The 72089-nt window shown below is 31.1% G+C and overlaps 2 protein-coding genes across 5 annotated transcripts; both read right to left on the bottom strand.

Moving 5' to 3' along the window:
• Positions 1 to 28306: 28306 nt before the first annotated feature.
• LOC112489243 (phytosulfokines) lies at positions 28307 to 29098 on the bottom strand. The gene is made up of 2 exons (XM_025067446.3): positions 28894 to 29098; positions 28307 to 28758 (listed from the first exon to the last, which is right to left on the bottom strand). Exons 1-2 carry the CDS (start codon positions 29020 to 29022, stop codon positions 28633 to 28635), a joined length of 255 nt encoding a protein of 84 aa, XP_024923214.2. The 5' UTR covers positions 29023 to 29098; the 3' UTR covers positions 28307 to 28632.
• A 4285-nt stretch (positions 29099 to 33383) lies between these two features.
• LOC107434354 (pre-mRNA-processing protein 40A) lies at positions 33384 to 50388 on the bottom strand. 4 transcript variants are annotated; one of them, XR_007242867.2, is made up of 29 exons: positions 49872 to 50383; positions 49714 to 49779; positions 49259 to 49600; positions 48978 to 49169; positions 48778 to 48854; positions 46718 to 46787; positions 43591 to 43643; positions 43450 to 43507; positions 42984 to 43342; positions 42822 to 42894; positions 42420 to 42515; positions 42245 to 42313; positions 42095 to 42172; positions 41461 to 41547; positions 41329 to 41363; positions 41094 to 41199; positions 40074 to 40154; positions 39896 to 39988; positions 39776 to 39829; positions 39539 to 39655; positions 39277 to 39375; positions 38443 to 38490; positions 38279 to 38371; positions 37192 to 37299; positions 36975 to 37039; positions 36418 to 36517; positions 35628 to 35882; positions 35418 to 35502; positions 33384 to 33931 (listed from the first exon to the last, which is right to left on the bottom strand). XR_007242867.2 is itself a non-coding variant. In XM_048480383.2 (28 exons), the coding sequence occupies exons 2-28, from the start codon at positions 49750 to 49752 to the stop codon at positions 35497 to 35499; spliced, it is 2853 nt and encodes a 950-aa protein (XP_048336340.2). In that variant the 5' UTR covers positions 49753 to 49779; positions 49872 to 50383; the 3' UTR covers positions 35134 to 35496. The 4 variants fall into 4 exon arrangements, 3 of the variants coding, with proteins under 3 accessions (XP_048336340.2, XP_048336343.2, XP_048336342.2); XM_048480383.2 differs by lacking the exon at positions 33384 to 33931 and having other exon boundaries at positions 35134 to 35502; XM_048480386.2 differs by lacking the exons at positions 33384 to 33931; positions 49259 to 49600; positions 49714 to 49779; positions 49872 to 50383 and adding an exon at positions 48313 to 48409 and having other exon boundaries at positions 35134 to 35502; positions 48978 to 49143.
• Positions 50389 to 72089: the final 21701 nt, after the last annotated feature.

A 72089-nucleotide genomic window follows, 5' to 3' on the forward strand; every position in this document is an offset into this window, starting at 1 on the left:
TACTTAGAGAAAAAAAGCTTAGATTTTTTAGCATTAATTCTTTGGAAGTATACTTGGAGAAAAAAAAGCTTAGATTTCTGAGTGTTAATTCTTTGGCCAGAAACCAAACAAAACTCCTCCAAACACTTCAAAACCAGACAAACTTGATCAGTTGAAGCCTTTGAGAAAATAATCAAATCATCTGCAAACATGAGATGAAAAACAGGGGGACCATTTATAAAAGTCTTCAAGCTTTTCCAGTTACCACACAAATATTTTGAAAGATAATATGAACAACTTCTCTATACAGAGAATGAAAAGACACGGGCAAAGAGGATCCCTCTTTCTAATGCCTCTATTAGGAGTGAAGCTACGAGTGAGTTCCCCATTCCAAACAATTTGAGTTTTGTCCACTTTAATGCATTTAAGGATTAAATTGACCATCGATTTGCTTGTCTCCTTTAAATTCTGCTCGATAAAACACCAGTTAAGCCTATCACGGGCCTTTTCCAAGTCAATCTTCCACATGATCATCCCTTTCTTAGATCTAGATTTATTGAAAAGACGTAGCATTTCCTGAGTAATAACAATATTTTCTGTAGTTTGTATTCCAGAGATGAAACTGGCCAGATTGAGGACATATGATCTTGCCCATAATAGGCCTTAACCTTTGAACAATAGCTTCATTAATGACTTTGTAAAGAGTATTGCCATGCTTTGAAGACAATCAATTTTAGGAATCACTGATATCAAGGTATCATTAAATCTTTTGGCAAGCAACCTGTAAGAAAAAAAATATCTTCAACCAAAAAATAGATCTTATGACCAACAAGACTCTAATACCTTTGAAAGAAAGTAGCAAGCAAAGCATCCTCACCAAGAGCTTTCCAAGGTCTTATATTAAATGAAGCTTGTTTAATCTCCTAATCCTCCACATCTTTATCCAGGATAAGCAAGTTAGTAGCTTCAATACTAGCAAAAAGATTAGGGAGCTGAGGAACAGCAGTATCAGTGACTTCATAAGTGTAGAGGCTCTCAATATAGCTAACTGCCATCTCTTTAAAGGTAACCTTGTCAGAAATCCAATTATCATTAGCATCTTTCAATAAATCAACCTTATTCCTCCTTCTAATTAATGTAGAAAGATGGAAATATTTAGTGTTGCTATCACCATTTTGCAGCCAAGTACGCTAGGACTTTTGTTTCCATAGATACTCATCCTACTCTAAAACCCCATTAAGTTGAGAAAGCAAATTAAGCTCTAGAGATTGCTAAAAGAATTATTTGCAGAGCACTTTTTTTTTTTTTTTTTTTTGAATACCATTCAATCTTGCCAAAAACCTGTTTCAAAATGCAGTCTGATTCCAAGTCATTAGGTTCTGCTTAAACTTCTCAATTTCCGGAGAAAAGAACCTCTAGTATATTGAAATTCAGAATTAACAAAAGCATTGAATTGATCATGAAGAATCCAAGCCATTTCAACCTAAAGGCTTGAGTCACGGATCAACAAAATTAGATTTCTCAATCATTAATAGGATGGGGTGATGATCTGACATGGGTCTTGGAAGATTTTGAACAACAGCTTCAGGAAAGGTTGTTCTCCAATTCACATAACAAAAGGCTTTATCAAGCCTTTCTCTATCTAAATGCTAACCATGCCTCTTATTACTCCAAATATACTTAGCTCATAAGTCAATAAGATAGCATTCTTCAATTAAATTAGTACTTCCAGAAGTGGAGGACACATTAACATCAGCCCTTTTCTCTTCTCTTGATTGTTAGGAACTTCATTGAAGTCACCAGCAATCAACCAAGGAAAGGCATTTATCTTACAAATCTCCTTAATGGCATTCCAAAGTTTATATCAAATGCATGTAACCGGACTAGCATAGAGAGTAGTAAATAGCCACTCCCCTTTCTTACAATGATTAATGATGACATTTATCATTTGATTAGAAAGAGAAACCAGTTCAAAATTCAAATGTTCATCTCTCCAGAGAAGCCATAAGCCACTAGAAAACCCATAGAATCCACTTTGACTACATTATTTTAACCAATCCGCGAGATACTCATTACAGCTCGATTTCCACTTTTACAGGTTTCCATTAGTACTAAAAAATCCACATGCTACGGACTAATATTCCTCAAGGTGTGGATAAACTCAGCACTGCTAGCACTTCTAACATTCCACAACAAAATATTCATAAAAACAAAAAAGAAAAAAGTATAGAACAGTACCTAAGAGGTAAAGTCGTCAACCAACTTCTCATCAACATAATGACTAGAAAATGCAAAGAATTGATATCTTTCACACTAGAGTAGCATTTGATTAGCAAGTAGTAGACATTGATAAATCTGGGGGTTTGGGCTCAATGGGTTAGCCGGCTCTAGCTTTTTGCTTAGAACCAAAATCCCCTTCATAATTGTCTGTCAAATGAGAACAATTCTGTTCATGTTCTCTTTGAAATCAATAAAGGAAACCACACTTCGATTTACTACCATGGTATATGAAAGCCCAGATTTTCCACTATCACCGTGCCTTCAGTCCTTTTTTGCATTTGAAGCTCGTAGCAACCTTACCTATGGTGAAACCCTGCTTAATATTGACAGACTTGTTCTCAGAAAACTTACATTTCCCAGCGAAATTGAACTCCCTAAAGCTATCCTTAACATGACACGAATTGGTAACATCTTTAAGTAGTTTTCATCCTTCTTCGAGATGGAAACTCATAAATCATCAAGCAGAGGCTGAAAACTTGCTTCATTATGCAACTGAATATCATTTCGCTCTTGCTTCTCAATAACATTCATAACATTCTCATCTTCAATATTGTTGAACGTATCCAGAGTTATGAAAGCACTTTCCTGAACAATAGCATCTCTAGGCTTCTGAAGTTTCCTTTCTAAAGATTTCTAAAAGGCTTCCTAGTTTGAGCAATGAACCAAGGACCAAATTGGTTAGTATTACAATTTTCGTTAACAATGACCTCAACCTGCTTTTGAGCATCATTAGAAGGATCAACCTGGATAGGGTTCGCATTCAGATTTCCAGAAGGCCAATCAACTTTATCACAATTAGAGACCCTATGCCCAATACATCCACAATGGAAATAAGTTGTACTAACTCCATCATATTCCACACTCTGAAAACGACATCCAATAAGCAACTTAGGAATTGGGGCTTGGAAATATCAAATTCAATATATAACCAAGCAAACCTATCCCTATTAGCCATTTCAATGGTTCAATCTATTTTCAGAGTCTTTCCCAGTAAATTCCCAATTTTCGTTAGAACAGAATTGTGATAATACTCAAAGGGAAGGTATGGCAACCTTACCCATAAAGCTATATGATGGATTTCATCTGTGAAAGACTTTGACTTTCAACACTAAACAGAGAGGTAATGGCCAATAATTATCCAAGGTCCTTCAAATAGGACTCGAGCTTGATCTTCCTTAGATGGAAGCTTAACCAGATAATACCCATTTCAAATATCAATGAGTTTGAGCTCACCATAAATGCGCCAATGCGATTGCAATCTTTGAATCAGGAAGTGTAAGGCAACATCTTACCAATAACCTCGATTATCGATAGGATGGGTAAAACCAGGGAAGTAAAAATCGGCGAGACAGTGGAAATGTCGATGACAGTTTCCGTTGTCGACGCTGTCCGACACCAACAGAGGGGGGGAGGGGGGGGAAGAAGTTTCTTGCACGCGTGTCGTCGATCTGTCGCCGGAATCGATGGAATTCGACGGAATCGTCCATTGTCGATAAAGATGTCGGGTTTTGGGTGGATAAGGTGGAAAGATCGGACCGGTTGTTGACGGGAAAATGTGGAAATTTCTGGATATATCGGCTGGACTGGTTCATACCTTTACAGTTTTACTAATCGAAGATAATTATATTTACATATGAAATGAGATGAGAATAATGATTGGGAATGAAGAATTCATTCGGTTCGGGGGGGAATAAAGGGAAATTGATGCAGCAAACAAAGAATCAATCCAATTAACCAAACAGCAGAAGAAAAATACAGAAAAAATAAAGAAAATAATGATTGGGAATGAAGAATTCATTCGGTTCGGGGGGAATAAAGGGAAATTGATGCAGCAAACAAAGAATCAATCCAATTTTCCAAACAGCAGAAGAAAAATACAGAAAAAATAAAGAAAACTAAAAAGTTAGAAGAGCAGAGCAGAGAGAAAGAGAAATACCCAGGGCTCCCATTTGCAGTCGTCGACTTCGGGGATAACCTGGACATTGGAATGAATCTTCGTCGGTGGGCCTGAATCTAAAACCTAGAGGTAGCGATTCCAGCGACGCTACTCCCATATCTCCCCTTCACGCACGCAGTCAGTCGTTTATGAAGCCTAGTGCTACTTCTTCAATTCCACCACTGTTTAGCTAATTTTTTCTCTTTTTGTTTATGATCTTTCCTTCTTGAATACCATTAACCATCTGTCAATTTGCTAGCAAGGCAAATAATTTTTTTTTTTTTTTAACTCCATGTGTTATGAGTCTTGGGTGTTTGTGTTTGTGTGTGTGTTTGCTGTGTGTTTGGTCGGCCGGGAGAAGAATTGAAGGGGGAAGAGATGAGGGATACACAAAGAGAAGAGAAGAGAAGAGAAGAGAAAGAGGAGAGAAGAGATCGGCCGAGAATGGAGAAGTTTGAAGAGATGGCCGGCCGAGAAGAGAGAAGAGGGGAAAGAGAGGGCCGGCCGAAGGGGGGGAAGAGATGGGGGTTTCACAGAGAGAAGAGACGAGAAGAGAAGAGAAGAGAAGGCCGAAATTGGGAAATTGGGTTTTTTTTTTTTTGTTTTTTTGGTTGTTATTGGCTTAAAAAAAAATTGAATGAGAGGATGAGAGCCGAAATTGAAGAAATAAAACATGAATGAATGTGCCGAAATGATTGATTGTTTGATTTTTTTTTTTCAAAATATTAATCAAGTATGATACTGAAAGTATAGGAAAAAAAATTTGAAATGAAAAAAATAATAAGTTTACTGTGAAGCCACATGCTCTGAGCCTCTGAGCCTCTGACTGAAAAAGTAAAAATGATGGAAAAAAAAATCATCAAACAATTGCAGAAACAAATAATACAATGAGAGAATTGCGGAAAGAAATAATAAAATAAAGTTATTATAGGCACGTTGGTGCTATCGTTTTTGTTTTATTTTTAAAGTACATTCACGAGACAATTATAATTTTGAAGAGGTAAGAAAATGAATGTAGTATAAAAATGTGTGTATAGCACCTCAGCCATATTTTGATGTTTTGAATCCGTCTGTTTCACTTTCAGCATAAATCATAGAGAGAGTAAACATAAAGCTTCAGAAAAATGAAATTGAGTGCACGCGAAGTTTTCACTGAAGTAATTAGTTTTTAATATTCTTTTCTTTCTTTATTCAACATTTATATTCATAAAAGGAAGAACTTTTGGAAGATCCACGTTAGAAAAAAAATCTCAATTCACAATTTCTAGATCCTCAAAAGTAAGCATTTCAATAATAAATATTGTTAAAATTGTGTTTATTATTTAACAATTTCTAATTATTATTGTTATTATTCTTATTAATATTCTTATTATTTATATTATTATTAATATTGTTATTATTATTATAATTAATATTATTATTATTATTATTATTTTTCTAATTTATTATTGTTATTATATTTATTATCGTTATTAGTATTAATTTTGTTATTATTATTATTAATATTGTTATTATGGTTATTATTATTCTTCTTATTATTGTTATTATTATTATTATCATGTTGTCATTATTTATATTATTATTAATATTGTTATTATTTATATTATTTTTAATATTGTTATTATTGTTATTATTATCATGATTGTTATTAATATTGTTATTATTGTTGATGTTATTATTTTTATTAATGTAGTCATTATTATTTCTATTATTAATATTATTATTAATATTGTTATTATTGCTGTTTATTATTATTATTATTATTGTTATTTTTCTTCTAATTATTATTCTTATTATATTTATTATCATTATTAGTATTAATGTTGTTATTATTGTTATTAATATTGTTATTATGGTTATTATTATTCTTCTTACTATTGTTATTATTATTATTATCATGTTGTCATTATTTATATTATTATTAATATTGTTATTATTATCATGATTATTATTAATGTTGTTATTATTGTTGATGTTATTATTTTTATTATTGTGGTTATTATTATTTCTATTATTAATATTATTATTAATGTTGTTATTATTGTCGTTTATTATTATTATTAATATTATTATTATTGTTATTTTTCTTCTAATTATTATTGTTATTATATTTATTATCGTTATTAGTATTAATGTTGTTATTATTGTTATTAATATTGTTATTATGGTTATTATTATTCTTCTTACTATTGTTATTATTATCATTATCATGTTGTCATTATTTATATTATTATTAATATTGTTATTATTATCATGATTATTATTAATGTTGTTATTATTGTTGATGTTATTATTTTTATTAATGTAGTTATTATTATTTCTATTATTAATATTATTATTAATGTTGTTATTATTGTTGTTTATTATTATTATTAATATTATTATTATTGTTATTTTTCTTCTAATTATTATTGTTATTATATTTATTATCGTTATTAGTATTAATGTTGTTATTATTGTTATTAATATTGTTATTATGGTTATTATTGTTCTTCTTATTATTGTTATTATTATTATTTTTATCAAGTTGTTATTATTTATATTATTATTAATATTGTTATTATTATCATGATTGTTATTAATGTTGTTATTATTGTTGATGTTATTATTTTTATTAATGTAGTTATTATTATTTCTATTATTAATATTATTATTAATGTTGTTATTATTGTTGTTTATTATTATTATTAATATTATTATTATTGTAATTCTTCTTCTAATTATTATTGTTATTATACTTGTTATCGTTATTATTATTAATGTTGTTATTATTATTGTTTATTAATATTGTTATTATTGTTATTCTTATTATTATTGAAATTATTATTACTTTTATTATTTTTTTACTTGTTATTATTATTATTATTTTTCTTATTCTTATTGTTGTTCTTAATATTATTATTAACTTAATAATTATGTATGATTATTAAAAGGAAAAATAGAAAGTAGTAGTGAAAAAGCAGATCCAGCTTGGTCACATTGTATTCCAATTGAAGGTAACAAGTATGGTACAATTTGCAAATATTGTAACCATAAAATGCAAAGTGGTGGAATAACAAGATTAAAGTATCATTTAGCACATTCTGATCTAAAAAGTAATGTCAAAAAGTCCCTCAATGTACCTCCAGAAGTGAAGAAAGAGATTTACCATTATTTGAGGAAGAAAGAACATGCCAAAATTGAAAAAAAAGACAATGGAAGAAGACATTCGTAATGAATTACGGGGTAACTTAGCTCCATCTCGGAGTAATTATGATGATGGTGACGATGATGATGATGATAATGATGATATATGTATATATCCAGCAGATATGCATCCTGATGAAAGAGACTCATATAAAGCTGTAGTCCGTGCATCTAAACAAGATAGATGGGAAGAAGAACCAGGAAGGAACTTTGTTAACCCTAGAGGTCAAAGATCAGGATCTTCTCGAGAGGGTGGTAGTCAACCATGTGCTCAATTTCGTCATGCAACAAGTGTGAGGGAGCCCATTCGTAGACAACAATCTCAACAATTTTCTCCAGTTGCACTTGCACCTTCATTGTATAAGTCATCCGGTGCAAAACAAAAAAATATAAAAGATGTGTTGACAAAAGGTGGTATGAAAAACACATTGGGAAGACTAGTAGCAAAGTTCTTTATTTATGATAATGTCCCACCTGCAAAGGCAAAATCGCACCATTTCAAAAACATGATCGTTGGTGCTCAACAATCAGGTATGGGAGTTCAAATTCCATCTCCATATGAAATTAAGGAAAAATATCTAGAGATGGAATATAAAGAGATGCAACAGCATATTGAAAAGTTTAAAGAAAGCTGTAAGATATATGGTTGTACAATTATGTGTGATGGATGGACAGGACCAACTAAGCTGTCCATATTGAATTTTATGGTCTATTGCAAAGGGTCATCAGTGTTTCTTAAGTCAGTTGATGCCTCAGATAAAATAAAAAACTATAAGTATATATACAAACTTTTGGAGAATGTTATCAATGAAGTGGGCAAGAACAATGTTGTGCAGGTAGTCATGGATAACGGTTCTGCATTCGTAAAGGCTGGTAAGAAATTGATGACACAGTACAACTTGTATTGGACACCATGTGCTGCGCATTGTATTGATCTTATATTTGAGGATATTGGAAAGCATGAAAGTATTGCAAGGATCATTCAGCGTGCAAGAATGATAACCAATTATATTTATAATCATAATTGGTTACTTTCTTTAATGCGAGATATATGCAAAGGACACATCGTTCGACCAGGAGCAACAAGATTTGCAACAAACTATATTGCTTTAAATAGTCTCCTTAAAAAGAAAGCTTCTCTAAAACAAGTCTTTACAAGTGATGCATGGACTAAGCATCAATTGAGTCGACCAAAATCAGGTAAAGAAGTGGAGAAACTTATCCTTGATAATCATTTTTGGGATTCTGTTACTCACGTTGTTAATTTGTATGGGCCATTATATAATATTTTGCGAATTGTTGATGCTGAGTTCATATCTACGATGCCAATATTGTATGATTGTTTTCAAAAAATGAGATATGCAATCAATAACCAAAGGGGAATTCAGTGGGTGATGGGCATCATAAATGCTCGATTGGACAATACACTTTCTCATCCTCTCCATATGGCTGGTAATTTTATGTCAATTACTTATTATTAATTAATATTTTGTCTTATAATTTATATATTAGATTTAATTTTTATTATTATTTTGTAGCATACTTTCTGAATCCACGGTTCCAGTATAAAGAAGGAATTGGCACTGATTCAGATCTTGTACAAGCTGTTCATGATGTCTTTGCAGCATTATATCCAAATTTGGATCGTATATCTCAATTTGGAAATGAAGTAAGATTTTGTTTATTATTATTTTTTAACTAGCATACTAATAACATTTTTTATAATTTTTTTCATTTTTACATATAGATAATATGCTTTAGAGATGCACGAAAAGGGTTTGGTGATCGTGCAGCAATTGCCACCCGGGCAGAAATGATACCTAGTATGTGCATTTCAATTACTTGTTATAAAAAAATGTGCTTAATATCAAAAATTTTATTAATAATTAAATTTTTTTTAAAATTTAATATATTTTGATTTATAATGTTGAAATATACAGCTGAATGGTGGACAATGTATGGTAATAGCACCCCAACACTCAGAAAATTGGCAATGCGTATTTTGTCACAAACTGTATCATCATCCGCATGCGAGCGTAATTGGAACACCTTCGCTTTAATACACACAAAACAACGAAATAGACTCGCATATGAAAATATCAATTACATGTCTCTCACTGCACATTATATTGATTCTAATTGGATGCTTCACAAATGAATTTTAAGTTTTTATGTGGTCTCTAATAATAAAGGAAAGACAGTAGGGAAGCTAATTGGGAATTGTTTATATGAATGGGGTATTGAGAGGGTGTTTACAATCATAGTTGATAATACTTCTGCAAACAATATGGCAATAGATTATCTTAAAAGGAAATTGAATAACTAAAAAGGGTGTGTGTTGGATTGTAATCATTTACACATGAGATGTTGTGCATATATTGTTAATTTGATTGTGTCTGTTGAGGGAGGCACATGACTTTATTTCTAGTATTTGTAATGCAATGAGATATGTTAGATCTTCTCCTGCTAGATTACAAAAGTTTAAGGAATGTGTTGCTCAAGAGAAAATCGAGAGCCATTCTCTTGTGTTTTTGGATGTTCTAACTAGGTGGAATTCCATCTACTTAATGTCGGAAGCAATTTTGGAATTCCAAAAAGCTTTTAAAAGGCTGGAAGAGGATGATGGTCATTATCTATCCTATTATAGGGAGGACGATGATGGTAGAAAAAGGGTTGGACCACCAAATCATATTGATTTCAACAATGCTTTCGTTTTTGTGAAGTTCCTTCAAAGCTTTTATGATGTAACTTTAAAGTTTAGTTCTTCACTGCATGTTAGTTCCAATGCTTATTTTCATGAAATTGTTCAATTCAATCTCAATTAGATGTATGGAGTTTAATTGATGATCAACTTTTAAGTGATATGGCAACTAAAATAAAGAGAAAGTTTGATAAATATTGGGGTAAAATGGATGATATTAATCCATTGTTGGATTGCTGTTATTTTTTATTCTAGATATAAATTGGACTATGTGGAGTACTATTTTGGTGATATTTATGTTGAAGATGTTGCTAGTTTGATGACTAAGAATTTGAAAGAAACTCTAATGTCTTTTTATGATTGGTATACGGCAAGTGAAGTGATTCTTGATTGCAATCAAGATTCAAAGGATAAAGAACTTGAAAGTTATGTGACTAATGAAAAAAATTCAGAAGTTGATATTAATTTCTTGAGAATTTCCAAATTTAAAAGGCAAAAGGCAACAAAGGAATCTATTGAGATTAAAATGATGTGGATAGGTATTTATTGGATCCTTGCGAAAATATATCAATTAAGGATTTGGATATTCTTAATTGGTGGAAGGTTAATGGTACTAAGTATCTTATCTTGTCCAAATTTGCAAAGAATGTGTTTGCAATCCAAGAGTCTACCATGGCTTCTTAAAATGCATTTAGAATTGGTGGAAGGATTCTTGATCCCTTTTGAAGTTCTTTAACCCCTTGGATGGTGGAAGTTTTAGTGTGCTCCCAAAATTGGCTTAAAGCTTCTCCAGTTATTGATAGATTCTACATGGAAGATCTTGAATATTATGACAAATTGGATGCAGGTAATGTATATATATATATATATACATATATTGTATTCAATTGTTGCTTATATATGTATATATATATATAAATGTTCAAATATAATTTATTGCTAATTTTATTATTTTGATATTTGTAGAGCTTACAAAATCAATTAAAATTAGTGAATCTATCAAAGTTGATTGACTTATGATTTACTAAAGTTTTGAGGTTAAAAAAAAAAAAAAGATATTATGCATTGACTCTTGAGTATTTGAATTTTGATGAATGTATTATTTTACATTATTTGTTCTAACAATTTTAAATTGATTTTGTAGGAGTGAGATGATGACTATTAATGCTTGCTACTTGTGTAACAATTGCTACCTTTTCTTTTTTATTTTGCATTGAAGAGTGTTTTTTTTCTTTTCTTTTTTTTAAACATTGATGAGTGTTGCTATGTATTATAGATTTTGCATCTTATATTGTATTCTATGTTGATTACTCTAATTGTATTTTATGTTTGGATAACTACAATTTATTATTTATTTTTTTATGTTTTGAAGACTTTTAATTTGTGTTATATATTTATAAACTAGTAAGTTTTAAACCAATTAACCAATTCAAACTAAACCAATCATAAATGATTTGGGTTGGTTTGAGTTTAAAACTTTAATGGTTTGAGTTGGATTCTTCTATTAGGTAAATTGAAAGTATAGATTGGGTTATATTTTGGTTTAAAACCGAACCGAACCAACCCAACCCATGTCCACCCCTAATTATCAAAGCATGAGCCCATGGCTTCCAAAGTCACTTGCATTCTTGTTGAGAGAGCCTTAGGTAAGGAATCGTTGCATTAGCATGGAGATCAACCTCCTCAATGTCAAAATCATCCAGCTAAATATCATCATCACCGAGATTATCCTCCATGCCTTTATCACCAACTAAAGAGTTCCTCAAACAAAGTTGCCCTAAAGCCCACAGAGCCTCCATGCAAACCCAAGAAGTCTTCAGAAAGAAGATCAAATCCTTTATCAACCATCATACCATGATGAACCACACCAAAAGATCTATCATCTTCTCCCACATATTCAGCTTCTATGAGAGATCCAAAAAAATCACAAAAAAAACCATAAAACCACACCAAGAAAACAGAGAGATTTTTTGTTTTTTCCTTCTATAACCAGTACATGTCTATTAGTATTTAAAAAAATAAATAAGATTTTTTATTTCTAGGGAACAATATGCAATGAAATTGTGTAGTTGAAGAGGATGAAATGTAATTAACATTTTAACCAATAGACAGTTTGATGAAGATGATTTTTATTAGGTTATTTTTGTAAGTTTAAGATTTGACATTTTGATAAAAATTAAGAAATTTTAATTTCTTATGTTACTTATTTGAAAATTTTAAAGGAAATATTAGATATTTATTATGTGTGAAATAGTCATAATTATATAAATTATTTACACAACAAATTTACATTAGTATTGGGACAATTTGGTTATTGGCTTTTTACAGTCGGAGCATATATGCTATAATACTTCAATTGGTGCATTGGATTAAAAACCTATTAACTCTAAAAGCCCAAATAACTTATTTTCAATTTATTATTATTATTACCAAATAACTTATTTTCAATTTATTATTATTATTGTTATTATTATTATTATTATGTGCATATATTAATTGGAAAATAAGTCATTAGTTAATATACAATACTTATTATATTGACATCAGGCTAGGACTTAGACATTTATATTGTCTACTTGGTAAAAGCATGATATACAAAGATTAGAAAGGAGTATGTCCATTAGATACAGTTTCTGTAGTCATTATTTTATGTTTTGCAAATTAAAAGATTCAAACAAATTGAATAAATTGATGGCAGTTATGAATACAATATTATAATTGTGTGTAAATCTTAAATTTAATAGTTCTACTTTATTGTTTTTTATTAATATGTCTAAAAAGAAATACAAATGTAACTAAAATTGAGAAAAAAAGAAGAAGATCCATTTATTGTTTTTCATATAAAAGAGTAGGATTATTTTTTTATATATATTTATTGTTTTTTTTTATATATATATAAATGTTTAGGATAAAATTATAGCAATTTGTTTTATTAAAAGGAAAGATGTGAGAAACATGGGCTTAAGTACGTTGTATATGTTTGTAGGATGCTAGAGGATGTAGATTTTTCAAATGGATTGACGCATCCATGTCAGACAATGCTAGGAATGTTGTTGATCAATTAAGATATAAAATACATAATCTAGAGGATGAAATTCGAGCCTATAAGCAATAAGAGACCTATGAAAAACTAATGATAGAAGAATATAAATCAGAGGTAGAAAAATAGACGGCTCGTACTAAGCATGTGGAGAAGAAGTGTGTGAAACTTGAGGGGAAATTGAAGGTCTATGTATGTAAAATTAGAAAGATATACATTGTGCTAGTAGTAGGTTTAATATTTGTGATAATTGTTTTATGGAGTGGTTGTGGATGCAAAGGTAAAACAATGAATGGTTATTGTATTTACATTAGCAGGGAGTTGGACAGTAGATGGTATAATTCACCTTGTATTTGTATTTAAAGCTCAATAGAATATGATAGACCTTATAGTGATGTTAGGTTTTGCAATAGGTTACTGGTAGCGATGTAATATTAACAAATAGGTTGGATCAGCTGTTATAATATTTACTTTCAATATCTATTTGCATAACTAAAACAATAAAAAAGATGGAAATCAATTCCTCATTATATTATAAAGCACTTAAATCCATTGTCTTACATCAATTCAAAAGATATAATACTCTATTGAGTTTTAAAGCTAGTGTGTTCAAGAGCTTTAACTCTCATTATAGGTAAATATAAAAAATGTTGCTGCCCTAACAAGCCAACCATCCCAAAAGTATAACTATGTAATAGCTTTTTAGCTTGTTGATATGGCTGATACATATGCAAAAAGAGCCTAACACACACACACACACATATATATATATATATATATATGTTACTAAACCCTAAACAAATATATATTATTTTCTGGTCTCTGATTTGTCATTCTTAATTCATATTGGTCGTGAAAGGTGGTGGGATCATCTTTTGCCTTTGCCTTTATCTGCAGGTGGTGGTTGATTGCTAGGTAGTGGTGATGGTTGAGTACTGATGGTCGATGGTGGTGATGGTTGAGTACTGATGGTTGGTGGTGATTGTGGGTCATCCGTAGTACTGAATCTTCCCACTTAGTGTTGTCCTCTTTCTCTTCCTCTTCCTCTTCATCTTCCCATTCTTCTCCCTGCTAGTCCTTTTGCTACACCTTGCATAATATTCGTAAAACTTATTAATAGTAATTTGACATTAACACACAATGTACAATATTTTATGATACATACAAATGTAGATGGAGTCAAAGATGCATGTGGCAAGTTAGATGAAGTGTCTTATCCTCTGTTTGTAATTTAGGAGCAACCTTCCATCTGAGGTTGCATAAAAATGATATTTCATTAAGAAAAAACCTTATAACATCAAACATCATAACTTTAATTAGCAACATCAAACAGGAATGAAAAATTACACCACATTTGTATTAGGGATGTCGTCTGTAGGCTCTATCACATGTTCTCTCCCTATGCGCCAAATTTTTGGTCTTGTGCAGCAGGTTTCCTACAAGTCCTTCTATTGTGCCCCCATTTTCAATAATTTTTGCATCTAACTGTTGGCCCCCTTATAGGTCTTTCTTTTTCAGATGGATCTTTTCTTCTAACCTTTTTTAGCCTTCCAAGACCTTTCTCACAGGCCGGAGGGTATATAGATTCATAAGAAGTTTTAGTTCACATGTCTAGTCCATCTAATAGAAAAATCATTGGTTCATAAGTCTTTATATATGAAATCTTGCTATATATAAAGGATTTATGTACTTTGCAAGGTTATGCTTCATATATAAAATGCAAGATACTGCATGGCCACATGGTATTCCACTAATATTCATTTCTTACAACTGCATTTGTGTTCTTTCAAGTTAACAATGTATCTGTTTAGATAGTCATCAACCTCAAAAATCTCACAGCCTACATATGTTGGCAAACTGCTCTTGCTGTCTACCTTCATTTGCTCCAGTTTCTTAAGAGGTTTAGGGCAGATCTCCTTATTATGCTTCCTTATTTACTCCTTTCTTTCCCTCATCAGCACCATCAACTTTTTCTTACTATATTCCAACATCACTAAAATGGGTCTATCTCTACCTTTGCGTATGCATGCATTGAAGGACTCATTGATGTTGTTAGTCAACAAATGACATTTCAAATCCTCATTAAATGTGTGTTGACTCAAATATGTTGGCTCAAACTTCATTAACCATTCAGCAAGCTTGCTGTTTGCCATCCTTAATACATACATTTTTTTATTAAATTCAATATCATTGCTTACTCTAGTTGCATTCTATAGTATATCCTTGAACCTCTGTCCTTGGTATAGCTTGCTGAAATTGGCATATAGATGTCTCACACAATATCAATGGTCTACATTTTACATCAGCCCTTCAATTGTAGGAATTAGACCCTACAATGCATAACAATAACAATGGAACCACATATTATGTAATGACTATGCCTTGTACCATAAAAGACTAAACATTATAATCAAATAGAAAATAGATGAATGGATGAGGCATACCTTTAGTTGATCACTCATGAATGTGAATTTCTTATCATCTGTATACTCAACATCCTCCATTAAATACTGTAGAAACCAGCTCCATGAGTCTTTGTTCTCAGTCTCAACCATTGCATAAGCAATGGGAAACATTTGCCTATTTGAATCCCTACCAATAGCAGTCAACAGTTGACCTCCATGTTGACATTTTAGATTACATCCATCCAGCCCAATAAAAGGGATACAACCAGCCTTGAATCCCTCTTTATATATAGCTAAGCAAATATATATTATTTGGAAAATAGATTTTCCAGACTCCTTATTTATCTTCAATCTACATGTGCTCTCCGGATTTGATCTAACAAGCTCTGCACAATAATCCCAAAGGCAATTGTATTGCTCAGCCACATCTCTTGCTACCATTGAATTGACTTTCTCTTAAGCTTTATTAGCTTGTGACCTTATTATGTCGACTATAAGATCTTCTTTAACCTTATCTTGAAATATAGACAGTTTCATCTTTGGATTTGCTCTGAAATCATTAAAGTACCTCTTAGCCAACCATTTTGAATTCACAAACCTATTAGTAAGTGACCTAGTACATATGTGCTCTTCTTGCAACCTCTTAATTTGGAAAGTTTCTTGTGCTTGCATATTAGAAGTATGTACTTTCCAAAGGCAACCTTCCTCACACACTGTAACCTTCTAAGTTGCATTTTTTGTGAATCTGATATTCCAGCCACAGGACAAAGCATAAGTGATCAAGTATTCCTTAAATTGAATGTGATTGGCAAACTTCATTCTAACATGCATTTCCAAATTGTCATCATGTGTGCTATAAACAGAGATGTGGGTATTCACTTCATCTTCATCAGAGCTATTTGGTAAGCTAACAAGTTGATCAGAATCATAAATCACTTCATATTGGTCTGTATTCCCTACCAAATCAGGTTCATGTAGTGCATCTCCAGCCTCATTATCTGTATCTGCCAAGGCAACTCTAGTGGCACCTATATCATCATCCTGTACAGAAGTAGCATCATCATCTGCCAAACCAGCCTCATCGTCTGCCAAGCTAGAATATCTTGCACCACCTCTATATGATGAACAAGCAGCTAAATGATCTGCCACGGTTACACATTCTTGTAACCAATCATGATCATCTTCATCTTCATTAACATCTATGTCATAAAAGATTTTCTCCTTCTTCATCTCTAGGGTGTATCTTTCCCACACAATGACTGCTGATTGCTGCATCATCCACTGTATTCACATGAATGTCATGCAGGTCAGTACGTTCACAGTCAACACTTCTTTCATGACTAGTGTTATAACCTATTCCCTCAATATCAGCTAACAAAGCATTGACTTCAGGATGCTCCACATAAATATCAACTACTTTAAATCTACTATCCAAGTCAGCCACATGCATTACATCATTATTGTCTTCCATTTGTCTTAATCCATAATTTATGGAATTACCAGGTGACAAATACCATAGCTTTTTAAATCCATTGTATCCCAACTCTTGCACCATGTCTGCCAACATTATCATACTTCATTTGTTAGGATCACAATTATCAAAATGGGCCAACTTCCCACCCACATATTGTCTAGATGGAGTGAACTCAAAATATCCTCCATGCCATATTTGAGTTGTAAATAAAGTCATATATCTATAACAATACAAACCAAAATTCAATTAATATGTCGAATTTAACATTCTAATACCACTTAAGATGTGTCAAATATGTAAGCTTTTATCTTAGTTGAAAAGAAACAAAGAAGGAATATATTCATATACCACAACATATTGATACTTTTTGTAGCAAATAATACACCACATTACACCATATCAAAAAACCGATCTATGATATGATATATATATATATATATATAATATCAGTAGTTAACCGCTACATGTGGCATGTTGGTATAAGGAACCAAGGTAAACAATTACTGTTTAATATAAGCAATATAACACAAGTCTACATGTTACATGTCCAACAATGCTATATAAAAAAGGATGTTTAACAAGTTTGCTACAAGTTGGTAATGTATGTGGATCATGTTATGTTGGTAATGTTTGCTACAAGTTTTAGAGCATAAGATATGCTAAAATACGTTCAGAAAATATAGTAAATAGGTATTATAATACACAAATAGGTTTACATCTCCAATATATACATATTAAAGTAGATTGTCAATATTTTACATCATCCTAAGGCAAAAGCTGTTGTATTGGGCATATCATTCTCGATTTAAAGCATAAAAATCTCGAACCAAACAAAGCAGCATTGTCATTATCAAAGCACCATGTACACATGCACCATATAAAATTCACATTACTCTGAAAACGACAATAAAAGAAAAAAGAAAAAAAAAACTATTGTTTTACACACCAATACCACTTCGGGTGACAACATGACCCATAAAATAGTACAAACAAAAAGTCATCACCAACATAACATGACCAACAACAAAAAAAAAGGAGCCTTTAAATCTATAGGTTATATAAATTGACTAACATATCTTTCCCTTTTGTTATGTCCCCATGCTTTTTTTTCCCCTATCTTTTCTTTCAGAAAAAACCTGTCTCTTTCACTCTTCGCTCCCTCTCTCTTCTTTCAAAAAAACCCAGACCCTCTCTGGCTTCGAACTTTACTTTGTAACCTGGGTAATTGAAAGCAATGGCTCGATTTAGATGCTAAAACACAATGATGAGCTCGATTGAGATGAACAGGAGTGAGATGAATAAGAAAATGTCCTTTTCGAACAAGAAAATCACAATTCAAATGCAATGTCATTTTTAGGGGTGGGGGGTGTACAAAATGGTGCGTTTTAAAATCCTTTTAAGATATAATATTTCTTTTTTTTTTTTTTTTTTTTGGATCCTGGCCAATCAAAAATTGGGGAAAAAATAAATAAATGAAAAAAAAAGAAGGAAATTAGGCTCACCTGAGGCACACATGATCCCAATTGTACAGATTCCATTACATTTAACCCGATTAAACTACATTAAAATATTCTTACACTTACAAAATATGAATGTATCAAATGTAATTTTAAAAGCCCTAATTAAAATTTTAGTGATTATAGAGATACTAAAATGCATTTATCACTGATAATAATAAGCCAAAACCCCTAGCCGTTAGACCAACTATAACCCGTTTAAAGCGACCTCGTTTGAAATTCAGTAGATATTAATAAGGTAAAAATTATGCTTCTCTCTTCGTTTTTCTCTCACTCCCCTCGTCTTGATCTGCTTCGTTCCGTCTTCTTGAAGCTTCGGCGACTTGGAACTTCGACGACGTCTTTGTTCGGAATTGATACTTCGGCGACTTGCAGGTGAGCTTCAGGTTCGGAATTGAGCGTCGCCAAACTGATCCTCACCGAAACACACCCTATTGCACAGGTTTGTTCGTTTGCCTTTGTTTCAATTTCGATTTCGTTTTCATTTTCGATTTTGATTTTGATTTTGATTTGTATTTCGTTTACGTTTGCGTTTTTGATTTCATTTTTGTTATGGTTTTTGTTTTTGATCGGTAACGAATTCAGGTTTTATATTGTGGTTTACGGAAAATGAGAAAACATGTTCATGAATGATGTTAATATAGGAGGAAGCTTGGGTAATACGACCAAGTATCAGTGACTGATGAAATTGATAAATGGTCCATGAGGCAACTATTGCTGCTGGTATAAAGTGGATTTTGTGAATTGTTTTGCAATTTCTAGTAGATCTTACTTTAAATAGAACTTGTATTTCATGATTAGGCAGGGAGACCAGTTTAGAAAGTTCATATAGAGTTGGCAGTTGGGTGCTTTTGCATGTAAGTATAAACTGGTGACTCCTATTATATTTTCAATTTGTTTAATTTTTCGTAAGTATGTGCTTCAGAACTTGAAGGATGAGGCCATAAGATTAAGCATTATGTGTTATTGATTGTGATTTTAGATAATATGTGCTTTTGCATAAAAGTTTATGCTGATGACTCCTCTTATATTTTCAATTTGTTTAATTTTTTTTAACTATGTGCTTTAGAACTTGAGGATAAGGCGATAAGATTAAGCATTATGTCTTATTGATTGTTATTTTAGATAATATGCACTTAATATTATACAACCATTGTTTTTATTTTATTTTATATCATTACTCAGACGAGATTATGCAGCTTTCTTCCCAATGTTCATTTGCTTGATAATACAACCATGGTTTTTATTTTATTTTCCTATAGGACTTCAGTTTGGGAAGTAAGGGGGTTGTCGCTATGAATTGAAGGTATTCCATCTCAATGAATGTTGTATTTTACTTCTTCAACACAATCCTCAGTTTTACTGGAAAGTATGTATTCTTTGCGGCATTATGTTTTTGACTTCTCTAATGGGGATAGCAGTGCTAAAGTCATATGGTTTGAAATGCATAATCTATTTGTCAGGTTATGACAAAGACAGAGTTAGGCTTTGCAAATGCATATGTCAATGGAGATTTTGATCTTTTGTTGATAAAGATGAAGGTCTTCTACACCTTTTTGAGGTAAGATATACATAGATTTGCCCTAAAAAATAAAAACATCTTCTGGTTTTTTACGTACATTCTACATATGTTTTGCAAATTTATTTTGTATATTTTTATTGCCAACATAGATGCAAATTGTTTGCTTCAAAGTTAACTGAGAAAAAGGTATTATTTGTAATAAAAACTAGTTGTTAAGCTTGGATTATGATGTTAATAGTAGTCAATTTCTGCATCTCATTAATTGGTTTAATATTCTTCTCCAAATTTGTGCCTCATGAGGGGAAAAGCAATTTGATAGGTATACTGTCGTTATATTATTCTCCCCTGCTTTAACTGTTTCCATCTTGCTCTGTATTTTCTTTTTGCATGTCTTCCTTTATTTATCTACTTTATTAGTGTAATACAGCATCAAATCTACAAATGATATAAGAGGAACATTTGGTTTCAGGAATTTGAGTTTCAATCATCTTTATAGCAAATTGCCAGCAGAACTCGGAAATATTAGATGCATATGGATTATGTGGGTTCTTATATGTTTACTTTGTCTGTGTATAGTTTAGGGGTATAATTTGGATTTCCACTAATTTTATATCAACATTGTAAACACTTTTCTAGTGACATGTCATTCAACAGTATGTCTGTTTTAGTGCACTGCTTTGGGTTTAAAAATTTTTTTTCCTTCTATTTTTAATTTATTTTCAGATGTTTTAGTATGCCATCTTAACTTTGATATAAAGATTGGAACTTATTGCAGCATACTAAATAACAACAATTTGCATGGAAAGATACCTGGTCAGCTATTAGATAGTTTTAGTTTAGGCTCTCTGTAAGTTTTATTCCTTAAATTTTTTCCAATGTTATCTCGTCAACTTGGAAGTCTTTGTAAATGATAGTTTTTGTGTCTCAGGAATGTCTTATAGAACATCCTGTCAGGGATTGCACCTCAAATTAGAAACTTCTCAGTTTTCTCCAAACAGATATAATAGGAAACTGTGGTTAATTGTTCTCAAATTTGCATCTACAGACTTGGTGGTGTATTTTGTGTTAGCTTTATTGGAAATCCATTGTTGTATGGCAATTGGTAAGGATTGATATGCAGGCCCTATGTGTGCCAAAATGTAGTGTTATCAACACCTTCTGACTGCATTACTGTGTCTTAGACATATTGTTTTACTTAATTGAGAAGTTTTTAATGTTTCAAAGCCTTTGATTTCACATTAAAAGAAATTCCTGGATAGATGAACAAGTAAAAGTCGCAACAAGTAATGTTGACCGCCATGTACTTGTGAAACTCAACAGTTCCTATGCTTAAGTGAGGTCTATAGATTTTAATTGACTTGTTAAATATTTTTCTGTCTTTTCCTTTTTACTTTTGGATACATTGTTCTTTCTCCTACTCTATATTATCGCATTTTACATTAAAACCTGAACTGTTTTCTTATGTTTGTTTTTAGCAGGTTTATGATGGCAAGAGTGCGGCATTTGGTAAACTAATGCAGCAAGAAAAAGGGAAACTAAAACAAAGTTGTATGAAGATCAGACGAAAAGTAGATTTGTGTCTTTGAAATGGGAAAGTGTTTTGATTTTTCTTAATTTACAGACCCTTTCTTTTGTAAAGGAATTTCTAGACTTGGTAGTTTTGGTGATGTTCATATTGATAACAGTAAAAGTATTAATGTATTGACATGGTTAACGTGGTATAAAAAAACATCTTTTTGTTATTTATATTAGATTCCTTATTTTAATCTATATTAGGTATGCAAAAGATTTAATACAATCATAAAATGGTTTTATTCTACAAATAGTGACACTACAACTGCAAGTTACAAAAGCTCAACATGTCACTAAATGCCAATAGCATGACCCACAAATTTAGTTTCGTCACTGAGGGTAGGAGCTTTAGTTACAAAAAGGTAACTTATAGGGAGAAAAATATATGCATTTTGCGTCAAAAGTGTTTTTAAGTGATAATGCTGATAACAGTAATGAAATTTAATTTTGCCACTGATATCTTATTTCAGCTACAAACATTTAAGATTTGTAGCTAACCAGTTTGAGTGACGGGGTTATGGCCACAATCCAGTGACAAATGAATTGAGTTTTAGTGACAAATCATTATTTTTAGTGACAAAATCAGTTGTAGCTGTAGACATCGTTGTAGTGACACTTTTCTACTTAGACCATAAATCCCCCCCCCCCCCCCCAAAAAAAAAAAGGCACTTCGACCACAATTAGTCATTTTTAACAATTCTTTTCCACAGACAAATATTTAAAAAAAAAAAAAAAGAGTAGATTCTTTTTCTTTTCCTTTGTAAACGAGAAGTAAATGAATTAAATGCAGCCTAGAAATCAAGAACAGCACTATGAGCTAGCCCTTTTTTTTTTTTTTTGGTAAAAGGCATCATGGGCTAGCTTGTTATAGCAAAAAGTCTATAGCCTTTTTTATTTATTTATTTATTAATATACCGAGTAATAGAGCCTTTTATCCATAAATGCGAATGCTTTGTCATAAATGACGTGTATATACAGAGAGAGTCAGCCAAGAAGATGGTATTGTTCTGGATGGTCAAACTATGGTATGGTGTCATCGAGAGAGTCAGCCAAGAAGATGGTATTGTTCTGGATGGTCAAACTATGGTATGGTGTCATCATGATGTTTATTAGCTTCACACCAAATTATTCATTTTTACACTACGTTTCCTGCAAAGGCCATCCAAATTAATCAACAACCGCTATTATCTTTCAACTTTGGTCAACAAAGGAAGCCGGATACGGTTCAGATACATATATATATATACATACGTGATACATACTTGACAAGTGTAATTTTACAATAATTTTTTATAAATCTTATTGGTTTTATTGGATAAACATATCCAACAGTGTGTATAAACAATACAATGTCATGACTAATTAGGTTTATTTTGTCGTAAGAAAAAAAATATACTATTAGGTATACTCATTGGATAGCCAATATAATATTTATTAAAATTTTTTACCAACAATTATAAAAATATATAGAATTTTGATATATATTGCCTGGAATATAGTTTTCATCTCATATCAAGTGGCAATCTCTGCAACACATCAATATATTTTTATTTTAATATATATATATATATATATATATATATATATATGTACGTATATGTATATGTACCTTGACATTTCAAATAATTTTTAAATCTTAAAGCTAATTAATTGGTCAAATACAACTTTTAGCAAGTACGTCATATCCATAGGTTTTCAACATAAAATGGAAATTAGTTCTTTCTCATTTAATTTTTTGAGATGATTATGATAATGGTTTTAAACTAAAGAGAAAGAAGTATGACTTGCCACGATTTTGAAGATATGTGTAATAGGCATACAATTGAACCAACCCTACTGGTCAAAAACTAGGTGTTCAGATGATTAAAATTACAACTATATTGAAACTTCCATTGATTAATCTTGTTTCTAGATATATATATATATATAGATTTTTTTTGCTTGAATTGTTTCTAGATATATATATATATATATAGAATGACTCATCAATCCCACAAATATTCTGACTAGATGTATATAATATATTTTTATTTGAAGTTGAAAGGGATATATATATATATATATATATTTTACCTCTAGGTGTCCCAAAAATGGCTAATCCTTCAACTGTAGCCAATCTTTTACCAGGAGAGACTGCATGTAATTAATGCATTTGAATATCCGTATTTTGTCAATGGGATACGTGTTCTCAAAAAATCATTGTCCATAAAATAATTATTTGAAATTAAATATCCCCATCTTAATAAAATGCAGACAAATCGGCTTAAAGGATGACTATTAAGGCTTGTGTCTAGGATCCCACAAAAATGAAGGCTTCAAAAAATTTCCAAATATTATTTGTAAAAGAGAAAATCTATATACATGTATATATATATATATATATATATATATTATCAAAAAAATTTCATTTTAAAATTGCTATATATATATATATATATTACTTCACATATATATAGTTTTATCACTTTTCATTTAATATATAAGATGGAATAATTTTCTTTTATAAACACAAACTTTTGATTTTTAGAATTCAACTTTAATTCCAATTTATTATTTTTAGCTTAATCGTTACTAATATATTTTTATTTTTGAAAAATAGCATCCGTCAACTATTAAATTTTCTCTCGCTCTCTCTCTCTATATATATAATTAAATTATCTATTTTCTATACTTGTCTGAAGCTTTAACTATGAAGGAATAAGACCAGAAAAATAAATGTTAAAAACTTCCATGTTGATTAATTTTTCCATCTGCTCTCTGTCTCTTCTTTTTTTATACTTATATTTCACATCTAAAAGTTGTTAAATCTTATTATATAATTTACACAGTTCAATTCAAATTTTCACAAAAAACATTATCTTATTGGTATTATTTATTTAATAAATTTATATTCATTGTTCATTCTTATAACCTTTCTTTTTCTATTTTCTTTTTGTATGAATTCATATTTGAAGTTATTTATAAGTTATTGTTGTAGCTCATGATATAGAACACTTTTTTTCTTTTTAATGGAAGTAGATGGTACAAAATTAAAAAATCATTTTTGGCGATTTAACCTGCTTGTTTATGAGTTGAAAAAAGATTTTATCATCAAAACCTACATATGAAGATTTAATTAATAACTTTGCATCTTAAAATGATAAAATATAGATAAAAAAAATTAAAATTAATTTTAAAAATTTATTGTTATTTTTGCCTAGGGCCTCAATAAGGATTAAGACGCCTTTAATGTAAATATCCGCTTGGCAAAATTCTTATGAGCGTATATAAACATAGAGTCCGTCTATAGTGCAGACGAGATCGCATGGGGACCATGGGTATTGACGACGATTTTTGAAAAAACCATCGTCAATATTCTCACACATGGCTTTTTCAAAAATCGTCATCAATACTCATTATCTGCATACAGACTGTTCACATCGTAAAAATTTTCTATAAATATATATATTTATATACAAGAAGATTTTTATTTAGAAAATTCTAGATATAGCTAAAATTCAAGATTTTAATTTTGATTGTTGGATTTCATCAACATTCAAGATAGACTCATATGACTTTATCTTCATTTTTCCCTCACACAACCTCAGATTTCTTTGATGATCTCTTGATCTAACCAAATAGATCATGATAGTTGACATTAAAAACCAATTTTGGTATTATTACTAAGAGTTGGAGTATCTCTTTTTAATGTCTACAAGGTTCCTATGCAAGCTAAAGAAAATTAATATACGTTGAGTGAAGTTTTAAAGTTCAAACATTTTAAAAATTAACTACAAAAAAATCTCCATGAACAGATGAAAATCATGCAAAAGATCAAGAAACAAATTTTCTTGTGGTTAATCCATTTAGACTTACATATGTTTGAGTTAGGGCTAATTAATTAGCAATTGGGCATCTAGTGAATCTTAACCGGGTTCAAGGTGTGCTGTTTTTTTGTCTAATTCTTTGTTGAAACCAAAATCTTTACCCACAATCAAGGAAACAAAGATCTAGCAAGTAATTATATGAAGATGAAGCTAAGTTGTCAAGTCATGACAACCCCTACCATGTCATCCTTCTTTCTAAGGAGTAGTAATAATTGCACAACTTTCTTAAGAAACTTCCGACTTCCAAGCATCCAAACAAGTTAAACTAAAATGGAAATTGGCTTGGGTTTGAAAGATTAAAGAGGCTCACCATCTTTCAATTCAAAATGGAATGGGTAGTTTGGAATGATTTTATTATTTTCATGACTAGATTTCATATAGATCTTAACTTGTTAAATTTGGAATGAACACATTGAATCTGATTTTTGAGTTTTTGGGCTTCCATAGGCTACTAACTAGATGTTTTACGTTTTGTTTGTAGCCGTTCCACAATGGTGGTGATGGAGTTGTAACAGAGGAAGATATCATATTTATTTCATGGGAAGGGGATGGAAACGAAGAATAGTGTGAGCATGGAGTGAAAGAGAAGGAAAATAAAAGGTCACAACGAGTTTTTAAGCCAAAATGTGATTTTAATCATTGATAAGATCCAATGATCAAAATTAAAAGTTTGGATTTTATTAAATCCAGGATATTTTGCAAAAGAGCATTATTTTGTGTGTGTGTGTGTGTGTGTGTGTGTGTGTGATATCTCGAGCACCCATGCACGTTGACCATTTCCCACTACGTACTAATTGAATATGATCTAATTCATAAAATCTCTGAGAGCCGATAGATTATTAACTTCAGTTTGCTTCAAAAAATAAAATAAAATAATAAAAAAATGATCAGTACTGACCTTGCTGCCACAGTGTGTACCACAAGCTGTTATAGTTGAAAACTCATCACACACGCTAAGTCGTAAGATTGAAGGAAGGGCATTAAATATGTAAGAAGAGACGGAGCATTAATCATTCATGGTTGTTTGTTTGTAAATGTAGATGAATTCCGTCACTTGAATATCCATTACTCTAACGCGCTCTGCATTTATACACGTTCACATCAAAAACAACCACAATCCTACGTGTGCCTCCTTCCATGGATTTTTAGTTTTATTATAATATAACCATATTTATTATCTATTTGGAAAATTCAATTCAGTAACAAAGTTTATTATTTCCTAGATGGCAATTCACATTTCACAAATAAAAAGTTCTATTATTATTATTGTCATTATTATTTTGGAGATGGTGCTTCGAACTCTACCTTTTATTGAATGAAACTACTCTTATATAGACGAATATATACATGTATGGCTTATTATACCTACTTATAAGGTGACTGTAGAAACCACATATATACATTAGTCTCTTTATTATCTGGGATATTTTATCCAGAATTTATTAAGGATGCATGTTGTCTTGGATGAATCCAAAACTTATTTTCTTAAATGAGAGAAAAGTTAATATATATATATATTTATATATTTATGTAATTGACAAATGTAGACATGGGTGAATAAAGTCCTGGCACTAGATGATAATGGTAATTATAATATCTTGCACAAAAGCTTTACAAACATGGGTCCTGATGATTCTTCATCATAATTTCCAACACTAATATGATGCTGCTTGCCATGCCTTACATAGACTGCTTGCCCTCAGATAGTGATCAATCGAAGACACACTTTTCAATATTTTATTCATTATATATATACACGCTATACGGAATTCGAAATCACAAATGTGGTGTTAGAATGAGAGACTATTGGTTTTCCATGAACAAACAGACAACTTGTTTGTACAAAAGATTTTATGAATATGTTCTATGATATCCCTATTAATATCATACCCTAAATTGCTAACTAATTGAACTTCATAACATTATTGTTATATATCTAATAATAATATAATTCATTTATAAACTTGATTCGGAGAGAAACGTAAAAAATAAAACCAAAAATCTAGATCATATTGTACAAAAACTCAAAAGCAACTACCAAGATTATTAAGAGAAAGAAGTGGTTTAAATTTGATCAACCTTATTTACTACGTATTATGACTTATTGCCAAGGAAAAATGTACTTATTGCCATATGGAATTGAAATTAACCACTTTGCTTGTACTATAAACAATCTCATGTCAATCTTTAACAATTTATAGTATAATATAGATATACAGTCCCATCTAAGTGAAAATATACTTAACTTTATAAATTGAAGACAAAATAAACTTAATAATCTAGAATTGTTGAACCTATCATATCCAATATATGCAATCCAACAGTTTTAAATAATTTAATATACTTATTTTTAATTTAAAAATTAAAGCTGAAGATATTCTAATTTAAACACCATTGTATATATCATAGATAGTTACGGTAATGCTATAATAAGGGGTAGATAAACGGTGTGATCTAGAAATATATAAATACATGGTGTATGCTTGCATGAGTCTAATTGGTATAACTCGCTTTTATACTTTAGTGATGGCACCGTTTGGCCAAATTATTCATTTTTCTTAAGAGGTAATCTACATAATTATCACAATATATTAAATATGTATTGGAATTGTTATTTTTGAATTAATTTAAAATTATATGGAATATAACTTGTTGATCAACTTGGTTAATTGATTAATATTTAACCTTATTAGAGTTCAGTTTGAACAAGTAGTTGAAATATCAACCAAAAATGTTGTTTACCAGTTAATTTTCCCATAAAAAATTAAACGTATCACTAAAGATCATTAAATATTACTTTTCAAAAAAAAAAAAAAAAAAAAAAGAGCTCCTCAGATATTGATATATATACATATATATATGTACGGTACATTGGTTAATAAAAAGTAAGAAAACAGAACATATATATCTAGTACTATCAAATAACACACAAGAAATCTTTCCCCCTCGAAAAATAGAAAATTAAGAGGGGCACTATTTATTTACTATTACAACCCGACCTCCGAAAATCAATAATATATAAATTTATAATACATGAAAATAATCGGAGAAAAAATAGCCAAGAAAAAGAGGGTATTGAACTGAGAGGAACAAATATTAGGAATATATATATATATATATATATATTACATATTACAAAAATATATAAGATATTCTATGGTTTATTCTTCTGTGTATAGATATAATCAATGTGAGCAACCAGTGTTCTCCTCATCAAGCACTCTTCTTCTCCAATTCCTTCACAACTTTCTTCAACCATCACTTTCTCCGCCTCATCGTCCTATACATTCAAACACACAACAAACCCACAAGTTTTTTCAGCATAGAAATTAAAAGTATCTATGTAAATTTTATAGCAGGAAAATTATAAACAATAAAAAATCGACCATATTACCAGACATCTTAATTTACTTACCAGGTGTTGAATTTTCGCTGAAGTATTGACATCGGAAAAAGCTGGTTCCGGCCGAGCGTGGCTAGTCAGAGAGAAGAAGAAGAGAAGGAGGAAGACCATGCAAAGGGTGGAGGTCACCTTGTACGACATGGTTGACGAGCTTGCTTTTAGAGTTTCTAGAATCGGCAAGAGAATATGAGACACACAAATCGAGGGACCGTCTGCGGATTAGAATTTATAGCAAAGTTCTGAAGACAAAAAAAAACCAAAGGGGCAAATATGGAATTTCAATTCATAAGAATCTCAACTATATTTATTTAATAAGCCATAAAAAAAAGGATAAAATTAATAAATAAATTGGAAGTGGGAAATATCGGACGGCGGCTATTGTGTCAACAGTAATTAAATGGGCCCGGGCAGTGGTAGTTGACTTTTTAGGCCGAATTGGAGAAGCATTATCAGCTATTCTTATAAACTTTGCCGTAGCGGAACAAACTTATTCTAGAGGTTTCTAGTGTGATTATTGTGGATCGTTGATAGACTTAGTGTAACGTAATTATGCCGAGCACTTCTATTTCTGGTTTTTTATTTTTATTTTCTTACCCTTTTAGCATAACATATGAACTATATAAAGATAATAACTATTATGGATCACAGATAAATTTACGGATAGAGATCTTTTTTCCCTTTTTATTGTGTTTGCTAATATAGATATAGGTTATGTTCTAACTATTTCTTCAAATTTGCTTGCTTATCTTTTACTATTTATAATTAATTAATAATAAAATCTTAATTTATTTAAGTTCATTTTTGAAAAATAAACGTAATTAAATATGAATCAATTATATAATAAAATATATAAACTTAATAAATAAGTTGTTAAATTTCATTTTAAAATACTATTATTTTTTTACTTATATATATTTTATTTTATCTTTTTACTAATGTTTTAAAATGAGGCATATGTAATACGGACGAGGAAGCAGACAACAAAAAGAGTCAAAAGCTACATTAAGGGACAAAAGATCGCTATGGTAATCTACCATTAGGATTAATATTTTTCTCTTTTGGTATTATTCTGTGCCTCACATGACCAAAATTGTGAAGGAATCCAGTGTGCGGGGTTTTAAAATTAAGAATATGATTAGTATTAGCGTGTTTGGGTTAGCTTTGTCAACGGATATAATATGTTCCACGCCCAAACACGGCTTAGAAAAATAATATGTTCACATGTAGGGAAAAGCGTAGTATGAGTCAGACTTTTTACTAATGGATGGTAGGAGTTGACTCATACATTTATTGATTTTTTTTATTTCTCTTTGTTTTGTCCAAATGATAATCAAAATTTGAAGATTGGATAATATTGCGGCTAATGAAAGTCGAGGAAATCATATATATGTGGCTGACAATTCTGTGATGTATACAGCAGAAACTTCGTTCTTGTTTCCAATTTAGAAAATGTAGATTGCCTCATAAAATCTTCAACATGAACTTTCAACAACACATATATATTCTATAAAATTTGTCTTCTAGAAGTAATTAGGTTTGAATTTATGTTGTTTAAGTTTAAACCCTTTTTAAAAAAGTTTTTTTTCTTTCTAGATTATTCATTGATTGTGCTTTGGATCAATTTTCAGTTCTTCAATCAATTTCATTTTAATATGCAGACATTAATGGATCAAGCCAATAAATATGAACTATGTATTGGTATTTAATTTTATCTACTCTTGTCTTCAACCTAGCAATATATATTTAATAATTTATTTAAACACTGCACGTAAAATGTAATTGTTATACTTTCGTTAAAAATTAAGAGAAAGGTCACAAGGAAAGTGGAAACAATAACCTTCGACCAACCTCAATATATGGTGAATTCCCTAAGTCACCCTAACCCTATAAATTAAAATAAGGATAAAGAGCTCACAAGGGGTTTCAAAGTAGGTGTACGAGCGACGATTTTGAGGGAATAAAAAAGGTGGGGAAAATGGAACTGTATAATCATGAGGTGTATCATATTCAAGGAACAAAGCTTGATGAAATGCATTAACATATTGATGATATCATTTTGGCACGGTTCAGAATATGATTTTGTGCGGGACCTTATTAAGCATGTTGATGGCATAAATCCGCATTGGAAATGATAAAGTTTCTGCTTCTGCAATTAATCATATTGTTTTTTTTTGTTTTCAAATGTTTGTGGGGTCGGAAAAAGAAGAGCTAGAATTTTCATTATCTCTATATAAATGAGTGGAGGACCAAAGTTTAGAAACTTTGAGCAACCAGAGAACATAAAAGAAGTAGACCATTCTTTTCACATTAATTTAATGTCTGCTGGTGGGGTTGGGTGGCATAAAAATCAAACGAAAAAATTTTCTTTTAAAAAAAAAAAAAAAAAAAAAAAAAAAAGAAGAATCTAAAAGCTTGGAACAAGTTGTAATGAAAGAAACTTCTTTGGTCAGCTTTCCATTTTGCTACTTTTTAGACACAAAGTTTAGCTTATTATTTATGCACCAACTTATATCCATACATATTTTTACCCAAAAAAACAATAAATAAATAAATAAAGGAAGGAAATGCTACATCCATATGTATCTTCACGGGTTTCTTCTCCCAAGGACAGCTGTTCCTCCACTTTGCCTTTTTTTTTTTAATTAATTTCCGCAAATAGAAATTTAGATGGGAAGAAAATATTACATGTATAATTATATATTGTAACATTTTGTATAATTTTTAATTATCATGTAAAATATAAATCAAATAATTAAAATTATATCCAACATAAAAATAAAGCATATGGTTCTAAATTATAAAATAATTATTGAGTGTTTAATTATAAATGATTTATGATATCAAATTATTCATGTACAATGTGGAGTTGCACAAAAAATGTTTTTTTTTTCTTTTTTTTTCCTGAAAATGTATTTCTTTTGGTAATTTTTTGAAAATGTATTGGTAGTTGAAAGGTATAAGAAATTATGAAGAAACATATTTCCTCTACCAGAAAGTTCCATCTACATATTAATTTGGTTAATCTGATTAGATTTAGTATTTTGCCTTTTTTTGAATTAATTCAATGCTAACTTTTATGCTTTTGGTAGTTCAATGCTAACTTGCAACTGGATCTCATGCTGTTAGATTTTAATAAAGTTTTTTTTTTTTTTTTTTTTTGATCGAAACAGGAGAGCTGTCCAATTAAACTATAAGCGTAGTGAAAGATATTTTTTTTCATACAATCATCCTGAATTTGAATCATCCTAAATTTGAATTTTTCTATCTCATATTAAAAAAAATTTGAAAAGAATAAAATTTGGAGGATTTCTTTAAATATTGCTTAGAAAGCTTTCGGAAAAGCTTTTAAAAATTTCTAAGTTCCAGGTTTTGGTTTCCTTCACATTCTAAATTTCCATTAGATTTGACTATCCAAGTGAAATTATTTTTCTTTTAGTATAAACAATTATTTGGGTCAACTCTATTCTCATAACTCTTACTGTGATTCTCCCGTTTATTAGGGAAAAAGAAAAATAAAAAAGGAGATGTCGGTCATACTACTTCACAATGTTGGCAATTTATTGAGAGACTTATATATAAATATCATTAGACATATAATTAATGTAATTGGTAGGGAAGAATCACCATGAAATAAGGTTTAATTATGTCTGATGCGAAGTGCAAGCTCTTATTTGTTGTTGTTATTGTTGTTACCTTCTTTAATTACTTTATTATTATGACAAATCAGATAAAATCTTTTCAAGGAACATAATTATAACAAAGGACCCTGCTTTAAGGATATATATTGTAATGGCCCAACCGATCTCTTTCAAAAGTGCTGGGCATTTTACGGGTTATTCACCCAAAAAAAAGATATTGTTTTTGGGATTCCAAACCCATACTTATACAATTTTAGCATATAGTTTATGAGACTCTACATAAGCAATTGGAAGATGGAAAAAACAAAAACCCCATTCCCACAGTTGATCAATGAAGAAACTTAAAATAACATGATAAACAATTTTAGTGCGTAGCCTGTAAGTGATGAGAATATGATGTAAGAAACAAAGAAAGGCGTGAATATCTCTGCCACAAAAGGGCCAAGCCATAGCAGATTTACAAGAACCTGATTCCCAAAGTTGTTCAAAAAAGAAACTTAAAAAGAACCTGATTCCCACTCTACATCTAGTGGTAGCTAGTAATTGGAACAGCATATTTGATTGATGTTTTTATATATAAAAGAGACCAATCTAATTGCAAAATGGCCTTTTTAAGATTCTAATCCAAATAGACAATTCATAAATCTTTTAGGAATTTATTTATTTTTTTCATTTTTGGTCAACAATTGGAATACAGGGCATTTTCAAGTCATATCTGTCTGGCTTATTGAAAGAATTTTTAGGACTAGTCTTAAAGACCTTTAAGAATAATTCACAGATAAATTTGGTTGCACTACTTTGCCACTATTCCAAGTTCAGATTATATATACAAAGTCAAACATTTTTAGGGGGGCCAAAAAAAAAAAAAAAAATCAAGTGAGAATTTACATTATAGGAATAAATATCATGGGCAGAAGACCAAATAAGCTGCTTGATTTTGACATTCACTTCCGATGGGACAATATCGGAAGTTGCATGTGCCACAACACAAGCTGCTTCATGCTAGCTAAATTTCCTATAGATTGTAGGCAAAATGATAACCAACATTCCCACATAATTGAAATTTAATGCCTTTTTGCAAAAAAAGTTGAGATTTTAAGCGGCCTTTTTCCCAATCTTTCCTTTGTTGCCCTTGCTTGCTTATGTGCTTCACCCCTAGTTTCTTAAAAACACCATAAACCCCATTTTCCTAAACCTAACCTTTCTAACAACTAACGCTCTTACACCTAAAAATGATACATTTGCATTAGCTTTGAGCAGCAATTTAGTCTTCCAAACAAAAATCCAGGTTGTTCTTTCTTTTGAACAGCATCTTTCCTTCTTTCCTCGCAACATTTTTCTTTCTTTGTATATTTTGAGAAAGTTAAGCTCTTCTAAGCTGATTTCCGTACTTCTTTATTAGCTCCATGTTCCTATGTCAAAAATTCAATATCAAAGTCATAGAACTATACGTAATAATACAAGCAAAATTTATTAAAAATTCACATAAACTTGAAGGGTTTGAGAACGTTCAAACCCCATCAATAACAACAGACACATTTATGTTAAAAATTTCCTATGGGTTCAAAAATTAGAAAATTTACACAGAAAATAATATTTTTGGTTAAAAAAAATTGAAAATTAGTTAAATTATTACCATAAAAAAATACAAAAAAGAAAAACTTTTAAACATTTTAATTTTCTATTACTTCTTTTAATTTTCATAATCATTTTAATTTTGTACTTTTTTTTTTTTTGAAAACATGTGTAGGTAAATATAATATTGTCGCAAAAAAAAATTTGTAATATTTATTTAAATTCGTATTTATACCAGCATAACTCTGTTATTTTTAATTAATAATTTCATATTATGTATCAATATACTGTAAGACATTTATGAATAACTTAATGGATATTAGAAGAACAATTTGCCTTAACAAACTAGCCTAATCATTTTTTTTAATTACCAAATTGATATTAGAGTATTATTTACATCTTTCTATAGTAGAGTTATTTGTTATTTACGTAGTTTGAGAGATTATATGTAACTACCAAATAGTGTAGTGAGGTTTTTGTGTAATTTAACATTATTTTATTTATTTATTTATTATGAAAAACTAAAATTCTTAGAATGTATACATTTAACTTCTATGATGAATGTTTATAAAAAAAATATATATACATATAAATATATATATATATATATATTTATACAATTTACTTTTGAGCAAACAATGAAGACTAATAAGCATTTTTACAATGAACATTTAAATAAATTCATACAATTTACTTTTGACCAGACAATTAACACAAAAACGTCATTTCTTTTTTTCAAAAAAGAAAAATTCATTTCCATATAAATTTCCCAAAACCATACATTAGGCAAACGGTGGAAACTATTGATTTTTTATATTTTATCACTGAGGTACGAAAAATTCAAACTTAAGGTCATTTTTTAAAGAAATAGACTCGGGGTTAGACACTGGACTGTACTGAGGGGACACAAATAATGGAAACTAAAAATTTCTTTTTCCCCTTTTCTTTCTTCCTACTTTACAAATAACAAAAATAGCGAAAATGCACATTTTTACCACGCAATAAGGAGGCACCAAAAGAAAATTTATCTTCAGAAAAGGAAAAAGAAACAACGTGAAATGCTTATTCATCCCAAGCATAAGCAAGTGTTTTCTTTGATTATCATGCTCTCTTGGCAAGTAGACTATTAAGGGACACAATATAATCACCTAATGATTTTTCTTATGAGAAATTTATTAGAAGGTTCTAAGAGCTGAAGTAGCCTTTTGGGAAACAAATATCTTGGCTATACACTAAATATAATGGGGGCAAAACAATATATATATATATATATATATAAACATAAGAATTGCAATTTCTAGGATGAAATTAACTTTCCCCTACCTCACCAAATTCACCATCTTCAAACTCCTCATGACCACCATTCTTACGAGAACCATGCCGGTGATCCCTTTTGTTCCTTTTATGCCTGCTTCCATTGTTCGAGTCATGAGCAGAGATGTTCACATAATAATGAGGTACAACAAATGAGTATATAAGGTTAATATAAACCAGGTAACCAAAGTCAGAATTCCTCAGAAGTGGTTAACATACCCGCCTTGATTTCCTGTCATTGCTAGATCCATGGGATTTCGTCATCCGTTCATCCTCATTTGCATCCACATAATCCTCACTACTATTCCGCTTCCTTTCTTTTCTATTACCGTCTTTGGTTGAACTTCTGTTCTCTTTACAAAAATGACCTTCAGTAACATCAGCAGTTTCGCCATCTGCTCCATCTTTTTCTAACTCACTAGCCTCTTTTTCCTTCCTTTGCTTGACCTTTCTTTTCTCTTTTTCTTTCCTCACCTGCAGAATTTAAGAATTGGAAGTAATGGCTTCTTCTCCAAGGTTTAGTATACAAGGATAAATATTACATAGATAAGTGAAAAACTTCGAAGGTTTCTATGATGCTTCCAAATTGTATTCCACCCTAGTCTTTGTCATCATCTCCACCGATAATTTTATTCGAACTCCTTGACAAACTAGAACCACATTGCATTATGCAATGCAGCAAAGCCACAATGAAATAGCTTATCAAGCAGAGGAATACATGATGCAAATAATGTCATAAAAATAGTCGTATCCAAAGTGAGCACAAGATTCTGGAAATCATATTCTGAAAGCATTCCCAAGTAGAACTGACATAAGTCTCAAGCTATGCATAAGCAAGTGAACTTTGCACTAATGCTAACTAATCATGACTAATGAGAAAAACATAAGGAATAAACATTAAAAGAAGAAATGAAAAGACATATAAGGATTCTCCATTCTCAATAACTAGAATTGCATATATAGAAGCAAACTGGTCTCTACCATAATGAGTTGCAACTGATTTTAATACCTTATCCTCCTTTCTTTTCTGTTCCCTCTGTTCATGCTCTTTCAGTTGCATTACGTATCTCTCAAATATCTCCCTGCAAACGCTAGCCTCACCAATGGAACTGCACAAGAGAATTCCAAAACATGCAATATTCATAAACAAATGGTCATAACTTATAATGGAATTGCAAAAGAATAAGAAAAGTTAGGACTGACTACATTTGAAAATAATAATAAAGATCAAGACTTTCAGTAAAGCAGGATATATTTTAGTTTTTAATCTACAAATTATATTTTGGTTTAAGATATAAATTAAGAAAAGGCTTCAGTTGTTTTGTTTTTCCCCTTTCAACTATGGCACATAAAATCACTAGTACCTGAAGCATCAACAATCAGAAGTACGGTTCTCTTGTTAAAGAACTCACAACTACTCAAACAGTGAATGTTATAGCAACCATTTAGTAGCTGTAACAACTAGAAATTGAATTAAACGAGAGAAAGAATTCAATAAAATGAGAGTAATACACAAAAAGTGAATGTTATAGCAAACATTTAGCGGCTGCAAGGACGTGAAGTTACCTGCACTCCTGACTACCTTCAAAAAGTCGTTTGCTGTCCTCCCACTCCGAAGATGCAGTTATATCCTGTAACAAATTAAACAAATTAACAAACTTTGGTGGACTGTGAAACAACATAGAAAGGTGGACTGTGAAACAACTTAGAAAGAAGAAGTTCATCTATTGTTCAACATAAACTGAGAGCATTAATATCCCAAATGGCTTGCAGCATGCTATACCTTGATAGAAGATAGAAGATGAAAGAAACTATCAGAAAGGTGTTTACGCCTTTTAGCTTCTTTTTCCTCCTTCTCCCTGACTCTTTCAAGTAATTCATCAAATACTAGCTGCAAAGAGGTTGCAAATCATATCAGATAATTGTATTGCATAAAGTACAATGATCAAGAAATATCACAACCAACTAGGAATTTTCAAAAGAATTATCTCATGAAAAACTCAATTTTCTCAACAGAAACAATCTTCTACAGGACAATCATTTTGTTCTGACATAAGTTTATAACTACAAAAGAAACCACTGACATTAGTTCTAGAAATTGGTATATGGCTTCCTACCCCTCACCCTATAAGAGATCAAAAGAAATTCATTGCTTCGTCTACCTGCCAATAATTCCAAATGCCCAAAAGAATGGACTTCCACCGTATACTTCCCCCAATCCTCACATATTTAAGCCTATAAAAGCCTCCATATCATTTGGCAGACTTTAAGAATCTTCCAAAGAATTATCACCATAACTAGGCAACAAACAAAAAGCCACACCCCATGCACCTCAGTCCACAGCAAAAAAGAATTAAAAGGAAAAGAAAAATAAAGAAGAATGATAAGGAGAAGAAAAGAACAAAAACCAAAGGCACCTGATCCTCCCATGACTAATATGACGTACCATACCCGGCCTCCAATAATGCTCATGAAGTCAGGGATACACTAACACCATGTGGTATCCAACCAACATGAGTCCCATGTGGTATCGAACCACATTAGTGCAACATAATGCAATTTCCTAGCTGATGTTTGATTCCACCTTGTCTAAAGCAATATCAAGCAACTCATCATTGATGTCACATTGCATTTTCCACTAAAACACTTGACCAATAGATGACAATTAGGCCAACAGTTGGTATATGTGAGAGGTTGGGAACCAACCATATTTCAACAATCCCACCCACATTATATGTCTCATATGCAAATATTGATACGTGATCCAAATGAGTAATGTCAAAAGAACTTCCTTATGGCCTTAGTAATCAACTTTCAACAGAAATTGTTCAACAGAATATAACAAATAGCCATATAGAACGAAAGCATACCTTTAAATTGGTATCTGACACTGGTGGGGAGCTAATATCATTTACAATCGCACTTTTTAATTCTTCAAATGTCCAGGCTGTTGAAAGCATGATCTGGTAATTACCATAAATCAGATTCCTAAGGATATATAATACATTAAAAAAATAAATGTAGATGGTAATACCTTTCTCAACTTGATGGCATCTTTAATCTGTGTTCTATCCTCATGATACTGTAAAATATAAATGAGAGAGCAAATTGGTATTTTGTAAGCATGTTGTTAGCAATTCAATGGATTTACACTATACGTGGGAATGATATTTCAAAACCAAAATACTTCTGATTAATAATAATTCAAAACCAAAATACTTCTGATTATTGATTAATGGTGCATTTGGGAGTGATACCTAAAGCCCTAAAAACACTGCAAAGAGGGTAAAAGCTCTTCTGCCAGTGTTAGGCAAAAATTTACCTAAAAGTGATTTATAGTGATTTTATTTCAGAGAAATCACCTGATTGGTGATCCTAGAGAAGCACCAATTAGTTGATTTATTAGGAATCACTTCTCCTAGGAAGAGAGTCCTACAAAATCATTCTCAAACAGGCCCTTAAACTACTAGGAAGACATTGTCACTTCAGCAGTCATGCTTTTTTATCTCCTTTCACTAAAACCAAAAAATACATACTGTACTCACAGTGAGTCGGACACTAATTATTGTTAAACAATTTATGGGTCCTCAGCCACTCAGCTGAATTTGGATAATGGAGTAACAAGAAGCAAACAAATCAAACAGTTTACCAAGTAGCATAAATTGCGTTATTGTGAACATGAAAATTTTATTGAAATTTAAGTACAGCCATTTTTATTATAAAGGGACCGAAAAGTGATGCAAACTTTAGCCAATTGATAGGTAAATGAGGACTTTTAACATTTACAACCTTGAAACACAGAGATACTTTTCTAGAATTCAGATTTAAGAAATTAACAAGAATTAAAAAGACAACAGAGTTCAATTACTTGTTTCTGAAGCTCCTCAGCTACATCTTCAAACAAGTCTTTAGGAGTTGGACCTGAGGTATTTGAAGCAACTTCCTTATACGCAGGTAAATCTTTAACCTAAAAGCAAATCCACCACCAAATAAAACAAAAAATACATGAGACAATGCACAAATTGCACGACAGAATTCAATGTATAGAAAATTTCACTTGTAAGGCAACCTATAAGTTCTTCTATCAACAAAGTCTAAAGGGGAAACAAAGCAAAAACTGGATGGCCAACCTTCATGCAATATTCACGCCAGTGAGTTTTCGCTGTAAGCAAACCTGCAGCAACATTATCTTCCATCAATTTGCGGAACTGATCACGGTTTTTACGCTCTACCTTCCTCAATTCTTCCTATTGTCAAGAAAGACTCATATAAGAGCATCACCCAAGGAAACAGTAAAATTAAAGCAAAAACAGAAAAAGAAACAGAAGCAGAAGCAGAAAAGGCAATCAATCCAAACACTAAACAACCTTCTGTATCTTCTTCTGTTCCTCCTCTTCTTTCTGCAGATCGCGTGTATACTCCTGGAACAACACATTGCAGTTAGCATGACACCCAAGTAAAAGAAAGGGCTAAATGAGGAAAATTACCACAAAAATTTCCAAGCGATCAATTTTTTCAAGCCGTAAACATCTTTCATCAGCCTCTAATCGGTCTTGAACTCTTCGCCACTGGCTGCTTGCCTAAAATAGGAGAAGATATCAAGATGTACCAGAAAAATAGCACATGAAAACCTATCAAACAAAAGTAAATACATTGGGCAAGTACCTTAATAAAGTCACAAGATTCCAAAAAGTGCCTGTATTCCATTATATTGCATTTCCTTTCCTCCTGTGCCTTTGCTCGTTCCTAAGCACCAATACAATTTCTTGGTAGTATGAACACATACAATAAGTAAACTATCTTCAAGCAAGCACAGTATCACATTCGGATACAATAAATAAACTATCTTCAAGCAAGCACAGTATCACATTCGATGTTGACCAATATGACCAAACTATTTTTTGAACCAGAAACAGCATTTAAATACTACACCAGTGTAGGCCCTAGTTCTGCCATTTTCCTTTTATTAAGAAAGATGATACAAATGCATTTTGGCAATCATATAAAATCAACACGCAAAAATGAGAAGAACTAAAATTTCAACTCAGGCTTATGTTTATCAGAGTATCATGCATGCTCATTGGAGAGATGTAAACACCTTTGGCCTAAACCAAATACAGCTATTCACCCAAAAAAGAAAAAAAAAAAAATCCACAGCTCCAGCTTCAATAAATCCAACTTCTGCTTACTGCTCAGTTTCTGAAAACCAAATGGGATGGCCATGTAGCCACGAATATTGACCTGCACTGATCTTTTAACAAGTCCCAAGATGCTTTTCTATTTCTTAATACTAGAACTTACCTGTATGATAGCACTATGTGCAATTCAGAAGTAACAAAGAGAAAACCTCAGATTGAAGAGAAAAATAATAAAAGGCAAAAGAGTGCTTAAAGGATTCGGATCAGGAGATGTGAAACCTCTTTTGTCAGATAGCAAAGAAGATATTAAAAAGCCAGATTAAGTATGTAAAATATGTATACGAGCATACACAACTTGTACATATATACTCCATGTATATAACATGTAAGAACATAATACAAGGTGAACTTTGAAATGGAGTTTGAATTGTATAGTCCAATCACAATCTTGACTTGCCCAATGTTAATACATGCAAAATACTTACATCTGTAATATGAATTCAAATGACATAATTCAAGTATAGTAACCAAGGTAGCAGAACCTTACCTTCTTCCTCAGTTCCTCCACATGGTTCTCAAATAAATCCCTCCGATCCCTATCCCGCTCAACAAGTTTAAATCTCTCATCACTTTCAAACAGACTTTCTGCTTTGCTGTACAGCAGTTGAAAATTCCAATTAAAGAAAAATAATTATTACAAGTCTCACTAATAACCAGTTAACCACATATCGTTTTAGTCGAAGATAACATTAAAAATTGATATCGCATTAGGGAATACAAACCCCCATCTCATGGATGATGTCAGCTCTGTGGATTCCTGCATAAAATTCAAGACAATAATGAGAAAAAAAACAAAAAGAAACAACACATTTTAAATAGATAAAAAGAATGTCCAAAAGCAAAAAATAGCATACTTCCAACATTTTTTTGAATTCTTCCCGAGCCTTTTTCTGCTTCATGCGTCTTTCCTCAGCATCCTGTTTTTTCCTTTGAATCAAGAACTAGAACATAAAAATAAGACTAAAATTAAAAACAACAAAATAACATCAATCTGCATTTTTAAAATAACAAGTGTAAGATCACGTGCCATAAGACATTACACAGTAAAAACAAATTGTACAGCCACCAACTGGAAAAGAACTCAATGCCATAAGATGAATTACACAGGAAAAGCAAATAGCATAGCCATCAACAGGATAAGGCCTCAATGCATAAATAATATACAAAAATATTCTTCCATTTTATGACACCAATACACATGCATCTATATAATTCTGACACAAACGAAAAAAATATATATATTTAGTCATGTATATTACCTAAATATATTTAGATGGACATCCATTTATGTATAGATGCATCATACATAGATAAATGTATACATGATTACATTACCCTGCATATTGACCATTATAAATATGTAGATGTACCATGTAACAGTGCTTGAATATATTATCTGTACATGTATTTGTTGAATTTCCAACTTTTACACTTGTTTACAGCTGAATGAAATACACATACAGACACATTATCCAGGCTAAGACATACCTCATTAAAAGCTTGCTTCCGATCTCCAAGCGTTTTTAAAACACCATATCTTTTGTCATTAATTATTACTCTCATGGCCTGAAATATTTAGCATCATGTCAGGTATAATAAATATAAAAACAGAGAATGGTAAGGACATAATTGAACTACCCGATCCCATGTCCAATCACACCCAATATTGGCATCCTCCAAGAGCGCTTTAAATGCATTTTTTGCCTCCTAAAGGTAACCAAAACATTACAAGGAAAAATTATTACAACTTCTAATAATAATAATTCAAGAAAGAAAAACATAAGAATAGAACAAGGCAAATTCTATATATTACCTGCTTATTTCCATATACTAAAGGTTCTCTATCAACAGTTTTATCTTCTGATGCTGTATCACTGATTTTCTCTCCTATTACACCTTTCAAATCTTCCTGCAAAACTCTACAGCATCAAGTTGCTAGAAATCATATCAAGCAGTCAATATTTTATGTTACCATCATTTACAAAAGATTAAGCTGATAGGAAATGGACCCAACTATATATTTCAACCCAACACAATAAACAATTAATACTCCCAGGTGTAGGCCCGTCAAATAAACAAACAAAAGTTGGGCTTACATATGCAATTAATTTACAGCGGTAATAGGATTTAAACACAAGAACAAAGTTCCATTGTATATGCAGTTAATTTTCAAGGAGCAGTAGAATTTGGACATAAGACCAGGCCAACAGAATACCTCTTTAACTAGTACATGAACTTCATCTGCAGAACCGACAACATCCATTGCTGAAAAATTATTGACATTATTCCTGCAAAATACGGTGTAAAAGAAAATTCAAGGCTCTATACCCAACTGCAGTTATACAATCAAGACACCAAAAAGGCTAAATATAACTACATTGGTTCTGTAGCGATACTAATTCCTGTAACAGAAGTTCCAGCACTTCCAGTTACAGCATCAAATGTTAATACAGCATTTGTAGGTATCTGATCTCCATCTGTATTTGTTTTCATTGTAGCAGCTACAACCGGTAAGGCAGATGATCTTGGAACCACCATAGTTTGCAGATCAGCAGCCGGAACAGGTGCTACTGAAACAGGGCTTGATGCAACTCCTTCAGCTTTGGAAGATGAGGTATCGCCACTAGGTGTAGGCTCAGCCACAGTAGGAGATACAGAAGTTGGGACACTACTATTCACAGGCATTTCTTGTTGTGTTTCCTCAACAGAAGCTTTTTCTACTTTTTCTCGTACCAACTAGATTTGAAAGGCAGAATAACAGGGGAACATATTAGAAATGTGGGCCACAAAAAAAAAAAAAAAATGTAACTCTTTTAGCAAAATTGGTTGACATGGGAAGAAACCTTCAGCTCCTCAGGAACTCTCCATTTTGATTCTTTGGTGACTTTGTTATAATAATACCTGCAGCATAGAAGTAAAGGGTCACACACGACCAGAAATTCCATATCAAATGAGACTTTAAGACCAACAAAAGTATTACTCACTTTCTTCCATCGAGACTAGTAAATTCCTTCCAATTTGTTGATGCATCTGCCCTCTGTCACAGTGATAAAACTATATAAGTTGAAACTTCATCTGATATAAGAAATTTGACTTGAATGCTAACAAAAGGAAGAAATATTCCAGGTCATAATCCTGACTCTATAACAATGAAAGACTCTCTTCCCATGTAAAGGAAAAAGAGAAAAGCGTACAATTTAAAGGTTAACTTCAATCAAAGGCTGATACCAAACACAAAAAATTAGATTAGTCCATCACTTAGGCATTTAGTAATAAAGCAATATTTGCACACATCCATTTGAACATCCCATTTGCAACTAGACTTGCATTCGATTAAAAAGCAAACCAAAATGCAAGCACTAATTACATAACCAGGAACCTACATCTTTTTTATGGCATCTCAAGAACAAAGCAACATACACCACAAAACAATCCAAGAACATACTCGTATAAGTTTTGGTTTCATTTAGGTTGACGATTGTACTAACGTAAAATGTTATAGGACTAGGAGCACAACATGTTTGAGAATGGTGAACAGACCCTTGAGCAAAAGCCAGAACTCTAAAAAAGATGACACAAAACATTAATATAATAATAATAAGAAGAAGAACGATTATAGTAATTTTAAAAACAATAGACCAGGCCAAAGAAGTAAATAACATGGTGTAAACATGATAACCACTATTTCTCTGTAAGAGGAATCAAGGAAAAATTCCACACATTATTTAGCAATCAATACAAATGACAGAGTTTACTAACATTACAATTACATAGAAGGTAAAGCAAGCAGCAAAGACCCACAGCATATCCTAAATCTCAATAGGGCGGCACAGCATGAACCTGCAAGCATCTTTAAAGCTACTGAAGTCACTCACCATATATAATCATGAGGGAACAGTGTGGGAAAAGAATAGTTAACTCTTGAAACAAACCACTTAAAAAATGAGCTTTATTGCCAAAGACAACAAAAAACAAACGTCATAATACCTCGTAGGTCCATACCAAAGGGATTACCTTCGAAATGCAACAATAGTTAACAAATAAGAGCCAACAAGAATATATGATATTGACAACAAATAAATATCTCAGAAAACTGCCAAATATACATATGTAAACATTTGATTCCGTTAAATAATCACCATCAACCAATAAATTATGAATTAAACAATCACAATTATATTCATTTTGCAGTTCCAACTCATAAATTTATATGACAGTGACTTAATGATCTAAAAATATCTACTATTACCAAAAATCCATTCAAAGATAGCAAAGTCCCAAACAAAATCACAGATGGAGAAGGCAGAGACAGACAAGAAAGAGAGAGGCTTAATGGAAATACACTTATGGCACAGTTGGTGAAATAGGAGTACCTATTCATGGGACTTAGTCAAGGGAAAAGGTATAGTTATTCCTATTAATATGTTTGGTTATTGTATTGAATCACATTCAATGTATAGCCTTTCTAAATATTTTCTTTTTCAAAAAAATTAACTGTGATAAAAATTAATCAAAAGTTAAATTTCATAGTTATGTATTTTTATATGATAATCCATTGATATTCAAATATATTAAAAATGCGTTAAAGGATTTATATAAAGTTTATCCATATTGAGATGAAGGAATACCAACTTGGAGGTTTTAAAAAAGAATAGCTATTCCTTGAAATGGTATTAGGGATTTCTATGGAATAAATATTCCTAAAATTGAAAACAACCCAAAAGCATGGAAATAGTCAATCCTATGGAATAGCTATTATATTCCTTTATTTATTCCACATGCCAAGCATCTAGAAAGAGCACTTTCTTATGAGTGAAAGAAGCAAGCAGGATATATTGGTTCTCCCCATTATTAGTGCAACTAGAAAGTGGAAGTAACCATGGCATGGTTAAATTAACTTTTTTCCTTCATCAGATTAAATTATTATTATTATTATTATTATTATTATTATTATTATTATTTATCTTGGTTATTTGTTGATCATTACATTTACATATGTGTGTGTCTCGAAAATGACTTATTGACTGGACCAAAATTAAATAGGAAGGATCTCATCTGACAGACAAACCTACTTGAGATTCCTTAGGAAAGTTCAGTCTACAAGTGTTTGGTTCGTTTCTTATCAAGGAAAATACAAGCCCATATGGAAACTTATTCTCTGAATTTGGAAAAGTTTTAAGGGGAACAATGTTGTTTTGCAGAGCAAAAGTTCAAAGGAAATTGAGGCTCTGTGGTATTCTCAAATTCCCCTAGGACAATGAGAGTATACCATTCTTTATGACCATGTTAAACTGTTTTAAAATCAGAGCAAAAACGATATAAAAGTATAAATCCTACACCTATCATTCTCAACAAAAGCCAAACACTAATAATAGAAAATAATTATTGCCAAACTGATTGTTGAGAAAATGCATCCTGGGAAACCAATTTAGTTAAAAACTTACAAGCCCATAGAGAAACTAATTCTCTGAAGTTGGGAAAGTTTCGAGGGAAACTATTTTTTTTTTTTTTTTTTTTTTTGAGGACCTAAAGATCAAAAGATCCTTAGTCTCTTAAAATGAGGTGGTATTCTCAAATTCTCTTAGGACAGTGGGATTATACCATTCTTTATTACAATTTTACACTATTTTTAAACCATAGTAAAAACTATACCACATTTTAGATCATACACGTATCACTTTCCCAGCATAAGCCAAACACAAATAATAGAAAATTTAATTGGCAAACTGTATTGTTGAGAAAATGCATTCTGGGAAACTAATTCCATTAAAAATGTACACATACCAAACAGAACTTTAAGTGAATCACATAACAAGAATTAAGATAGAAAATCCATGCTTGATAGAATATCCATCATTCTAGAAAAAATAAATTGCAGTAGATTTTGTTTACCAGGTGTGCATAGCATTTCTAGATGGCAAAACGTGCTTAAAAAAGGAAAGCATATTTCAACCACAACATATCTAATTATAAGAAACCCAGTCAATAGCATAATACCTGGATGGACACAATGAGATGCTCAACATTTTACACATTAAAAACATTCAATGGTATGACCAATGAGTTACAAGTTTCAAATTAATGGTAACCAATATCACTTGCATGACTCACCTCAGTTGCTGTCATCAATTCTAAAGGTTTATCCCAACTTGATAGTTTTGTCTTTCTATTATAATAATACCTGAACAATTCAGGAAACAAACAATTAGTGAGGAAACCTTACAAATCAACCAATCCAAAGACAAAATTCTCAGCCAAAAAAGAATTAGCATAATCATGCACTTAGTCAGAATAGAAGGAAGAGTAACATGGCACCTTTAAATATAGTCTCATCATTCACCATACATCACATATATTCTAAGATTAATAGTAAACATTGGCTAAATACCTTGATCAGAACAACAATTAGCAATTAGTCTAAGTTCACAATAATGAAGTATCACTTGTGAAAAATGATAAAAAGTATTAAAACCAAATGAGACATCACACCCTAAATTATACCAGTGTATGAAACACATTATTGTTTGAGACAAGTATAACTAAATCTTTCCTTTCCTCCACTAGGATCACAGAGTCGTATAATTTTTTTTAAGGACGATCTACCCTTATTTTTGAAATACCTTTCCTTAAAGAAATCAACTGATATCTATTTAAACACCATGCCACTAGTAGACTTTGTACCATTTTCTCAATCTCAACAACAGACTATCACACATTGCATACTGCAACAAATTCAGATAAATTTAGTCCATCATAAGTTTTGAAATACTAAAAATTACAAACCATTAATGTACCAGACAAACTTGCACAAATGATACATTGGCCTTCAATTTTAAAATGAAAAGAGTAACTTTGTTCTTTTTTTATATTTTATTTCACTTTGTTACGGTTTACAGATGAAAAAATATACATCTAATGAAAATTCAAAATAAAAAGAAAAAAAGAGTTCCTTCCTATCTATTAAGATGAGTTGGTTCAATTCAATATTAGTAAAAATATATTCACAATTTGAAAAACCTGCACCTGTTTAACTTCATCGACTTAGCAGATTAGGCTAATCTAAGCAAAGAACAAAAACAAAGCATCATAATTTTTTGAGGGCAAGATGCATACATAAAACAGCCAGAACTGAAAAGGAAGCGCAGCACACAAGAAACTGGTACATATGAATAACGGCTTCTTAACAAAAGTCAACTAATAGGTATCTCTTATGATGCATAACATCATTTTCCGTAGTCTAGTCAATTCCTTAATTGAGTTGCAATCTTTAAAGATGGTCAAATGAGTTCCTTTTGTAACAATTTTTCTTCCCTTCTCTTTTAGTTATCTAGGTACATAAGACCTACAATTTGTCTTCCCTTCTCTTTTAGTTATCTAGGTCTATAAGACCTAACAAAATAGTTTTAGGATGCGTAACACATTAGTAAAGTTTTGTTTTACATTAGAGGGTGGAAATATAAGTATTTTAAGATAAAATGTGTCTGGAAGACTAACAAACATTGATCCTAACTCTTAATATTCTTTGGGTATTGTTCATGGCCATACCAAATAAAACAAGCTTCTTAAGCCGCAAGTGAAATTTAATCTGAAATTAACAATACAGCTTAAGCACATCTAAACCCAGAAACAAACTTTAGGTGATAATAATTTCTGTTCACTCAAAACCTATTTGTGTTGTGAGTTTAGCAATGTAACAAATATGTTACCATAATTTCCTCATTAATTGACCAGAATCTGGCAGAAGATGATGCAGCTTCAGTGACAGATCAGGTGAAGAGTTATTGGGGCCAACCCACAATACATCTGCAAACAGAAACAAACTAAGGAGCACATCTAGACAAATATGACCAAATTTCTATATGGAACTGGGTTTTTGGACATGTTTTGACTATCTCTTTTTTATTTGCTTGAATATCGGTTATTTCTGTAATTAAGTCTGTGGTGATCACTTTTACAACCCAGCACCCCTTTCTTCTTCCCAACAATTCTGAATTGTTAATAACAGTGAAACTAGAAGTCATTTAGATCGGTACATTGTACGTGGGAAAGCTACTTTTTATACGTGGTATCCAATAATATGTTGACATACTAAATTATCAGTTCAATAAGATTGTAGCTTCTTTCAACTTTTTCCAAGAAAAGGAAGATTTTGCTGTGTTTATATCTATTACCTTCTTCCATCAGCAGATGTATGTTCTCTCCAATCCGACGAGGCCTCTGCACTGAGGCTAGGTTGGGTACTTGTTGCCTAAGATTTTAAACAAGTATCCATGATATCAAACCCAAAAAAAAAAAAAAAAAAAAAAAGAAAATGATGCAGGTAGAAAAGATGCCATAAATATGTAGAGAATACTAAACGAAAAATACTTACTGGAGCAGCGACATTCATCATTGGAGGCTGTTCATTAGTTTGCTGCATAGGTGTAACAATGGCAGTGCTCTGGCTTTCAGTTGATGGTCTAAGTTGTCCCCCAGAAGAAACATTTGCAACATGCACTTGAGGTATAGACTGATACTGGGTGGAACCATCATTGCCTCTTTGTACACCATAAGAAGGTGTAAACTGTAAATTTTTGCAAATTATGAAGTCAAGAATCTAAATATATTGAACTAAAAATAAGCAGTCAGTTTGGACACGCTCCCGAATCTTACAGTATATGAGGAAGAGAGCGGCATTCCTCGACCACCTCCTAGGCTAGGCATGTAATTATTTGGTGCTTGACTGCTAGGCAGAGGCAATGGTGATTCTGATGTAAAATGGCCCTTAGGCTGACCAACTGCCAATGGAACCGTCTGTGATGGAAGAAGCATACCTGGTTGACCAGGTCTTGGAGGCAATTGCGGCATGGGCTGACCATATACGGGTGGTTTTGGTGCTTGAGGAGGCACTCTGACATTCACCATTGGAACACCCCGACCAACTGGCTGAAAATGCTGAGAACCCACAGGAATGAACTGCTGTGACTGTGGCAGTGCTGGAATGGGAGGCCGAAACTGTAACGAAGAGGTTTATTGCATTCATAAGAATATCATTTGCAGGCTAATTAGGCCATATAATATATATATATATATATATATAGAAATTTAAAAAGAAGGGGATGAATTACTTGAGAGGACATGGATGGCAAAGTTTGAGGAGGATCCATGTTACCGACTATAGGTGGCCGAAGAGGCTTCCCAGACAGAAACATAAACAATTAGCAACACGCGCGCACCAAAAAACATTAAATTAAATTTAAAAATTAAACGAAAAAACCATAGTTACCAGTTCACTCAACCCCCGGGTTCTGCGACTCAATTCGCGGGGCGTTCAGGATCGTCAATATCAACGAACCCAATTGAAAAAAAAAAACCAAAAAGTCGAAGACTGGGATTTCTGGTGTGAAGACGGACAGAGGGTTTGGCTATAAGGCGATGGAGAGAGAGAGAATTGAGAGAATAAGAAGAGGAGAGAAGACCAATCGACTAACACGCAGAGGCTCAGAGCTGTGGAGGAGATTCTCCAAATCAAAACGAAGATGCATCCAATCACAACAGCGATCGAGGGCGTTAGGAATTGTAGACTTAAAAACTGAAGATCCACACACAAAAAAAAAAAAAAAAAAAAAAAAAAAAAAGTTCGCAGTTTTTGCAAGTTCAAAATATCTGGGAATATCATGTTAAAATTTCTGGAACTTAAAAGCTCAAATTATCAGGGGACCTTTCCACAAATTTGTACAAGATAGTCTCATTTAAGTAACTACCATTGGAATTTTAATATCTCCGATACATATTCCATATTACATATCAAACAACAACCAATGTATCATTAATTTAATATTTTTATAACTATATTCTTGGCTATTGTTTCTATACTGCATTCAATAAAAAACATTTTATATCCACTAGAATAACTTTATTAAATTAGATAAAATTGATTATTTTCATTTAAGTATATATTTGAAGAAACTTCTTTTTGATATTGAATATATAACATATACTCATTTTGAGTTTTTACAAATAAAAAATATAATTTATATATATTTCCTTTGAATTCATTAATTTGTTATTTACATTCAGACTATAAATGATAGATTTCTATCATTTTATCTTTAAAAATAATATAAACAGTTTGATGCGCCATATACAATATATAAATATAGAAAAAATAAAATTATATATTTCAATATAAATCAAATTGATATACATATATATAGTTATAATAACATAACATAATAATATTCTACACAATTTTTTAAACATATGAGTTTATTCATAACACCAAACCATAAATAATCAAATAAAAGTTAATATAGTCAATACCAAAATCTAAAACAATCTAACGATAAGATTTACACAATCTAAACTACAACTAAATAAAGTTCATAAAATATCTCTAATACATCTTACATATCAAATAATATATCATTAATTTAATATTTTTATAACTATGCTCATGATTATTACTCCTACAATGCACCCAATAAGAAAGATTTTCCATCCACTCGAACTATTTTCATAAATTATGTGAGATTGATCATTCTCATTTAAGCATATATTTAAAGGAGTTTCTCTTTGATATAGAAGGTATAATATATACTCATCATGAGCTTCGTCAAGTGAAAAATATGATTTATATATGTTTCCTTTAAATCCATTAACTCGTTCTTGACATTCAGACCACGAGTGATAAATTCTTGTCATTCGACCTTTAAGAACAACATAAACAATTCCATGCACCATATGCAATATATAAATATATAAAAAATAAAATTATATGTCTTAATATAAATCAAATTAATATACATATATACAGTTATAACAACACAACATAATAATATTCTACATAATTTTTTAAACATATGAGTTTAATCATAACACCAAACCACAAACAATCAAATAAAAGTTAACATAGTCAATACCAAAATCCAAAACACTCTAACGAATAAAGTTTACACAATCTAAATTATAACTAAATAAAGTTCATAGAATATCTCTAACACAGATTCCATATCAAATAACATATCATTAATTTAATATTTTTGTAACTATGCTCATGACTATTGCTCCTACAATGCATCCAAAAAGAAATATCTTCCATCCACTCGAAGTATTTTCATAAATTAGGTGAGATTGATCATTTTCATTTAAGCATACATTTAAAGGAGTCTCTCTTTGATATAGAAGGTATAATATATACTCATCCTGAGCTTCTTCAAGTGAAGAATATGATTTATATATGTTTCCTTTGAATTCATTAACTTGTTCTTAACATTCAGGCTATGAATAATAAATTCATGTCCTTCGACCTTTAAGAACAACATAAATAGCTTCACGTGCCATATGCAATCTATAAATATAAAAAAAAAAAAATATATGTTACAATATAAATCAAATTAATATATATATATATATATAGTTATAATAACACAACATAATAATATTATACATAATTTTCTAAAACATATGAGTTTAATCATAACATCAAACCACATATAATCAAATAAAGTTAACATAGTCAATACCAAAATCCAAAACACTCTAACGAATAAGATTTATACAATCTAAACTACAACTAAATAAAGTTCATAGAATGCAACCACAAAACAATACAACAAAGTTAGTCATTCAAACTTGATAAACCTCTTCTCAATTAGCTAAGTAACATCTTCACAAATGTCTCCCTAATTGGAGCATGAGTGGACCTTAACATAATAAGATAATGAGGTTTCTGTACTATAACACCAAACATATCCAGTTAATCCTCAACAGATAGTCCCATATATTTTAATTCATTAGAAATATCAGATCGATTTTCATGATCTTTCACTAGGGTATCTGCTATCACTTTCAATTGATCAATGGATTTGTCAAATATTTGCTTAAATGAAGCCAATAGAACATCCTCTGCATTGTTACAATCTACTTTCTTTTTCCTTTTATGGGTTGAAGTAGTAGTTGACCTATTTTGCACAGAAGTTGGAGAGCTCTCTTTCATGTCAATAGTATTTATGTTATCATCTTTTTTATTTACCTCTTCAATTATATCAATGGGAGTTTTAGCTACACTTCCAGTTGCTCTATCTTTTCCAAAGATATTGGCCAATCTATCAAAAATAGGGGATTATTTTCCTTTCCATCCTTCGGTATTCTTGTTATGCTACAACACAAAAAATTAAAATTAATTATATTATTACACTCTAAATATTATATTAAATAAATTTATCTATCGTCTTAAGTTAAACTTTAACATAATTATCCTATGCCTCATCACTATTCACCTCAATGCATTTGAGCACATCATTCCATACAAACCCACTTGCATTAAGCATATCAAAAAAATTCCATATTGTTTTTTTCAGTGTCTCAATCTTGAATCGATATGAGGATTAGCTTTTATCCTTGAATTAGAAAATCATGTTTCCAAAGCCTTCTCAACACGGATCATTGTTTTAGGTTTGAAAGATTCATAATCATATCGAAATCCAGATGCTATTACATGTTCAAGTATAGATAATAAAGCATCTTCTTTAGCCTTACTCCATTATCGTCTTGATTTTGATTGACTACTTTGTCCCATAATTCCTATATATATATGAATATATGTGCATGTTAATAATTTTAAACACATTTATAAAAAAAAAATATAATCAAATAAACAAACACAAACATCAATTAAACTAATATAATTTAATAGTAAAAATATACATAATGTTAACATATCAAAACAATCCTTCCATTACTAGATATCAAACATTGAAATAGAAATTAATGGTGCCTATTCGCTCTCCACTCTTCATGCATTTGACTTGCTAAGTTATCTCTCCAAGTTGACCATTCATTTGAAGATTTAATTGTACCAATTGTGCCTAATCCTTCGCTTTCTTCATTTTCTAAATTTCTATCATTTATATTTGCTTCATTTTCCATTGGATCGGTAGATATATCACCTCTAATAAGGTTACGTAACAAGGAAAATGCATTAATTATTCGGCGTTGAGTTTTGATATGGTAAAATGCTGGACTTCTTAAAATGCCCCATCGCATCTTAAGCAATCCAAAACATATTTCTATAACATTCCTTGCTTAAGCATGTTTCATATTAAAATACTCCACAAGATTAGTAGGTTGACCACCCTTTCTCCATTTTAATAAATGATATCGAGTTCCTCTATAAGGTGCAAGAAACCCCTCTTCATTTGTGTACCCATCATCAGTAAGGTATAGTTTCTTATATTATGAAGAAAAATATTAATTTCTGTATATGTTTTTTATTTTATTACTCAATTACTCAAATTATACAAATTTTTATATACCTGTGGGGACTCTTAACCCATTCGGCTTAGTTACTGTATCCCAAAGTACTCTAGATCAGAAGCAGAAACTTCCCACCCTAGTCAAAGATAAACTTCATGTCACGGGAACAAACCCTTAGAACATTGGTTACAATTTCTCCTTTTCTGGTTTAGTAACTTGGTTTATCATGTTCTGACACGCAAACCTTAATATAAGTTCCATCCAATACACCCAAACAATTCTATATAAATTATAAATAATTAATATATAAACAACATAATGCAAATATGTTAAAAAAATTTACACTTTTATTAGCTTACCTTAAACATCTTCATGTCTCATTAGTACAATTTTCAGGAACTGGTTTTGGAATATGAAGTAATTTACTTTGCAACCGTAATACACCATGCAATATAGAATTGGAATACCTACTAATTATTTTTTTCGATCTCTTAAATCTATTAAGATTCTTTACATGGAGAGCAAGTATATGTAAGAACATACACACTTCCTCTCTAAGGATACTATTCTATCTCTCTTTATCCTTCTATCACTATGAAAAAGTTCACATAATATTCCAAAAGTTCTTCTATCCACTCGAAATTGATTTTTACATTCTAAATCACTATTGCCTATTATACTATCTAAATAACTCAATTTTTTCTCATGCCTAACAAAACTTCGATCTCTAAGTATATGATTGTTATCACGCTTTTATCTTCTCTTTAGCATCCACAACATCATCATCAACATTAAACTCGTCATGTGTAAATGCCACACTCGTATGATTAGAAATGCAAATATTTTTTTTTATCCAAATCTATCCATAAGAAAAAGAAAAGTAAATTAATATTATATATTTCAATTACTAAAGGACAAAATTAAAGTAAATCATATATAAATCAATATTATTTATTTCTTCTCAAGGGCAAAACTAAAATAAATCATATATAAATTAATATTATTTTCCCTTATATGTAAGAGTGACAAACTTCTTTTCAACACATACATATATAAATTCAAATGGGGTATTAAGTATTGAACACAAGGTCTATTGATAAGCAAGGTTTTGATATATACCATTTTAAATTATAACTATCGATCCAGAAAATTAGAGATTGTAAGAAATATAACTTTTTCAATATGTTTAACTTCTATATACATGGGCCCTGAGCATGTGTTTACATTCCAAAAATTTGAACAAAAAGATAAACACTAAGAAAAGGTATAAGATCTAGTATTCTAATTATAAACTCCTAACAGGCTACGGTAGACAAAAACAACTGGCCAACTTGCTTGCTCACTTTATCCAATATATCAAAAGAAAATAACTCACTACAATAGTAGCTATAGTAATTGGCCCACTTGCTGGCCCTTTGATTACTACCTACAAATTCTCAAGTTTCCAGGATTGACATCTATTAATATCTCTAACCAATATAATTTGTTCGAAAGCTATAGCTTTACAAAGTTTCCACTAGCTATATTACTTTTTTCTTGGGCCTCATTGAAATTTGTTTTTTCATACTTTTATTCAAAGCTTGCTAATGGTTTCCCAAATGATGAAGCAAATAATAATATTCAAGGAAAAATAAATTAAATAATATTCAAGGAAAAAAATTAACAATATTTTAGCTAAAATTTGAGATAACTTTTTTTTTTTTGGGGTTTCGATATATAGAGATAAATCTAGCTAGCTACTTAGATGTCTCTAGAGAAAAAAAGATATTAAAAAGCATTCCAAGGGAGGACCAAGCAGCAGAATAAGGAGTGCATTAGGAACAAGTAGCAGAATAAGGAGAACAAGCAGTAGAACAAGGAATGCATCAAGAACAAGCAGCAGAATAAGGAACAACCTCCTCTCAATTTTGTAGTATAAAGAGAGGGAAGTAACAAGAGAAGAGGGGATGGTCTTTACACATGGCTTCAAGATCTTTGTTTCTTGAATGTAGTGCTAAAACAAAGAAAATGTTCAACAATGAACAAATCCATTCACTCTCCCTCACACACACACAAGGCATAATTCTTCTCTCTCTTTCTCTCTCACACACACACAGACACACAGAGGGCTGAATTCTCTCTCTCTCTCTCTCTCTCTCTCTCTCTCTCTCTCTCTCTTTCACACAGAAATCAAACGGTTTGTTTGAGAAAAAAAGCTTAGTTTTCATGGTTATGAAAAGGGAAAAAAAACAAAAACATTTCAACCTAGTTGGCAAACAACACACAGATCAGCAGATCAACAGTTAGCCATGAAGAAAGAAATAAAAATTGAGAACACTTACTTGCAATCATTTGTATATTGTAGATCAACAGATCGATTGCAACAATCGGCCTAGTTCTGCATTTTCATATGGTTTATTGAAAATAGGAAAAAAAAAAAAAGAGGGGGTGAAATTTGTGAAGACATTGTAGATAGATGAGATGTGAGAACCCAAAAAAAAAAAAAAAAAAAAAAAGAAGAAGAAGAAGAAGAAAGAATTGCAGAAGACTTGCCAAAGACAGAAAGGGAGGGAGGAGAAGCAGGGTCGGTAGGTTGTATTAGGTTTTACATGCAAAATCAAGTGTATTAGGTAATACATCATTGCGTTTTTAAAAAATACGGCTCATTATTCTTAATCTAGGTGAACAATGTAGAAATTAAGTCTAATATATTATTAGTTATGTCTCTAATGAAATTATAATACAAAGTCAAGTACCCAATGAAATGAACTACTTCTATCTATCACTTACGTGTCTAATAAAACTAACTAATTATATTCATCACTTAAGTCTCTAATGAAACTATTTTTGAAAAAAGAAAAACAAAGGTCCCTAATGAAACTAAATAATTATATTCACCTCTCAAGTCTAATATTACATGATCATTACAAGATTAGCTATTAATTTATCAACGTAATTCAGTTTATGATGATCTTAACATAATCAAGCCACACTAGAAATTAGAGTAATATCTCAAATATCAAAATAATATGATTTGGCAAAATAAGTCAATGTCAAGTTTCTATTTTTATTTTTTCTATGGTACTTGGATTTAAAACTTGATCTTGGGATGTGACAACCAAGGGCAAAATTGTGTGAGACTGCCAAGGTAAGAATGGATACATGTGGGACACTAATAGACTATCCTATCGGTAAAGGCTACTTGGTATTCAATCCCACATCGTGAGGGAGTGGAACGATGATGGTTCATATGTAAAGTAGATACTCCTTTAACAACTGAGGTCTTCTCAGAGCGGTTGGTTTCTAAGTTCGAAAAAACTCTAGACTAAGTGTGTTTTAATAGGAACAATCTCAAAATGGGTGACCCCTTGGAAAGTCTAAACAAAAAAATCTATATATTGTTTGAAGTTAGGGTATTATAAATGATATCAGAGCCATAAGTAGTAGAATTATGCCAGTGAGAACACTTGGACTTAAGGGGAGTAGATTGTGATGACCAAGGCCAAAACTGTGTAAGGTTGTAGGGTAAGTGTAGGCAGGAATCTTCATTGGGCCCTAAAAGGGTAAATTATGATGATCAAGGGTAAACCTGTGTAAGGCTGTCGGGGGGTAAATGTGGATGGATGTGGAACATTGGTAGGCTACTAGCAACGCCTACCTGATGTTCAATCTCATATCGACTTGGTGTAGAACAATAAGGGTTTAAATGTAAAGTAAACTTTTTATTAACAACAAGGTCTTTTTCAGAGAAATTGGCTTAAAGGTTCAAAAGAACTTTGATGATAAGCGTACTTTAGTGGGAGCAATCTTAGGATAGGTGATCTCTTTAGAAGTTTGAAAAAAAGAAAAGAAAAAGAGCCTATACTGTCCAGAGTGCAGTAGCTAAATGTTTTAGCTTTCAAGAGTTAAGAGTTTCATTCTTTTGCGATTTGTAGACTTTCAATACAAAAATAACACTATCCTAAGTCAGTAGTATAAAAATACTAAAAATTAAAAAGAAAACTGAAAGGTCATACAAACGACCATTTCTAAGGCTTTTATGGCGTCCATAATAGCCACATCTACTATTTGGTGCATAACCATCTGTGCTTCTCTACAACAACCTTCTGCTTTCTTTTCCTTACCAATCAAGAGTGCAAACCTAAAGATGGTGTTTGGAAAACTTGTAATGGAGGAAAATTCTAACAATTCACAGGAACATTCAAGTGATCAGGTAAGTGATAAGGGCAAATATGGTACTGATTAATTAACCAAAAAGACAAATGTATCGCAATGGAGAAATCAAGATTTGAAGCCACTATTGAATGAAATCAATGTAATTGGAACAACAAATGAAAAGGAGGGACAAAGTATTGGTTGTGCATGCACTATAAAAATCATTTTGACAATTCTTATACTACAATTCACATTAACTTTTTGGACCTCCACCAAGGAAAAAAGTAAGCATAAAATGTTATCTAATACTTTTGAAAGATAAGGCCACATATGTGAAGCTAAGAAGAAAGGTCGAAGAGGCAGAGAAATCAGGTGTTGTATCTTGATCTTTGAAAAATTCTATCATTATAAGCACAATGCAAAAGGCAGGGGTTGCTAGACCAATAGAAAATGCATTTACCATGATGGAGAGGGACATAATGGATTTGAAAGTGATCAAAGGAATGTGTGCTATTGGAATTCCTTTTAATGTACTATAAAATACTCAATTTTGTGAGATGGTGACAATGATTAACAAGGCTCTTAAAGGTTATAAAACTTCCTTAATCGATAAACCAATTAAAATTGAAAGGACAATACTTGTGTCCACACTAGAATGGAGGCAATCCTCCTTACCCTACTATATATCATCTTGTGATTGATCCATGTGGTTGTTTTATTAAACTTATAATTAATGAAATTATTTCATTAATGATATGGATATCATAATAGCTTGAACTTTTTTAATAACTATTTTTAAGTTTTATAAAATAATTAAGGTTTTTTTGGGATTTTTTTTGCTAGACCTAAGTGGTATTCTTCTCCATCAATTCAAAAGGTTCTTTTAAACCATAACAAAGACTGAAGATTGGCATAAGCATCTCTCTATCAATGACAAAGTAAATGCCCAATAAGAATACAAATCAATTAGGTATTTCATAATCTCTACTTTAGTAAATTTTATCTTTACCTTTAATTTTTTGGTACTATACTTTCTATCTATTTTCCTTCCATCTTGCACTTTAATTGTGATTTAAGAAAAGCATATTGCAATATTTAAGAAATCTCTAATGATTAATTGTTTTATAAGTGCCTATTGACAAATAAGGAAAGATATGGACCTATGTTTGATTATTATATTAAAATAATAAAGCAAAAGCACTAAAGAAAGAGATTAGATAGATATTAAGGGTGTGTTTGTTTCATCAGATTGGACATGTCAGGTCAGGATGTGTCCCAGTCCGGTGTTTGGTAATAATATTTGAGAATGGGACAGGTTGTTCCAAATAGGAAATCAGTTCCACTCACGTAGGATACATAAGACTTGTCTCTACCCCGGCTCAGTTTTGTCCCAAACTAGCCGAAGCTCTCCTCTCTCTTACTAGTGTCTGTCACCAAAGCAGCTCCTCATCGGATCGTGTCAACGATCGAAGTGGCTCTCTTCCCTGGTGAACAATAGTGTCATCTCTCCGAGGAACAAACACGATCGGTTAGTATGATTCTTACTCGTACCTTCCATTGCCGAGCTTTCCTCTCTCACTAATACTAACTCCTACCCTGCATCTCTGCACTTCTCCTTCATCTTATTTCTTCTTCTTCGTGCTCATCTCTGCACTGCATCTCTGAACTTCTTCTATATCTTTGATTTGAAAAAATTAAGGCTTGCAAAAATTAGGGTTCGAAGTTTAATTTGTTTGAATCCGTGTTTGAGTATATGTTGCATATGGTGTTTGGTGTTTTTTGATTGTTTGGATAGTAAGAAAATTATCAGAAAAACATCAAACTTTGTATAGTCTCTGTTTTTACATTTGGTGTTTTGTTTGTTGGATATTGAGAAAACTGTATATTATTTTGCCTCTTGTCCAGAATTGAATCCAATATGATTGTCCTTTTTTTTTTTCTTTTTTATTTTAATTCCAAACCATCAAAATTCATTTTTTTTATTGGGGATTTTTTCTTTTAGATTTTTAACAATCTAATCTTCTAGAAGATTGAATAAGGTGGAAGAAGCAACTGAGGTCTTTGATGGAAGTTTGAACACCAAAAATGGTTTTCTGATCATGTTGGTTGGATTTACTTAATCTGGAATTGAAATTTTATTTTTATTATAATATGTATATATATGTGTTTTTCTGTTTCATAATATATATGGGTTCTTTTTATATATATATATATATATATAAGTTTTTTGCTTTTGATTTTTTTATGAGATTCTTATAGCCTATTTATTTTTGGTTGTCCATTTTCAAAAATATATTCTCTCTGTATATATACATATATTCTTTTCTTATTAGGTCTATATTTGAACCAACATCTTTTTAGGATTTCTCTATAATAGAAAGCATACTGTTCATCTTGGTAGAACATCGAGTTTTTGGATTTTAATTCTGTCCATTATGATTCTTTGAAAAATATTGGTAAACATTCTGTTCATGATGTATGAGTTTCTTCACTTTTTGATTTTATGAAAATCCATAGCCATTGTTCTAAAAAACATTTTGCGGTGTATATATATATATATATTTTGTTTTTCCCTTATCAGATCTCTCTTTAAGCCAACAACATATTTGTTGGATTTCTCTGTAATGGAAGTATATACCATTCATCTTGGTAAAACATTGATTTCTTGGATTTTGGTTTTGTTTATTATGTTCTTAATAATACATTTTCTCATTGTTCTAAAGATACCTCTGGTGATTGTATCTTTGGCTTCTTGTCTTAGTTGATAATTCAGAACTGGATGGTATTAAAGAATGAGTATAAGAATCTTCTGAAAGAAGCATATTGTCGAAAGCGAGATAGAACTTTGTGTAGTGTGACAAAATCACATAAATCACATTCCATTGCGCAATCATATCATATTTGTGCATGTGGTAGAGTTTTTGGTGAGAAATATGTATGGAAAAGAGAAGGTTGATCTTCACCTGTATAGTTTTGAGTTTCCTGAAATGAAGTAAAAAACTACATTTTATGTTACCTAGTTCAGCTTGAAATATTGACCTTGTTATGCAATTGCATAGTAGTAGCATTTGGATATCTACTTGTAACAATAACTTTTATTGCCGATTATGTGCTTATGTATAAATGAATGGTTAGGATTTTACCACTGCATGCAGGTCGTTGAAAAAAGCTTGAAGGGCTTAGTGAAAAGGGAGTGACAATAATCATTGGAGGTGGAGATTCTATTGCTGCTGTAGAGAAAGTAGAAGTTGCAAGTGTGATGAGCCACTTTTTATTTTATTTTATTTTATTTTTGTTTATGCATATGATATGATGTTGAATAATGATGTTCTGATTCTCATTCACATGAACGAGGGATCTAGATTGATTCTCTTATTAACATTGGGATGTTCTGATTCTTAGCAAGTAGTTTTCATTTGCCTTCACTTGGGAGTAAAAATATCACAGATTCGAAAGGGGACCTAATTTTGATTTGTGCTTCTACCTTTGAAGATACTGTCATTGGACAGGTAAGAAACTAATAGTGAGTCATATTGAAGATGCCATATGTTGTATTCTGTCTGTACATTTGCAGCTTGATTTATTTTTTAGTAAAGGAAGAAAAAGAAAAAGAAAAAGAAAGAAATTAGTGTAAAGCTCCATTAGTTAACTGGTTAGCTAAAATTAGCTCATTGTTTTATAGAATTCTATTCTTTGCTATGTTAGATGCTATTTATCTGTATTCGAGGAAAGAGAGTTTTGAATTTTACTACAAATTTCTCATCTTATATTGTTGGCTTTTTAAAGCTAAAAATACATTTAAGTGAATTGTTGATTGTATGTTATAATGAGTGTGCATATTTGATTGAAGATTTAACAGAAAATTGTCTCTAACTTTATCGAACTTGAGACGGCTAAATATGAAATTATTGCCATTTGATCGAGAAGTGTTCTAAAATGAGCCTAGTATTTCTGTCTTCTAAGTATACTGGTCTCCATAAAAATACATGAATTTTTCTATATGAGAAAAATTTTTCTTTTTCCTTTTTTTTTTGAATAAAAAAATACATAAAAATATCTAAATACATAAAAAAATACACGTAAAGTTTGTAGAATACTATCCTACAAAGCAACTTACCATGCATGAATGATCTTTTTCAAACCAACATAAATATATTTAAATTTATCTATATATATATATTATGAATAAAAAATATTTGGAGAGCTAGAGCCTAAAGGTTGGCATATCTTACAACTCGAATGGTGAACCTATCTGCGACGATCCAGTTAATCTACATACATCTTAAAGCAAGGATTTTTTTTTTCCTTTTTAAAGTGAGACATAAATGGGTGTGTAAAATATAAAATTATGACATTTTATAATGATATATTTTTTGCTACATGTTCTACGTTTTGTTAAATTTTTTGCTTATGCATTTTTTAGATGTTGAATAATGATGCTTCACATTATATAGCAATTCAATTTAATGTTCTTTTAATTTCTTTGTTCCATTTTTTTTAATGTAGTAGATATGGATTGAAGAAAATTTGTTGCAATCTTCTTGCTTCCAAATGATTTAGAATTAGAAGATTTTTCTACATGTTTTATGCTGATTTTGCTTATGTACATGTATTTAACATGGTGAAGGAGAAATGATAGAGGTGTTAGAAACCGGATAACTAGGAGTATGGAATTGCTTACATCTTTTCTAGATAGTTTGTTAGATAATGATGTTAAATGTATTAGTCAAATTAGGATGGATAGGAGAATATTTGGTATTTTGTATTAGTTATTACGCAAGGATAGATATGTTAAAATAGATGGTATTGTTACATTGGAAGAGCAAGTGTGTACATTTCTGCACATAATTGCTCATCATGCAAAGAACCGTACAATTACCACTAGATTCTATAGATCGGGGGAGGCAATAAGTAGATACTTTAATTCAGTGTTGAATGGAGTATTACGTTTACATGGGATTTTATTGAGACATCTAGAACCTGTGTTAGATAATTGCTCGGATGATAAATGGAAAGTATTTAAAATATGTTTGTGGAATGGTTTGGTTATGAATATTATCGTTAAATTATTTGTAGCATTATGAACGTTAGTAATTTTGTTTGTGATGTAAAATTGTTTGGGAGCATTAGATTAAACTTATATTAAAGTGAATGTATCTGAAATCGATAAGATAAGATATCGAACAAGGAAGGGTGAGATAGCCATAAATGTTTTAGATTTATATAATCTGAACATGGAATTTATATTTGTATTACCTGATTGGAAAGATTCCATTTCGGATTCTAAAGTATTCTGAGATACATTAAATAAGCCAAATGGTTTAAAAGTACCAATCGGTAAGACTAATTCTCAAGTTTTACATTCTAGAGCCAACATTGCATAAACTAATAGGAGACATTTTTTTTTCTTTTTTAGGTTGTTATTACTTAGTAGATGCTGGTTACACTAATGGTGAAGTATTTGTTGCACCAGATAGAGGAACAAGATATCACCTTTTTTTGAGTGGAGAGATGGTTATACACCCATAAATCATGAAGAGTATTTCAACATACATCTGCTAGAAATGTCATAGAAAGATGCTTTGGGTCTCTTAAAAAACGGTGGGCAATTCTAAGAAGTCCATCATTCTATCCAATTTCATCACAAATCAAGATCATTACTGCATGCTGTCTTATACATAATCTTATTAGAAGAGAAATAACAGTTGATCCTGAGGGAGTTGAGTTTGATAGGATTGAAGATGTTGACGTTAGTAGAGGGGATGACATTATAGGATCAATTTCTTCTTTGGATCAATGGACTAGCTAAAGAGATGAGTTAGCTAAACAAATGTTTGATGAGTAGAGAGGTCGTCCTGGTTAGTAGTATATGATGGTTCTGTATTTAATTATCTTGTCACTGCTTTATTTTATACTGTTTATTAAAGCTTTTGGATACTTTGTATGAAAACCAATTGATAGTATGTGCAATATTTGACTCTGAACTTATATTTTGTTTGCTTGCTGTTATGATATTGTTGAAATCATAACATTTTCATTTCAATAGCAATGGAAACTGGAGGTAGCAATAACGATATCAGGGGGTTAAAGCTAGATGTACATGGAGTAAAGGTGAGGAAGATGCTTTGCTGTTTATTTTAGATGAAGTTGTAGCTAGTGGGCAACATTGTGACATAGGATCATTCAAATCTGGCACAATTAATAAAATTGAGAGTTGACTGTCTGAGATATATCCTAACTTGGGGCTGTGAGCAAATCCACACATCGAGAAGATGAAAAAGTGGAAGAAGCAATATAGTATAATATACGATATGTTGAACAAAAATGGATTTGGATCGAATAACTCTTTTAAATGTGTGGAGGTTGATGGTGATGAAGTTTGGAAAGTATATATGCAGGTTTTGAAACTTTAGACATATACTTTAATTGAATTTTTTTACTTGATATCTTTAATTTGTATTCGTAATATATGAAAATTTATGTTTTTATAGTATTTTTTACACCTCAATGTTGGTTTTTTAATTTTATTTTAGAGTAATCCAAATGCAAAAGGTTGGAGAGATAAACCTTTTCTGGTCTATGAGAGTCTTACTAATATATTTGAGAAGGATCAGGCAACAGGACATGGAGCACAAACTCCAATTGATATGGTTAATGATATGAATATGGAGGCTACAAATGAATAATTCAATGGTGTGTGTTCTCCAAAGTCTGTGAATCAAACACATAGTGAACCATCCACACAATCCCAATCAAAAGGTAAGAGAAAATCTAGATTGAATGATGATGAAATTGTAAGGGGGTTTGGACATGTAGCAGAGAAATTGTTTGATAAATTTGCTGCAAGTTCAAAAAATCTTAGACCAATTATCCATAATTCTTTGTTGTGGAGCTTGAGGCCAAGTTTGTTACGTCGGACTGGGCAAGTTAGGACAGGACACAGTCCCAATCCGATGTTTAGAAAGCAAATATAGAAGGGGGACAGATTTATCCTGTTGGTCATTTTATCCTAAATGAAGAGGACAGATCTGACCCGTCTAAAGACTTGGGTTACTTTTGTCTGAATGAGCTCTCTTCAAAGCATCTCTGGCCGTCCCGCGATCGTTCCGTCCAAGCTGACCCATCCCCTTTGAAGCATTTCTGATCGAAGCATCTCTAATCGAAGCATCTCCAAGCTGACCATCCCCTTCGAAGCATCTCTAGCCAGTGAGTTCTTCTTCTTCTTCTGCATTCTTCTTCTTCTTCTTCTTCTGCTTCATCGATCTTCCATCATCATCTTCTTCTTTCTTTTTCATTTTTTTAACATCATTGTTTTTACTGAAAAATTATGAAATTTTATTTGTTTCATGTCATTTGTTGATCTACAAAATTAGCTTCAATCTAAAAAGTTTGGGCTTGATTTGATATTCAGGAGGAAGATTGCTTAATTTTGGAGGCTTAAACTAAAGCTAAAGCATAGTGTTCAATTTTTGCCTATTGTTGATGTGTTACTTATGATGCGTTGGCTAGATTAATTATGTTTGTGACGTTGGTTTGAGAATTAGAACTAATTTGTGTAATGTTTGTGTGCAAAGAATTAGAATTAGATGATGGTGATATTCGGGTGATAGTCGTGTGTTTGCTTCAGATTCTGGAGCAATCTATAGAGATCTAAATCCCACTGATCTTGTCAAAGAGGGCTTTGAGTTGGGATGATGATAAGAAAGAGTCTTCCACTTTTGAAGCAACAAATATTTAAAAAAAAAAAAAAACTCATTGGAACCCCTACACACAGATAAACAAAGTGGAAGATTAAAAACATATAAGAAAGAAAGGCTGACTTTATTCTTTCCCAGTTATGGAATTGAGAAATGATGAAACTTCTTCCTCTCTTTCCTTTAGCTTATCCTCTTTAGCTTGGTAATCCTCTAGATAAACAATGTATTCTGCAAATCAACAATTACAAAGGCTACCAAATGAGTTGTGCTCTCAAACTGTTTGCTCATATCTCAAACTTTTCTGGTAGCAAGTAGCAACATTTCCACTTCTTTAATATATTTTTTGCCACTAAAACGTATCCAATCAAAATAAGATTTTAGACAATAATAGCAATATTGTTTCAACCGTGAATTTTATTGATACATATTAATGAATACACACACACACACACACACACACACACACACACACACACTCTCTCTCTCTCTCTCTCTTTTTCTTTTTTCAATATTTTTAATAGTGAATATAGTATCCACATGCACATACACCCTAGCAGATATGCCCAGGAGCCGTTGACATGTTCATCCAAGAAGTGGAAATATCTTACCCAAATTGTTTTTAACTTCAAACTGCAGTTCTTTAGTTTTTGGGTCATATTGTGCATAAAGCTCAACCTATCAGAAATGACGAGCTTATTTCTTTGTTTCCATTGGACTAAGCTAGCTAACGTGAGATTGATTGTTCATGGTTGAGTTGGTAAAAATTGGTGAAGGTGGTGGGAAATATTTTATTTTTAAAATATCTATTTGTCGTAGTTATTAGAAATATTTTAATTTTTAAAATGCATAATTGAGTATGTGAGCATATCCTGTTTGTTTATATTTTAATTTCTTAACTTATTATTCTTTGCATGCAAAGTCAAATGGGAAGTTACTTAAGCAAGGCCTAATGCTCTTTTGCTTTCTTCACTTTAAAAGAACTGTTATGTTGTTCATATTAGTACTTGATTGTCCTTTGGCAAACTCAAATGCAAGTAATCAAGTATGCAATGTCAAGAATGTGGGAAAACAGGATTTGCATTTGGATTTGGACTCGGTTGCATGACTTTGCAGGAAGAAGCAAGGTTGACATTTTGATCTCCATTTAGTTTCCTAGAATGAATTGTTGTATTTGGCTTGTTGAATTTTCTATTTCAATTGCCTACTTTCGTGTTGGATAATCAATATTTTGTTTTACATTGTCTTTAAAGAAAGTGTTATCATATCCCATGCTTTTAAATATTTAATTCTTTACTTTTGTTCTACTCTTTTACACCTAATATATTTTTTTCAAACAATCAGACAATTTTTTGCAAATTCAATACCCAATATTGTCTTTCAAGACTATCCTTTTTGCTGCAAGTCTTGAAGATAAAATTGTGAAATATAGAGTACATATTTTTTTTATTGTCAAGAATGGATGAAATTGTCAAGTTATTATATACATGTTTTTTTTATTGTCAAGAATGAATGAAATTGCCAATTTATTATATATTCTTCTTCTATAATTTTTATACCTAATCTATGGCTAGTAATCTTTAGCAAGAAATAAAAACTATAATATTGTGGGTTTAAAAAAAATAAAATTTTGCATGAAAACATGCAATATAAATTTACAACTTAAATTAGTATTGTTGTGCATTATATATTTGTATCTATGCATGAGGGGATGACAATTATGAGCAATTGAATTTGAAACTTATGGACATATGCTGTATGGTAGTGGGTGTTGATTTCTAATTATGCATGTAAAGACAATTTTATGATTATGTGCTATGTTTTAGTATATTAACATGCATTTGATTGATTTAGTTAATTGTTATTTTGTTTAATTATATTACTATATTATATTATATTTTATTATTATATGCAGGAATATTGAATAGCAAAGAGAAGAGTTTATGTTGTGTTTAAAGATAGACAACCAAGAATATATAATTCTTGGTCTAAATGTCATCAATAAGTGCAAGAATTTAGAGATAATTTATATGAAGCCTATAATACAACTGAAGAAGCTAAAATTGCATATTTTGAGTAAGTAAAACAAATGATAAGGAATTGTAATGAGGCAAATCCAATACAAAATTTCACCTCACATACACGTGCTAACTTGAACAACGAGTGGCATAATGGTTTTATACTAAGTTATTTATTTGAATTACTATCAATGGGCATATTTACTTATTTGTTATATAAATAGATTATTCATGTAAAATCCAATATATATATCCTTTGTCTATACTATAAATGCGAAGAGAAGCAATTTTTAGTCATTTTTTCCTATTCATTTTGGTTCAAAAACAGCACTCTTCCATGCGTTTTGCCAACCTTTTTTCCATGTGTCAAGACAAAATTGCACATCTTCCGCATCATCTAAACAACTGGTTTTTCTGCAACTTGACAGCCTTTCTTGTACTTACAATTAATGCAAAAATGTGTTTCGGTAATTGGTGACTTTATGTATAGCTATATATATATATATATATTTATAATATATAATTACATATAAAAATACAAATTTTTGGGCCCCCCTAAAATTACCAAAATACCCATCATTATTCACTGCTATCTCTTTTTTGCTTGAGGTGTAATCTGTGAAAACAGACTCTCTCTCTCTCTTAAGATGTGTGCTTCTCTATGGAAATGAAGAAAATGACTAAACAATACTCACACACACACACACACACACACACACACACACACACACACACACACACACACTCTTTTTTCACTTTCTCTCTTTTCTTGGGTTTTTTGGGGCCATATATGTAAAATAAATTTTTTATTTCTATAATATTGTTTATGATGGGACTCTTCTTTATGCTTTGTTTTGGAAAGATAATTTTATCACTCTGTCCTTGTTAGTACATAGACATCCATGAGTACCATAAAAAAACAGAAAAATTACTTAAGTTATAATACCCAAAAAATAAAATGAAGAAACACAAATTTGGTGAAAATAGAAAAAAAAAAAAAAAAAGGTCTGTTAAAGAAAGAAATAAAATATTGATAGTGAAACTATTGAAGGCCAGGGAAATAAAAAAATTAAAAAATAAAATAAAATGGAAATATAAGGCAATAGAAAGAAACAAAATCGAAATATCAAGTTGAAGAAAAGAAAATAAAAATAAAAAATTGCTTAGGCTGAGCTACACGAAGGATAAATCGATGCTTCCTTCACAAAGGGTTAGAGAGAGATAGGGCAAATGTATCTATTCAATGAGTCAAGGAAACAAAGAAAAAAATAAAATAAAAAAAGTATGAAAAAAGGGAAAAAACAAATCAGTTTCTTACTGTTACTTGTCTGGGTGAGCTTAAGAGCATTCTTTCGTTTGGGAGACGAGTATAGGCTTTTATGTGCATGTATTTCCTCCTTCTTTGTTTTTCCAAAAAGGTCAAAAAAAAAAAAAGGGCCAATCAACTCCATCATATTTAAACGAAATCATACGGTGGTCCCACAGATATGGCTTCTACTCAAATGGATTTATATGCTGCCATGAAATTTTGGGATTGGATTTGTACTGCTATGGTTTTAATTTTAGATTTTTTTTTTTTACTGCATTGCTTCAGTTGTTTCCGTTGCTTTTCTGGAACAGAAGAACAGAATTCTCTGAAACCTGGTTTGTGTATATCTTTGGTTCTTTTTTGAAATTTTGATTTCCAATTTCCATTGCATTTGTGGCCTTTAGATTGTCTTTGCTTGTATATTTGGCTTCTGAATTGATTTGTGCCCTATTTTTTTTTTTTTATGTTTTTCCTTTTTTCTTTTTCAATTTTATTTCCAATTATATTTTTGATGTTTTGGTTGTTTCTTTACAATCTACTTTCTTTTTTTCTTTTTTTTTTAATTCTTTTGGGTTAGTCATAGACAGAGAAAGTAAGATTTGGTATTTGACCGAATTTGGGTTTTTCTTTTTAATGTTTTCTATCACTTTCTTTTCTTTTTTCTTGCGATTTTAGTTTTGTTTTGTTATTTTTTAATTTTATCTTTAATGATCTAATTATTATTTTTTTTCTTTCTGATGTTGATATTTGGTTGTTCCTATACATTTTTTTTTTGGGGAATTATAAATAAAAAGTGAGTTAGAACTTTTAAAGGATTCTAAAAAAGATGACTAAATGATCAAATAGAAACAAAAAAAAAAAAAAGTTAAAAAATGTAGAGATTGTTTACTGGTTTTAGGTTTTGGACAAGCAAAAGCATATAAAAATGAATAAATAAAAAACCAAAAAAAGAGGCATGTTTTGGATTTACTGGTTTGATATTAGGTTTGGACAATTAAAATTAGATTCGTATGGAACTTTGTTTTTGGCATATTTTTTTATTTATTTTTTTGAGCAGTTAATGAATAAGTGATAAATTTAATTCCATTTAGAAAAAGCTAACTTAGTGTAGAATTTTTTTTTTTTGGTTTAGTTTTAGAACAGTTAAAATTGATCTTCATGATAAATTACTGTAGAAAGGTAATTTTTTTATACTTTTGTTATATTTTATATCGTAATAGTTATAAATTTTAATAACTGAATGTGTTGTTTTTGTTTTGGATATAAATATGGCTATGAATTTTTATCCAAAATAATAATAAAAAAAGTAAAATTATTGTTCAAACATGCTAATGAGAAGACCTTTTAATGTGTTATAAAAACTTTAGTCTGGAAGCAAATAGAAATTAGGCATGATATAGAATTTGGGAAGCAAAAGTGTAAATTTTGTTTTTTTTTTTTTTGTAGAATTGATATCTTTTTTGGTTCATGTATTCTAAGGCAATATGAAGCAGATGTAATTTTTGAATATTTTTTATTTTTTGTAGAATTGATATCTTTTTTGGCTCATGTATTCTAAAGCAATATGATCTTTCATGCAGATGTAATTTTTAAAATGTTTTTTTTTTTTTTTTTTTTGTAGAATTGATATCTGCCTTAGCTCATGTATTCTAAAGCAATATGATTTTTCATAGAGATGTACTTTTTGACCAATACATTTGTTATACAGAACTATTTATATATTTTCTTTTCAAAAGTCTTATGCTTAGATATTGACAAAAAAATAATTTTTTTTTCTTGGATTAATGAAAAAAAAAAACTTTGAAAACTATTGCAATTTATCAATTTATTATCCTCCATAGATTACAAAACTCTCATATTATTTTGTAAAATGTTATTAATCTTTTTACTTTATTAACTTCTTTGTTTAAATGTTATCGGAGAAATTTAGAAATAAATTAGCAAATTTAATTTAGTTCATATCATAAATTTTTTTTTTTACTATTGAAAGTCAAAAAAACAGTTTCTTACTGTTACTTGTGCGGTTGAGATTGACAGCATTCTTTCATTTGGGAGACGAGTAGAGGCTTTTACGTGCATGTATTGCCTCCTTTTTTGTTTTTCCCAAAAAGTCAAAAAAAAAAAAGGCCAAACAGCTGCCTCATATTTTATGATATTTAAATGAAATCTTATGGTGGTCCCACAATCGCCATCATTTGGACGGCTAAATCTTCGAAGTGGATAACACTTTTTTTGGGCATCAATTGTATACACCTTAGATATCCCTTTCTTACCATTTTGCCACCGCTTGAGCTAATGGGCAGCCATCAAATTTCAAAGCCAAATGGCCAAATCGTTCGGTGCCCAAAAGATAAACTTTCCGTGCGCTGCGTGTCTGTGGCGTAGATTAGCAATAGCTTAAAAGAAATTTCTATATTGTGCGCATTCAGAAACGTCATTTCAAACCTGGACAATGCCCCCCTCTGATGTGATTCCGCCCGAGGCCGCTCAACCGATAACCCGCTAGGGTGCTGACTCGACACGGATGAAGACTAGGCCAATCACAAGAGCTCAAATTACGAGATTTAAGGCCAACCCAGGAGAATTGGTTTGGTTGATCTTACAAAAGGAAAGGTTTCCTAAACAAAGAAAGTCAAAGCTCATGCCGCCTATGGATGGACTTTTTCAAGTTTTGGAGCCGAATAACAAGAATGCCTACAAGCTTGATTTACCGGGTGAGTATAACATGAGTGCTGCATTTAATGTTGCTGATTTAAGTCCTTTTGCAGCAGGTGGTGATCTTGATTTGAGGACAAATCCTTTTCAAGAGGAGGGGAATTCCGCCCAAGGCCGCTCAACCGATAACCCGCTGGGGTGCTGACTCGACACGGATGAAGACTAGGCCAATCACAAGATCTCAAATTAAGAGATTTAAGGACAACCTGGGAGTATTTATACAGGGGGTAATCAATCTCAACAGAGCTTGTCCATACTTGAAGATACAAAGCCTATTCTAAGCATGCAAGTGGTGGAAGCCGATACGGACCCGGGTGACGGTTTTGGTACATTTTTGGAGTCCGGGAAGTATGAAATGGTTCCAATGCTTTATGGGT

Source organism: Ziziphus jujuba, chromosome 9 (assembly GCF_031755915.1).
Source record: "Ziziphus jujuba cultivar Dongzao chromosome 9, ASM3175591v1".
NCBI classification, from domain to species: domain Eukaryota; kingdom Viridiplantae; phylum Streptophyta; class Magnoliopsida; order Rosales; family Rhamnaceae; genus Ziziphus; species Ziziphus jujuba.

Coding starts and splice junctions, on each gene's coding strand:
- LOC107434354 (XM_048480383.2), bottom strand. CDS start 49,752: ATGGATCCTCCTCAAACTTTGCCATCCATGTCCTCTCAA. Junction 39,376..39,538: donor GGCGTGAATATTGCATGAAG/GTTGGCCATCCA, acceptor ATTTGCTTTTAG/GTTAAAGATTTACCTGCGTA. Junction 37,040..37,191: donor ATCTTCTATCTTCTATCAAG/GTATAGCATGCT, acceptor AATTTGTTACAG/GATATAACTGCATCTTCGGA.
- LOC112489243 (XM_025067446.3), bottom strand. CDS start 29,022: ATGTCGTACAAGGTGACCTCCACCCTTTGCATGGTCTTCCTCCTTCTC. Junction 28,759..28,893: donor CAGCGAAAATTCAACACCTG/GTAAGTAAATTA, acceptor TTGAATGTATAG/GACGATGAGGCGGAGAAAGT.